Source organism: Quercus suber, unplaced genomic scaffold (genome assembly GCF_002906115.3).
Source record: "Quercus suber isolate HL8 unplaced genomic scaffold, Cork oak 2.0 scaffold_461, whole genome shotgun sequence".
Classification (NCBI taxonomy): Eukaryota; Viridiplantae; Streptophyta; class Magnoliopsida; order Fagales; family Fagaceae; genus Quercus; species Quercus suber.
The window spans coordinates 291,891-363,979 of NW_027069912.1; the positions used below are offsets into that span (position 1 = coordinate 291,891).

The 72,089-nt window shown below is 34.6% G+C and overlaps 3 protein-coding genes across 3 annotated transcripts; all 3 read left to right on the forward strand.

Moving 5' to 3' along the window:
* The first annotated feature begins 4,401 nt into the window (after positions 1–4,401).
* Positions 4,402–19,473, forward strand: LOC112030177 (uncharacterized). The gene is made up of 10 exons (XM_024062866.2): positions 4,402–4,554; positions 4,948–5,042; positions 5,153–5,186; positions 5,789–5,905; positions 5,996–6,079; positions 12,630–12,809; positions 13,201–13,362; positions 17,840–17,995; positions 18,446–18,598; positions 19,390–19,473. Exons 1-10 carry the CDS (start codon positions 4,402–4,404, stop codon positions 19,471–19,473), a joined length of 1,218 nt encoding a protein of 405 aa, XP_023918634.2.
* A 23,295-nt stretch (positions 19,474–42,768) lies between these two features.
* LOC112004485 (coatomer subunit beta-1) lies at positions 42,769–53,413 on the forward strand. The gene is made up of 4 exons (XM_024036741.2): positions 42,769–44,996; positions 48,961–49,473; positions 50,632–50,717; positions 52,896–53,413. Exons 1-4 carry the CDS (start codon positions 42,945–42,947, stop codon positions 53,098–53,100), a joined length of 2,856 nt encoding a protein of 951 aa, XP_023892509.1. The 5' UTR covers positions 42,769–42,944; the 3' UTR covers positions 53,101–53,413.
* Positions 53,414–54,997: 1,584 nt separating this feature from the next.
* On the forward strand, positions 54,998–57,386 carry LOC112004474 (exocyst complex component EXO70A1). The gene has a single exon (XM_024036730.2). The coding sequence runs from the start codon at positions 55,031–55,033 to the stop codon at positions 57,149–57,151; it is 2,121 nt and encodes a 706-aa protein (XP_023892498.1). The 5' UTR covers positions 54,998–55,030; the 3' UTR covers positions 57,152–57,386.
* The last annotated feature ends 14,703 nt before the right edge of the window (positions 57,387–72,089 follow it).

Below are 72,089 nucleotides of genomic sequence, written 5' to 3' on the forward strand. Positions count from 1 at the left end.
GGGACCCATACCCCTCACGGTTTTATTCTTCCCTAGGTTGCGCTGGGGAAAAGGCCTTTACACATTGAAAGGAGGTCATTCCTTATAAACACATTCTCATGTGCTTCCCTAGGTGATGTGAGATTCCATGAAATGCAAGACACCCCTTTTTGGGTCACTACAGAACATTTTTTTCAATACTAAAAACACACAAATGAGTGTTTGGTTTGAAAATGCGTTGTTGTTGTTGTTGCTGTTTTAAGTTATATTTTGTGACACAATGTGGGGTTCGCATTTTTTAAAATATTTATAAAAATATTTTGCTTAAATGTATAATTAACCTCATGTAATTTATTTGAAAATAACATCGTTAAAACAAATAAATAACGACTCTATAGATTATATGTGTATATTTATAACTTTTATAATTAAAAAGGCTAAAACTTATATTTCACCGTACCAAAGTGAATTGAAATGCTACATTACTGTAACTCAATAAAAGCGTCGCAAAAACAAATGTTATGCTTAAGAGTTCAGATATTTTGAGTTTGATATATATATATATATATATTAGTAAATTTGGATTTAGATTAGGTGCTTTCAATCTAAACATGTCTCTTTCCATTATGTAAGTGCACAAAATAGATCAAATTGGACCAAAATGAACTGAAGTAGTCTGAATGGACTAAATTGGACCAAAAGAAACAAAATGGATAGAATTGGACCAAATGGACTGGATAGGAAAAGGTAGACCAACTAGGACCAAACGAATGGACTGGAGTGAACAGAATGGACCATAAATGACCACATTGGACTAAATTGGACCGAAATTGACAGGCCTGACGGAAGAAGACCAAATAGGACTAATGTAGACTGAATAGAACCAAAGTTGACAAAATGGACCGAATAAAACCAAAATGGACCAAATAGGACCAAAGTGGTCCGAATAGAACTGAAGTGGATCAAAGTGTATAGAATGGACTGAATAGGATCAATGTGGACTGAATAGGACTAAATAGAACCAAAGTAGACAAAATGGATTGAATAGGACCAAAGTGGACAAAATGGATCAAATAGGACAAATATGGACTAAATAGAGCCAATGTGGACTGAATAGACCAAATTGGACTGAATAAGACCGAATGGACTGCATAGAACTTAAGTGGACATAATGGACTAAATAGGACCAGATTGGACAAAAGAGGACATAATGGACCGAATAGAACTAATGTAGATCTAATAAGACTTTTGAATATTTATCATTTTTATTTCATTTTTAGGCTCATATTTCTAATTTCTAATGTCTATTTTATTTTTATTTTTTAACTCAAAACTAAAGAATTTAGCCTAAATATAATAAAATTTCATACTTTTCATCCCTAAAGTTAAGAAAAGAAATGAATTTTAGAGCTAAACTTAAAAAGAAAACCTACAAAAAGAATGGATTTTAGGCTCAATTAGTTTAAAATAGACTAAAGGGGATTGAAACTGATTAAGTGAACTAAATTGGATTGAGTAGACCAAATTGGATTGAAGTAGACCTAATTGGACCAAATTGGATTGAATGAAACAGAAGTAGACCTAATTGGACTGAATAGAAATTGTTTAATTTTGAGGGAGAACAAATTGTCTTCAAAAAAATTTAGAGAATGAATTATACATTATATTACAATAAAAAATAATTATTTATTCCCACACATCAAGTGGGTCAGCGACTAGTTTCAATACATAAAAGTAAAACAATTATTATTATCAACAACAAAAAAAAATGAAACCCTTATATTCTCTAGGATGGGATAGAGTTTATTTCAACCCAGTGCCAGTAGAGTCCAAATACATGTCAATTGTTCTATTGTGATCCAAATAGCCGTGTTTTAGCACATAGTAAAATAAGTAAAATAAGAGAAGGTGTAAAAATAAAAATAAAAGAAAGTAAAGTTGATATCAATAATTACTCTTTGGTCTATGTGGACTCTATCCAAAAAATTGATAAAGCAGTAGAAATAAAAGTTGATAAGAACAAATAAGTTACTGTTTCTATCTAAAAAACTACTACCACAACCAAGGATGGAGCTAATCTTTGACTGGGGGCCATGGCCCTAGAAAGCACCTAAGCGGCTCCAAGGTCGCCATACCGGAGTCCGACGCTTCGACTCTCCCTTTTTCTTTTTCTTTTTTTCTTTTTTTTGTGATTTGTGCCAATTCGGGCCGATTCCGACAGAAACGGGAACCGATACAGCCGAAATGGCCACCAAAACATGCCGATACAACCGATTCCAGCCGAAACGGCAACTGAAACAGACCGATACGGCCAATTCTGCTCGAAACAGCTGTCGAAACTGGCCGAAATGGGCAGTGGTTGCCATTCTTCTGCTTCATGTGGCCTTGTGAGAGGAAAAAAAAAAAAAAAAGAGAAGGAAGAAGAAGATGAGAAGACACAAAAAAATGGATGGAAGAAGAGTAAAGGTATCTAACAAAAGAATATAAATTAAGTAGTGGGAAAGTCAATTATTTCATGTGGGTGGGCTTGGGAATTGGAAAATGAGTAAAGCAACCTTCTTAAAATCTGGTTTTTTGTTTACAATTACCAAAAATATTGATTTTATTAAAAACAAATCATAAATAATTATTTTTTAATAATAAATTCTACCCTTTATTTGAATTTTTTAATATAAAAAATATTAGATTCACTATATAATTTTTAATAATTTTTTAATCGCTGCACCCGCACCCTACTTTTTTAAAATTTGCCCAGTCCCGCACCTGCACCCGAATTCGAAAATGCACCCATGCTTCATAGCCATGGCCCCTGGCTTTTGGGGAAATTTTTTTAATGTTAATGTACAGGTATAGGTATATTTAATGTTAATGTTCAATTAGCCCCCAAAAAAAAAAAATTTAATTTCGGAGCTATGTTACAACCAGGTCCCTCACAACACCCCATATATATGTTGTTTGTTATCTCATATGAGAAGATAAACTTAGAGATGAAGATGAGAGAGAAATTTCTCATTAACTGAATAAGGAAAGTGCAGCTCTGCTTATATATACAAGGAACAGAGCACTTGAATGAAAAAAAGTAAAAGCAATTAAAAACAAGCTTTTTAATTTTAACACAAATCACGTTCTGGTACTGCACTTTTTGGATTCTCAATATCAAAATTAGCCTAAATTCTCTCTCTTAATGACCAAAATATTGAAATTTTTTATTATAATTTTTTTTAATGTCCAAACTTTGCCCCCCCCCCCCCCCCCCCCCCCCCAACCTTCGGCTCTGGCTCCCTTGAATTAGATTACTATTAGAACTCTGTCCTTGAATTATACGACTCCCTTGAATTAGATTACTATTAGAACTCTGTGTACAATAATCCTACTTGGTTTTGGACACTAACACTTTTATATATAAATATATCAAGTGCTGTGGTTTTCTGCCGCTACAAATAGAGCTATAGAGATCTTTTGTGTGATCAAGCTACAGAGATCTTGTGAGGGGTGTTTGGGGGAAACAATAATAGAGACTTTGTGTGTGTGGTAACAACCATAAAGATGTTATTGGTAAGTACAGCACTTTGTATTTAAGAGATTTCTTTAGCTACTGTTAGCTTTTGTATTTAAAGATGATATTGGAAGTACATCACTTTGTAAGATAATATTGGTTAAGTACAGCACTTTGTTGGTATAAGAGGTTCTCTTTTGTGATGTACCAATCATTGGTATTTAAGAGATTACTTTAGCTAATGTTAGCTTTTGAGTTCTTTGCAGATTTGTTTGGTAGTTCTTTCTTTGGTTTGTACTCCTCTGCGACAATTCATTCTTATTTGGAGAGTTATTTGGGTGTATTTGGAATTTAGTTTTGTAACAGTGTCTCTACCCAAATTTGAAAATAGTAAAATTTATTCATCGTCGTCCGTGAACATTGGCTTGCTGAACCACGTAATTCTTATTGTATTTGTGTTTTTGGTTGATTTTCTTTGTTCCTAATATTTGTTTGGAACATAAAATATTTTCACAATCTAAATCATGGGGTTCTTTTTGCTGATTCTTAAGTAGAAGTCATGCGCCAATTACAAACAAAAAGGCAATTCTTTTTGCGCTTTATCGACTGGTTTTTTCTTTTCAATTTTCTTGTAGCTTACTTGATCTTCACTTCATTAAAAACATCCAAGAAAAGCTGAGAACTTGTTATTTATTGGCTTAAAAATTTGTATTCATAAGAGTTTTTCTTGATAATTTGTACTTCTTCTTGTTGACAAATAGGTACTTGGTTTTGATTTGCTTTATTGTTTTAGATTTGAATTTTCCTTCAGTTCTTTATTTCTTATTGTTACCTGGCATTGGATAGATTACTCATTTATTGCTTAAAAGCAGCTTTTGATTTCAACTTCATATTTCTTACATAAGCAGAAGTTACGGGGCGTTCCTATGGAAGTTGTTGATCATTGGGTGGAGCTCTGTGTTGAAGAATTTAGGAATGCTTCGTATGAAGATGATGCCAGAAATCGTTGCACAAGTTTGTTGGAGAATGTGGTGATATCCATCACCTCCAACGAACGTGCAAGAGCTATGGTTAACAATGTATGTATTATAACTCTCCTTTATTGTTTTTCCTTTCCTTTCCATTTTCTTTACTTTGGTAGATGAGAGATATTACAATTCACCTCCCAGCCATTTCACAATTCACTATAAAGACTCATCCTATTAGAAATTTCTTTGTGAATAGGTATTTAGTGAGACTTGTTAATGAAAAAATGTTGATGGAAGGTATTATAAAAAGGAGACTACCCTTATATTTCAATGGGGCCCCTAATATATTTGAAGAAACTTCTCTGTCCAAAGAGTTTTCTAATGGCATAAATTATAATATAGCTTGAAGTTCTACCTTATTATGTGATTTTCTCTACAAAGCATTTGAACAACATTAGCAGTAGGTATAGTTTAATTTCTTCAACTGTTTTAAAATTATCACAGCTGCGGGAAATGGTTGAAGAAGATGAACGTAAATTATTTACTCTCAAGCAAGAAATAGAGGCCGGAAATGAGCGTCAACGTGAACGTGAGAAAAAGTATGAAGATCAGAAGAGAGAGTCTGAAGAACAGAACTCGCAACATTTGAGGCAACTAAAACTGTTGCCCCAATACTGACCCCTCTGTATATTATCCTATATTTGGACAGAATTTCAGCCTATTTTCTATCCTCTTCTCAAATTGTATAATGATTCAATATTAGGAGAATAAATATTCAATACTATCTTCCAAATTTTAGGAGTTCAAATGTAACAATTGAAAGTTTGTATATTAAATTGCAATGAAGTCGTAAATTCTTATTTTACCAAGAATGATTTGTTTCCTTTTGAGGTTTTGTTTATTTATTGTGAATTTCACAATTCTAAAACATTTAATCTTGATATAAGATTATCTCCATTAGATAAATATGTGACCCACATATATACAGTTTATTCTAGTTATTATTTTATTATTATTATATATATATTTAGATTTATTTTATTTATTAATAATTAGAATGAATTATAAAAACTCATCCTATTATGAAATTTTTTATGAATAGAGGAGTTATTAAAAATGAAACTACCCGGCCGCTAAACTATAGGAAGTTTTTTTTTTTTTTTGGGAAATCTTAAGGAAGAAACTTGTGTACATCAAAATGTTTTCTAAAGGGATAAGTTATAGTCTTGAAGAGATCTATCTTATTATCTTATTTTGTGCTTCGCATTAAGGATTATTTGAATAACATTAGCACTTAGCAGGAGGTATGGTTTAATTTTTTTCAGCTGTTGTTAAATTTTCACAGGAAACAGAAGCACTTTTTCCGGAAGCACAACAACGTGAGCAACAACTTGAGTCCCGTTACCAACGACGTGAACAACAACTGGAGCCTTGTTACCAGGATCGGCTGAGAAGATTAGAGGTATAGCCTTGGGGTCGCTAATCTATTGCAAGGAAAAACTGGATAAGTTATATATGGTTTAATTTATTTAGCTGTTTAAAATTTTCACAGCAAAGGGAAGCACTTTTTCGGGAAGCATATGGACATGAGCAACAACGGGTGTCCCAGTACAAGAATCAGCTGAGAACATTAGAGGTATAGCTCACAAACCCCATAATTTCTTGACTCAAGAGTATATGATCTTATGTTTGGACATAATTTCAGCCATGTTTACCATGTCAGCAGCAGAGTGTTTCGTGACTATATATGTTTGTTGCATTTAATTAATTTTGCTAATCATAAAAACTGTGCATTTAGTCATTTGAATTGGATCATTGTTTTCTTTACAAACATTCCATGATTTAATTAACTATATGTATACTGTTGTTTCTAAATTTTCTCTAGTCTGATGACCATTGTTTGGTTTTATGATTCACTACTAGGCAAGGAATAATGAATTGGCAAGGAAACTACAACAGGCTCAGCCAAGGCAGAGATCCTATGCCCCTGATGTCTTCTGTTGAATCTTGGATACGTTAATTTGGCCTAATAGGTATATAATTAGTATGTTACTATGTGAGCAATTTATCTGTAGGCACTACAACTGGTATGTACTGTCCCCATTGGTCTGGGTGGGTTTTTTCCCTTTTATATTCAAACGGTAGGTAGTGATGAAAGACACATTTTAGATTCATTTGAATGCACCTTTATGGCTTGTTTGGAAGTTTAGAGAGGGAGGAGAGTAGAGGGGAGTAGAGGGAAGGGGAGTAGTGGGGAGGAGAGTAAAGGAGAATGATTCACCTCCACCTTATTTGGATGTTTTTAAAATTAGTAAGGGGGAAAGGAGTAATTAGTCCTTCCCCTTGTGTAATTTTGTTAATATAATAAGGGTAAATTAGGTAATTTATTTGGTCAATAGTTTATGTACTCTACTCCCCCTCCAAATCTCTCCAATTTGGGGGAATTAAAATTGGGGGGCTAGAGGGAGTCCAAACCCCTCCAAACTCCTCCAAACCCCTCCCCCTCATTCTTTAAAAAACTTCCAAACAAGGTAATTGCATTACTCTCCCTCCCTCTACTCTACTCCTCCTCCTTTTTTAAACATCCAAACATGCCATTAAGGATTACTTTTTTTTTTTTGCTGTTTGTGTCCTCAATTTCAATATTGAATCTCTTTTTTTTTTTTTGGTAAGTAATTTCAATATTCAAATTGATACACATCATAGCTGTTTGTAGGTTTATATGTTCAGAGATCAAATAAAGTACCTGTAGCAATATACCTTGATAAAGGGATTAGTGATGCTTAAATATCTCTCTGTTCTGGATTTTCTTTGGCTAAATACTTGGCAGTATTGCTTCAACAATGTGAGGCTATTGATATCACTTTTGTTATGCATCAATATCATTAATGGATGGTAGGATATTCATATTTAAGAGCTATCATTTCTCAACGCATTTATCATATTAATTTACTAATGATAATCCGTGTGTGTGTGTGTAGAGAGAGAGAGAGAGAGAGAGAGAGAGAGAGAGAGAGAATGATTAATCTATTTATATCAAAGAAAAAATTACAATGTTTGATGGACCAAGGAAATATTTTTAAAATTAACCATTTATATGAATGGTACAATACTTATAAAAATTAAAAGGAGAGATCTATAATTTATTTTGGGAACCAAAGCACACACTAAGTAATTGGGATGAAACTAACTAGCAAAAAGGGGCTAGGGGCCAGGGGCCTTGTTATTGAATTGACACCTTCTCATACATAAAGTGTTTGAGGGACTAGGGAAAATGAACTAGCTAAAAAGGACAATAAAAAACAAAGGCATTTTTAACTAGTCTTGAGATGACCCAATAAAAAGATTATTGATTTTTTTTTTTCTTTTCTTACTTGACCAATTTGAGCAACCAAGTACTAAATCTCAAATTGTATAATGATACAATATTAGGAGAATAATATTATTTTCTTTCACCTGACTTGTGAATCTCCGCTTTTAGATGTCAATGTTTGTAGGTCTTAAGAATATGATTTTTTTTTTTATTTACCAAAAAAATGGTTTTTTTTTTTTAATGATAACAATTAGGCTTTTAAAATACTAAAATGGTGAGAAATATTTCCTATAAAAAAATGGTTCAAAATTTTATTAGTTTTAGGGGTGACAATTATAATAAGTGCAATTTTAGAACCCAAGAAATGTGGGAATTGATATCTTGAAAATTTTAAATTTCCAATATATTAGTCAACCAAATATATATATTTTTAAAAAAGTGAAAACTTAATAAATGTCCTTAAAGGCATTGGTTTAGAAAATATTTTTAAATATTTTTTATAGGAAAAGAAAAACAACTGATTTTTTTTGACAATTTTTTATATTTTTCATGTAAGTGATATAAAAGCTTTACTAAAATTGTCTTTTAACAAAATGCCCTTAGGATACCTATTAACCTAACCATTTTATTGATTATTACATTTTTGTCAACTGAACATATAACAAGAAAAAAGAAGTGTTAGGGTCATATATATATATATATATATTGTGATGCCAAAACCGTTTCTAAAATCATATTTTCAATATAATTGAATTGTAATTTTAGCGTCTAAATTACGTTTAGATTTTGAAGATCTACGTTGGAGGCACAATAATTGGCTCAAGAATATGCTCAAAGAGAAGAGTTTCTAGTGCCTTGACTGCAACTCAATTGGTCATGCTTCATTAAATCTCGACTAGAAGCTTGCACCACTCGATTGATTGAAATGTGAGATTTTAGTTTTCTCATGTCATGACTGATGATGACCTAGAGACCTAAGAATGCTTGAACTAGAGTTCTAGGACATATTTAAAGTCTTATTAAGTCATCCTAAAGAAGTATAGAAGAGGTGAACTTGCTACGAATTAAGTTTTAGGTAAATTTTTGTGATATTCTTCCATTGTCATATTTCCATTTTACTATAGTGAATTTTTCAATTGTTGGAAAGCTATAAATCACCCATTGGGTTTTTCCTGTAAGGCTTTTCCCATTGTAACCATATCACCGTGTCAAAATTTATTTTTTGCTACACTTTATCTTCGCAATAAGGTTGCCACCATCATGAGTTAATTTGGACCATTGCATAATTGGTTAATTTAATGAAATTGGGAACTTTAGTAAAACCAACTAGGGTCTTAGAGCATTTGCATCAATATGTGTATGATAGAAAAATGTGTTAAATTTACATATTCAAGCATGAAAATCACCTACATCAATTAAGCTAAAAATGTGTAAATTTGCAAAATTGCTATAGTAACTGTGTAAATATACATTGCTACTATAGCTTTGTCTATCATTTAAAATGACAAAATTGCAAAATGCCCCTTTTGGGTAAACTAAGCAGCGTTTTGTCCTTTTTCTCAAACTAATTAGGGAAATGCCCCTCTTTTGAAAATCGAGTTTCTCAAAATCGATTTAGGCCCTATAGCGGCGTTTTTAAGGAGCCTATAGTGACATTTTCAGGACCTATTATAGCGTTTTGTTACTTAATTTATATAAAATCGAGTTATAGGTAAAAAAAAATTGCCTATAACTCGATTTATTGAAAGTCGAGTTACAAAACGTCACTATTGGTCTTTAAAAACGCCGCTATAGGGCTCGAGAATTTTTTTTTTTATAACTTGATTTTGAGAAAATCGAGTTTCAAAAAAGGGGCATTTCCCTAATTAGTTTGAGAAAGAGGGAAAAACGCTACTTAGTTTGCCCAAAAGTGGCATTTTGCAATTTTGTCCTCATTTAAAAAAAAAAAAATCACTCACCTCTTGTCTCATTGAATTCCTCTCTCTCTCTCTCTCTCTCTCTCTCTCTCTCTCTCTCTCTCTCTCTGAAGATAAGAATAAACAAAGAATGAAGCATGATTATTTAAGTGAAATAGAATATATAATAGATAATTTGATGTGGATGTTTTTGAAAAGTGATTGTGTAAAATAGAAAAATTTGGTTCTTATAGTAAATAGACATAAATTTTTGCACGAACTTATGCAAATGCTCTAAATTTCTCATCAAAAAGTAATAGTCCCTTAACCCATTTTTTATGATACTGCCAAATATGGAAAAATACAGAATGTCTTCATATAATATTTTTCATTGAAACAAACAGAAATAAATTTTTGCACAAACTAATGCAAATGCTCTAAATTTCTCTCCAAAAAGTAATCATCCCTTGACCCATTTTTCTATTACTACCAAATCTGGGAAAACACAGAATATCTTCATATAATGTTTTCCATCAAAACAAATGAAGCGCAAGGTTTCGTTCGTATCACTTGAATATATTTTCTAATCAAAAAATGTTTTCAAGTGAAAACATTTTCCTAAAAATAAAATATACTTTCATATGTTTGGTTGTGTTCATGAACATGCTCTAGAAATTTTATTTTTTACTACTTTCTCATATTTTCTCAACTCCTGAACAAATATATAATAAACAAATTCCATCCCAAAAGCCAAAAACAATAAAATAATATTGATAAAGAGAGACTAGTTTTTAGGGTGAGATCAACAATCGGTGGCAAGTTTGGTGACTAATGATTGGGGTTAGAATATCAGATGTTGACAGTGAGGGGTAGAGGTTAGGGCTGTCGAGTTTTGTATGAGATGTAAATTGGTTTGCCTAAAGATAGAGGATTAATTCATTTTACCTCTAAAATCAAGGGACTCAATTTCGTACCGGAAGCTATTTCAGTTTGGCTAGGAGAACGAAATATTTTGGTACCCGTTGATACTGATATACCGTTTTAGGATTACTGCTATTTATATATTTCTATACATACATACACACACACACACACACACACACACACACACACACACATATATATATATATATATATATATATATGTTTATATGTATTATTTATGTAAACATTAATTTATTAATTTTTATGTTTATCAACATAAAATTTAAAATCTACATATTTTATAAGCCTACATATTAGCTTAAGTACATTAACCAATATATTATATTAAAGAAAATGTTTTTTAATAATTTTCTTCAATTTTTTATATTTTTTATTGTACTGGCCGAAATGCCAATACCAATCGGTACGAGCTAGTATAGCCGAAATAGGCCAGTAAAATCCAGTATATTTTCTAGTACGTTTTGGAGGTGTACTAGTACTGGTTTAATGGCTAGTACAGTATATTTCTTCAGTAAGGCCAGTACTGTATGGGATTGAGTTCCTTGACTAAAATGCCCCAAAATTTTACAATCAATTAACAACAATTTTCAGGTTTGACCAACATTTTCAACAAAAGGGACATGCTATATCTAAAACATACAAAATTTGGTAAATATCATAAAGCAGATGTCATCACAGCAAACACTTGAAATTAAGAAGAAAATATTTTTGGGTGAAAGAAACACATCCTAACTATCAATCATACCTAAGTAATGCTACACAATAAAATTTTTTTAACATTTTTAGCCGCGGTTGGATTGGTAATTTCTTAGTCGTTTTCATTTGGATTTACTATTAATATTACCTTTTTACCTAAAAGAACAACTTGCCTTCTCAACGGTGAATTTTTTTTTTTTAACTCTAAACTTATTGATTGACCCACTATATGATAATAATTCATTGATGGACCCATTCTTTTAAAGGCATTGATTCTTAAACACACCTTATTGTACATCTTTCATACACATGCATTATCACTATTTTCATGTTTTAATTTTTAAATGTGGACCTATCAGAATAAATAAATGTGGACATCAATAAAAGATGTGGATTTTTTTTTTTCTATGAAAGAAAAAATGGGTAGGGGGGACTTGCGTTGGTGCCTTCCACGTGGGAGTGTCCATAATGAAATTGTGAACATTGTGCTAACTTATAAAAAGTGTGAGAACAATTATAAAAATAATTCTCCATTGGTTGATCAGTTTGACCGCAGCTGACAAAAAAGCCAAAACCCAAAGGAGCGGGAAGTAACTAACTTAACTAAAAATAACTACTTAAGTCAGTCCGTTTATAAGAGTCAGAGCCTCTCTCATAAAGACTCACTCTTCTTCACCTTTTTCCTCTCATTGCGAAGAGCACTCAGAATTCTCAATTCTCAAACCAGATTTGCTGTTAGCTCCCAGATCTCAATCTTTCAAAACCGAACTTCTCTCTCAAGGGTACTCTCATACGATTCCAACTCTTTAAATTTCACAGTCAAAATCATGTGTTTATTGATTTTCTTCATAGTATTACAATTCTTTAAAGTTCATAGTATTACAATTCTTTATGCACCATATCGACTGCTTCTTTCTTTTTTTTCTCTTTCTTTTTAATTTTAATATTTCTTGTAGTTTACTTGAACTTGACTTGATTAGAAACGTCCAAGAAATGCAGAGAGCTTGTTATTTATTGGCTTAAAATTTGTACAGAAAAGAGTTTTTCTTGATAGTTTTTGTGTGTTCCAAATGAGAAATTAGAGATTGTTTAGAAATTAAACGTCTTTTCTTTTTCTTCGTAAACAAACGTAGAATAAAGATAGCTTATTTTCCAATTTTTTTTCAATTATGCTACACTTGTTTTGTTTTCTTTTAGATAATCTCTTACAGGGTTTCTACATGTTTGATTTGCTTTATTTTTTGTAGCTGAATCTTGCTTCAGTTCTTTCTTTCTTAATGTTATTGGCATTGGATTACTCATTTATTGTTTAAACTTGATATTTCTTACATTAACAGAAGTTCCAGAACGCTCCCATGGACGATTTGGATTATTTCGATGTTGATCCTTGGGTGGAGAACTGTGTTAGAGAAATGCAGAATTCCTTGAATGAACATCAGGCCAGAGCTCGTAGTAGAAGATTGTTGGAGGCTTTCATCACAACCTATAGTAAACTAGCATGGAGTAATGCTGAATCTGTGGGTTCTCATTGCGAAAATGTATTGTTCTTTCCCTTCCTTTTTCTTTACTTTGGTAGATAGGAGAAATGTATTTTATTTATTCCTGAAAGAAAAATATATATTTAATAGTTAGAGTGAGTAATAGATAAAGACTCACCCCATTAGGAATTTCTTTACAGATAGGTATTTAGTGAGATTTGATATTGAAAATTCCTTGATGGAAGGAGTTTATAAAATGGAGACTATCCTTAATATATAGGAAGAAATTTCTGTCCATCAAAGGACTTTCTAATGGGATAATTTATAGGCTTGAGATCTATCTTATTCTGTGTTTTTCTCTACAAATTATTTGAACAATATTAGCAGAAGGTATAGTTTAATTTCTTCTGATGTTTTAAAATTCTCACAGTTGCAGGGACTGATTGAAGGAGCTCGTATGCAAATTAATAATCTCAAGCAAGCACAGGAAGCCCAACTTGAACGTGAGAAAGAGCTTGAAAATCGGAACTTGGAGGTGCAATATCTGAAGCAACTGGTGCCCGAATACCAGAGTCGGCTGAGAGCATTAGAGGTTTAGCTCACGCACCCCATATATGCTTGTTTTACCATGATGCTTGAAGGTTGTTTTAATTGATAGTTTTGTTTCCATTTTATTGATCACTGGGAAAAGAAAGACCCCATGTTGTTTGTTTGTCTGTTTTGGTGTGAGTAGGTACAAAAAGATTAGGGTAAAAAGATAAAGAGGACTTTACAGTATACACTTTGTTTAAAGAAGGGGAAAATTGGGTCTTTAAAAGAAATGGAATGGAAAGCCTGTTTGGGTGATATTGCTTCAAATAGATTCACTTAATATTGGGTTTCTTTCTTTTAAGACTTGTGTGAGCTTTATTTTGAGAGGTAACAAATTACCGAATATATCCAGCCACTTGGGGTTGATGTCTCAAGTGTTAAGGGGTGGGCTGGAATTGCTGTAGATCTTTAAGTTCAAACCATACTCTGGTGGGCATGGTGGAACTAGTGCTACCAGCTCTACTTGTAAGCTTTTCTGATTGTTTATATGGTATAGATTCAAGAATTTGCGTAGGACAGCTGTGGTCAACACGTGTGGTGAGATTAGCCAAATAGGTAGCTTGCTTGGTACTGGCTCTTCGATTGGCTAAAAGAAATTGCCCATTAACCCAATTTTTTTGGGCGCAATTTGGATGCATAAGCATTACACAAACAAAACTAAATTCAGCCTCTGTATATTGTCTGATGTTTTCCATGTCAGCAGCAGAGTGTTCAGTGGCTATATATGCTGTTCATTCGAAAGAAATTAATTGTGCATTAATAATTTTGATTGAATCCTTGCTTTCCTTATAGTCATTGCATCATTTGCATGATTTCAATTAACTATATGTCTACTGTTTGTTTTCTAATTTTTCTCTAGTCTGATGACAATTTTTTGTTTTTATGATGCACTACCAGGAGGAAAAAAATGAATTGACAATGCAACTACAACAGGCTCAGCAAAGCAACTCCAACCCAAGGGGCTTCCGTGCACCCTGATGTCTTCTATCGATTCTTGGATACGTTAATTTGGCCTAATGGATGTTTAGATAGTATGTTAGTATGTGAGTGCTTTCAACTGCTGTGAAAATGGTTGTGCTATTTATCTGTGGGCACTAGAAATAGTCTGCTGTCCCAATTTCTCTGCGGGGGTTTCCTGATCCTCTCTTATGTTCAAATGGTAGACAGTGATAAAAGACACATTTAGTTTCATTTGAATACACCACCATTAAGGATTACTTCTCTTTACAGTTCGTGTTCTTGATTTCAATATTGAACCTTTTTTGGTAAATAATTTCAATATTGAAATTGATGCACATCATCGGTGTTTGTAGGTATAAGTGACTTCAAGATCAAATAAAGTAATTGTAAAAATACACCTTTATAAAGAGATTAGTGGTGCTTAAATATCTCTTTCTGGTTTTCTTTGGCTGAATACTTGGCAATTAATATTGCTTAAATATATGAGGCACCCTCTTTTGGGTATGCAGGTACTAAGAGTCCTCTCACTACCAACCAGCAGACATCATCTAGCTGGGTTCATTACCATAACTTTTATTATACACCAATATTATAACCTATTATCTCAACCATTGTGAAATTTGTTGTAGATTTATATTTTTTTTATTATTGCTTTGCACCTCTCTAATGGTTTCTCCCCTGCCTTCAAAAGGTTTGAGAAAAATATACCCAATTTTGTAAGTGATCTTGGCAAAATGACATCTACTTCCATCTTACAAAGATAGCATAGATTTTAAACCATTTATAAATAGTAGGATATTCATATTAGAAAAGCTCTCATGTCTGGTCTATATAGTACGAATTTACAAATGAATACTTTGTTTATGTCAAACAAAAAAAAAAATTACACTGTATGACCAACTTCTAATTGAAAGAAGAGATTTAACTGGTGAAACCAGCCAGCAAAAAAGAAAGGAAAAAAAAAAAACGAAGGTGTTTTCAATAAATCTTGAGATACAAATACAAATATGATTTAATTTGGCGGGAGTTATTTCTTAATTCGTGAAAATTTTAAATTCTCACCTGAAATTTCTATCAACCAAATTAGTGAAAGAAGTAATATTTATACAATTTCCATCAACCAAATATATATAGAACTGGGGTGGAAAATTGGTGAGAATTATTTTCTTCCCAGGCTACAAAATATTTTTCCCTCCAAATAGGCAGAAAATTGAGAGGAATGTAGGGTAAGAATGCAAGAACTATTGTATCCCTCCTATGCTTTTTATATGATAGGGTTTTTTTTTTTTTTTTAGAAGAGGGATGATATAATAATTAATTACAAATCACAAGCATTTTTTTTCCTGTCAAAACATTGGACAAATACATTATTTTTTCTTCCTCATATTTTTGTCCTTCCTATCAAATACATTTTTTTATAGACAAAGTTTAGCTACAAAATTGGTTGTAGCCTTAGGCTACAAACTCGTTTAATAAAATAAATATTACTGCATATTTTGAAAATCTAACCATTGAATTATATGTACTTTACACTCTTAATGCACATGTCAATTTTTGTGTCAATCGGATATCATATACTATAAAATCTATAATCTTATATTTTATGCATAATTTTAAATTACAAAAACTTGCAATTTAAAAATTTATTGATGACATAACTATCGATCTTTAATTTTCTTGAAATTTTGCAAACATGGAGGATGTAAGAAGAAGATGCAATCCAATGTTGGATTTGTCAAAATTCACCTCCAATAAAAAGATATTGAGTGAGTTTGTAGCCTAAGACTACAATCGATTTTGTAGTTAAACTTTGTCCTTTTTTTATTACTTTCCCACATTTTTTCAACTCACAAACAAATATATAATAAACAATTTCCATCCCAAAAAAATCCAAATTAATAAAAAAAAAAAATATGTCAATAGAAAAAGAAGTTGAGAGAGAGAGCCTAGTTTTTGGGGTGAATCAATGATTGGTGTCAATGGCAAGATTGACGATGGGTGATGAGGGCGAGAATATTAGTTGCCAATTGTAGGGTGTGGGGGTGGAGGTTGGAGTTGATGAGTTTTAAGTGATGTGTAAAATGTTTTTCCTAAAATTAGAGGTGTAAATTATTTTACTCCACATTGCCCAAAATTTGCAGTCAACAAGTTGGCCAACATTTCCTGTGATACCAAACACTTGAAATTGAAAAAATAATTAATTGAAAAATATTTTTAGGTAAAACAAACGTAGCCTAATTATCAGCCATACCCTAATAATGATATAATGATACTGGTTAACATCACTATTTTACCAACAACAAAAAAATAACTTGTCATCTCAATTTCAACTGCTATGAATTTTTTTTTTTTTATAAATTCTAGACTTATTGATTGATCCATTATATGATAATAATTCTTTGATTGACCCATTTTTTTAAGGGTACATATCATCTTCCTATTAGAAGTTGAAGCCTAAGGCTCCAAATATGTTTGGAGTCAATCTTTTTTCCTTCTTTTCATATGTTTCCTATCAAATACATGAAATGAAAAAATATCATCTTTCAATAACTATAAACCCAATTTTTCCTTTTTTTTTTTTTTTTTTTTTGGTTAAAAAATTGGTTAGAGAAGGGCGATCAAAGTGACTTCCCTACCTGGACATAACTATAGTGGCTTCCAACTATGGTAGCATTACCTTTTCACACACATATACACTAAGATTAGGTTAGAGTATAATTTTTATTTTGTATTAAAAAAAAAAAAAAAACAAAACAAAAAAGTTATTCTTAAATGCTAACGTGGCTAAAATTTCCGTTGTTGATTACTCTGACCACAGCTGACAAAAAAGCCAAAATCAGAAGGAGCGGGAAGTAACTAACTTAACTAATTTCCTCAGACCGTTTATAAAAGCCTATAGCTTCGTAGACTTCACTCTTCTTCACCTTTTTCCTCAATTGCGCTATTCAAACGAAAAGCTCTCAAATTTCTCAATCTCACAAACCAGAGTCGCTGTTAGCTCTCAGATCGTAATCTCTCAAACCAGACTTCTCTCTCTCAAGGGTACTCTTTTTTTCTTCATTCTTTTTCTTTTTTATTAGAAACGTCCAAGAAAAGCTGAGAGCTTGTTATTCATTGGCTTAAAATTTTGATTTCAAAGAACCATAAGAGTTTTTCTTGATAGTTTTTGACTTCTTGTTTGGTTTGCAAGAAGACTGAGGAAAGAAAAAAGAAACTAGTTTTGTGGGTTACTTGGTTTTTTTTTTTAACCACTGTCTTCCAAATGAGAAATTAGAGATAGACTAAAAATTATATGCTTTTCTTTTTCTTATCCAACTTTTTCTTAGTAAAAAAACATAGCATAAAGAAAGCTCCTTTTTCCATATTTTACATTGATGCTACACTTTCTTTTGGATAATATCTTATGGGGTTTCTACTATTTTGATTTGCTTTATAGTTTTTTGGACTTGGAATTTTGTTATTGGCATTGGATTACTCATTTATTGCTTAAAATCACCTGATATTTCTTATAAAAACAGAAGTTACAGAACGCTGCCATGGACAGTATTGATGATTGGGTGGAGCGCAGTATCAGTGAATGGAAGACCACCTTCAATGAACGTATCGCCAGAGCTCGTTGTAGAAAATTGATTGAGGAAATCGTGACATATATCCGTGACCGTGTACGCCCTGTGGTTAGCAATGTATTATAATTCCCCTTAATGTTCTTTCCTTTCCTTTTTCTTTTCTTTGGTAGATATGGGCAGCGTCCAAATGGGGCTAGCGTAAAGACGGTTTGAATATAGCAATTGGTAGTTTGTGTATTGATCTCAAAAAAAAAAAAAAAAAGTTTTGTGTATTAAATTGAAATAAATTCGAATTACAAGGGAGTAAAATGTATTATACCCTTAAATCTAATAATGGCTTGTTTTCTTTTTAGGCTTTGTTTACATATTGTCAATTTTTCAATTTTAGGAAAATGTGGTGTATATGTAACTTACATATGTGGAGTATATTATTGTAGTTTAATTTGTTAGTTGAAGACATGATTTCAAAACACTACCCTTTGCTTTTCTCTACAGATTATTTAAACAACATTAGCAGGAGGTATAGTTTAATTTCTTCTGCTGTTTAAATTCTCACAGCTGCAGGGACAAATTGATACACTTAATCGGGAAATTAGAAATCTCAGGCGAGAAGTTCATGGACTTAATCAGCGAAACGGATCTCTCAAAACGGAGTTGGAACAACTGAGGGAACAGGTGTCCGGGTACCAGAATCAGCAGAGAACATTAGAGGTTCATCTCGCAAACCCCATATATGCTTCTTTCTCTATGATGCTTGGAGGGTTTTTTTTTTTTTTTTTTTTTTTTTTGGGGGGGGGGGGGGGGGGTGTTGTTCTCTTAATACGTAATTTTGTTTCCCATTTAGTTCTTCATTGGAAAAAGAATGACCCCATGTTGTTTGTTTGACTGTTTTGGCGTTAGTAGGTACAAAAAAATTAGGGTAAAAAAGTAAAGGACTTACAGTTTACACTTTTTTTGAATAAGGGAAAAATTGGGTCTTTACTCTTTAATAGAAATTGAATGGAAAGCTCAGTTTCTATAGAGGATAGAATGAAGGAAATGAAGGGTGATTTTGCTTGAAATTGACTTACTTAATATTGGGTTTCTTCCATTTAAGACTTGTGTGAGCTTTATTTTAGACTTGCTTGAATTTGTGTAGGATAGCTGTGGCTGTCAATGCATGAGGTGAGATTAGCCAAATAGTCAGTTTGCTTGGCTACTGGCTATTTGATTGGAGCAAGGGCCATAGCAGATGATGGCTAAAAGAAATTGGCTATTAACACAAACAAAACTAAAGAACTTATGTTAAAAAGGTGATCACCATAAGTAAATGCTAGGCTGGTTGCACTGAATTTCAGCCTCTGTAAATGTTCATAAAAATTGTGCAATTAGTGTTCCTACATTAATAATATTGATTGAATTTTTGCTTTCCTTATAGTAATTGCATGATTTCAATTAACTATATCTCTACTGTTGTTTTCTAAATTTTCTCTAGTCTGATAACTATTTATGATGCATACCAGGTGGAAAATAATGTATTGGCAGAGCGACTACAACAGACTCAGCAAAGCAACTCCAACAGAAGGCTGCGCACCCATGCACCCTGATGTCTTCTAATTATTCTTGGATGTGTTAATTTGGCCTAATGGGTGCATAATTAGTATGTTAGTACGTGAGTGCTTTCAACTGCTGTGGAAAAGGTTGTGCTACTTATCTGTAGGCATTACAAATGGTCTGCTGTCCCAGCAATTGCTTTGCGGGGAGTCTCCTCTCTTTTATATTCAAATGGTAGGCAGTGACGAAAGATGAATTTCGTTTCATTTGAATACACCATTAAGGATTACTTCTCTTTTCGATCTGTTTGTTTCCCTGATTTCCATTTTGAACCTCTTTTTTGGTAAGTAATTTCAATATTGAAATTGATGCACATCATAGATGTTTGTAGGTTTATGTGTTCAGAGATCAGATAAAATAATTGTAGTAAAGCAAATACACCTTTATAAAGATATTAGTTGAGCTTAAATATCTCTCTGTTTCTGGTTTCCTTTGGCTGAATACTAAGCAATATTGCCTAAATTTATGCCATAGACTCAATAAATTTCACAACATTTGAGGTCATTGACATTGCTTTTATTGTACCAATATTATATTCTATCATCTCAACAGTTATGAATTGTGTTGTATATTTAGATTTTTTTTTTTTTTTTTTTTTTTTTTTTTTGGCATCTCTCCAATGCTTTTTTCCCTACCTCCAAAAGGTTTGGCCATCATGAGTGATCCTCCACTTATGTCTTGATTGTGTTCACTTTGCACATTAAGTGATCAGCGAAAATGTACCCAAGTATGTTGTTGTAATTGATCTTGGTAAAACTTTAGATTTACTAGTGTATTGTAGGTCTTAAGAATATAGTTTTAGAAATGCTAAATTTTAATCAATTTTACTAGCTTTAGGAGTGACAACTGTAGTATGGCCAATTTCAGAACCCAAAAAAAAGTGGGAACTAATACATTTTGAGATTTTTCAACATCCATATATTAGTGAATCAAATACCCATAAATTTATTAATTTGTGAAAATTTTAAATTCTCACCCTAAATTTCTTTCAATCAAACACAGAGCTAACGAAAGGAGTAATTTTTATAGATAGTTCTAACATATTACTTAACCAAAAGAGGATCTAATATCTTACAAAATTCAAATTGTCAAAGAATCTCACCTTGAATTGCCAATTTTCCTGGGTTAGAGTGATTTTAGGAGTGATGGAAAATAAATGAGAGAAAAACAAAGAAATAAGAAAATTGATTTTTTTTTTTTCTTGATTAGTTGGGATTGAAAGTAGAGAAAATAGAAAATTGGTGGGAATTATTTTCTTCCTTGACCCAAAAACTTGTCATATAATCACAATTGATAACCTCAAGTGGGCTGGGCGGGGTTGGTTTCGTCAAATTGGATCAGATTCAGTTGAGGAGGAGGCTTTCTTTCTTTCTTTGCGTCGTCTCACAAATCCAGCTACTATTCTCTCTCTCTCTGAATCTTCTTCTTGTTTTCTATGGCGGATTTTTAATTCGTATGGAGTATATGACAAGTATAACTTTAATTTTTATAATAAAAAATGTAGATCAAATTGGACCGAAGTGGACTAAACAGACCGAAGTAGATTGAATGGACCGAATTGAACCGAAGTTGAATGAAGTGGACGAAAGTAGATGTAAGTGGACCGAATTGACGAAAGTAGACTGAAGGGAACGAATTGGACCGAAATAGACCAAATTGAACCAAATGGATTGAAGTTGAACGAAGAAGATTGAATAGACCAAATAGACCAAAATAAACTGAAATGGACCAAATGTTTTTCCCTCCAAATAGATAGAAAATTGAGAGGAAAATATGGTAAGCCTGCAATAACTATTTCATCCCTCCTTTACTTTTTATATGATACGGATGATTTTTTTTTTTTTTTTTTTTTTTTTTTTTTTGAGGAGAGGGATGATACAATAATTTACTACAAATCACAAGCATTCTTTTTCTTGTCAAAACATTGGAGATACACATTATTTTTTCTTCCTCCTATTTCTTTTATCCTTCCTATCAAATACATATTTGACCCATTTTTTAAGGGCACATATCATCTTCTTATTAGTAGTTGAAGCCTAAAGCTCCAATTATGTTTAGAACCAAACTTTTTTCCTTTTTTAAAAAATGCTTCCTACCAAATACATGAGATGGAAAATTAGTATCTTTCAAAAACTATAAATCCAATTTCTTTTCTTTCTTTGTTTTTTTTTTTTTGGGTAAAAAAAATTGGTTAGAGAGGGGCGTAATTAGTGTGACTTTTCTATCTGGGCGTAACCATAATAGCACCCTAACTGCTCCCGACTAAAAGCCCAATTTCACAACTTTAGAGTTAGCAATTTGTACCAACTATAAGCCCAATTTCACAACTATGAAGTTAGCACTTTGTAATTGGTGTGCATGAAAAATGATTTCAATGATAGTCTCACGGAAAATTAGTATCTTTCAATAACTATAAGCCCAATTTCTTTTCTTTCTTTGTTTTTTTTGGGTAAAAAATATTGGTTAGAGAGGGGCGTAATCAGTGTGACTTATCTATCTGGGCGTAACAATAATAGCACCTTAACTGCTCCTGACTAAAAGCCCAATTTCACAACTTTAGAGTTAGCAATTTGTACCAACTATAAGCCCAATTTCACAACTATGGAGTTAGCACTTTGTAATTGGTGTACATGAAAAATGATTTCAATGATAGTCTCATGTAAAAGTGATATATTACAAATCACAATGTGTGGCCTCACCATTCGAATACAGCCCCCCATACCTAGACAACCACAATCCCGACCTCTCTTCTGTTTTGAAGCCATGTGGCTTCAAGACCTATGGTGTGCCGATATCGTCCAAGAAGCATGGCACGAAGGTCTCTACAAGCCAGATGGTGCTCCAATCACCAACTGTCATGCTAGCTACCGTGACCGACTGACTGCTGGAATAAACATGAATTTGGTCACGTAAGGAATATGATTGCAAAGCTGAACCGGAAGCTTCAAGTCCTTGAGCATCATCCTATCAGCAATGATACTGAAATCCAAGAGGTACGAGCATCTTTGAACCGATGGTTATATGCTGAAAATGCAATGTGGCACCAGCACTCGCGAAATTTATGGATCACTGATGGTGATAGGAACACTTCCTTCTTCCATTAGAAAGCATTAAATCGGAAAGATAGAAACTCCATTCGGGGCATTTGTGATGCAACGGGACAATGGCAGGAGGATGATCACACTACTAAGAACATCATTCTGGATTATTTTAAGACCATCTTTCACTTCAATGGGCCTGCTGATACCTCAGTCCTAGTTGATGCAGTCCAACCTGTGGTCACAGATGAGATGAATACCTTCCTCACCCAAACTTTCACAGCTGATGAAGTCCACAAAGCTCTCAAACAGATGCATCCAAAAAAATCTCCAGGTCCCAATGGTATGCCCCCTCTCTTTTATCAACATTTTTGGTCTCTTACTAGGGAATGTGTCACCAAAACTGTTCTGGATTTCTTGAACTTGGGTATTACTCCTCCAAATTTTAATGAAACACATATTGTTCTCATTCCAAAGACCAAAAATCCCACGAGAGTAATTCAATACAGACCGATAAGTCTCTGTAATGTTATTTCTAGACTAACCTCCAAAGTCATTGCTAATCGGCTGAAGCACTTCCTGCCCCATATTGTAAGTGAAAACCAAAGTGCTTTCATATCTGACCGCCTTATCACAGACAATATTATTGTTGCCTTTGAAAATATGCACCACCTTAATCAAAAAAGGAGTGGTAAGATTGGTGAGATGGCCTTAAAGCTAGATATGAGCAAGGCCTTTGATCGTGTTGAATGGGGCTGCCTGGAGAAAATTATGCAAAAAATGGGTTTCAATGATAAATGGGTGAAACTTATAATGCAATGTATTACCTCTGTTACATATTCTGTCAGGATTAACGAGAAACCCCGAAGTCACATAATCCCGTCTAGGGGTTTGAGACAAGGGGACCCTATTTCTCCCTTCTTGTTTCTTTTCTGTGCAGAGGGACTCTCAGCTCTTCTAAACCGGTCTACAACTATTGGATAACTTCGGGGTGCATCGGCTTGCCCACTTGGACCGAGAATCTCTCATCTATTCTTTGCTGATGACAGCATCATTTTTTGCCAAGCAACCCCAGAACAATGTAGCCATCTTAAGCATCTTTTAACTATATATGAGCAAGCCTCAGGCCAACAGCTAAATAAGGAGAAGACTGCCCTTTTCTTTAGCAGAAATACCCCACGGGACACACAAGAAGAGATAAAACTTCGCTTTAGAGCAAAGGTGATCGGACAGCATGAGACTTATTTGGGCCTGCCATCCTTAGTGGCCAAATCCAAAAAACACACCTTCAGAGCTTTGAAGGAAAAGCTGGACAACAAACTCTCGAGCTAGAAAGAAAAGTTGTTATCCCAAGTAGGTAAAGAAGTTCTTATCAAGGTAGTTGCACAGGCCATTCCCACATACACAATGAGTGTCTTCAAACTTCCAGACTCCTTATGCGATGAATTGGCTGGGATGATTTAAAGATTCTGGTGGGGCCAAAAAGAAGGTAAAAATAAAATGGCATGGTTGAGCTGGGACAGGATGTACACACCAAAGGAAGAAGGGGGATCGAGTTTCCGGGACCTCAAGGCTTTTAACCTTGCTCTCTTAGCTAAACAAGGCTGGCATTTACAGATGTATAGCAACTCTTTGGTCCATAAAGTACTTAAAGCCCACTATTTTCCAAATACAGATTTCCTACATGCGGAGTTAGGCATGAAACCATCGTTTGCATGGCGAAGCATTTTGGCTGCTCAGTCTGTTGTGCAATCAGGCTACTACTGGCAAGTAGGAGACAGCAAGTCCATTGGAGTGTGGACAGATCGTTGGCTGTCAAGACCCTCCACCTTCCGTGTCCTCACACCCCCAACCTTACTGCCTGTAAATACTACAGTGAATTTTCTCAAGGACCAAGAAAGTGGTGAATGGAATCTAAACCTGATCAACCAGGTTTTCTTCCATGAAGATGCCACATCTATCCTAAGCATTCCTCTGAGCCGCCACAAGCCAAAGGACTGCATGATTTGGGCCTTCACTCCTAGGGGGCGTTTCACTGTCAACAGTGCATACAAAGTTGCAAGGACCATCACCCAGCTTTCTACCTCAGCTGAGACATCTCAAAGCAATGAGCAAGCCCAGTTTTGGCACCACATTTGGAATTTGCACATACCCAACAAGATAAAAAATTTTACGTGGAAAGCATGCAACAACATACTTCCCACAAAAGCCAACCTTTACCATAAACGGGTTATCGACGACCCCACCTATGAGGCTTGCACACTAGCACCAGAAACGGTTGGACATTTATTTTGGGAATGCAATGTTGCTAAGGAACTTTGGACCCTCTCAGACATACCACTGGAGAGAATTGGGATCATTCATAGGTCTTTCATGGACCTCATCTGGTATCTACTCTTCAAATAGCACATGGACACCACACTTATTGAACTGGTAGTCACAATAGCATGGAGTGCATGGTTCAACCGAAACAAAATCCCGCTAGGGTGAAGCAAGACGAACTCCACAAGCAATTCTGAGATGAGCTCACTCCATATTACATGACTTTCAACTTGCACACCTACGGCTCACTCAGCTCAAAGAAGCCATGGATGGTCGTTGGGTCCCACCTGTGTTTCCCTGGTACAAGGTCAACGTAGATGCTGCAGTCTTCTCTCAGCTTGGCATGATTGGCGTCGGTGTGATTATTAGGGACCACCTTGGATCTGTTGTCGCAGCCTTAAGCAAACGCCTTCCTCTCCCATTGGATCCTCTGGAGTCAGAAGCAAAGGCAATGGATGAAGCCACTATTTTTGCATGGGACATAGGAGTCAAAGATGTCATCTTCGAGTCAAATTACATGCTGGTTTTCCATGCTATGGAGAACCCCACGGATGTCCCAGTCTCTATCTCTACCGTGGTCTCAGGTCTTCGTTCAAGACTTCCTACGTTCCATACTTTCCAATCATCCCACGTGAGGCGACAAGGAAATAGACCAGCTCATACTTTAGCTACTTTTGGGAAGAATATTGACTCTTTTGTAACTTGGATGGAAGAGTGCCCACCTTTCCTCGCATCTTCGGTGTCGCAAGATGCTATGTACTGTTTTGCTACTTAATAAAATGAGAGTATTTTCTATCCAAAAAAAAAAAAGTGACAAAAAATCGTTAAATTTGTTGGGTGCATGGTAGCATTCCCTTTTCACCTTTTCATTTTATCTACTAATCAAGACCCACTGTATCAGAACAATCAGTTATTTTAAATGCTAAACGTGGCTAAAATTTCCACCGTTGATTACTCTGACCGCAGCTGACAAAAAAGTCAACCAAAAGGAGCGGGAAGTAACTAACTTAACTAATTTACTCAGACCGTTTATAAAAGCCTATAGCTTCGTAGACTCACTCTTCTTCACTTTTTTCCTCTATTGCGCTATTCAAACGAAGAGCTCTCAAATTTCTCAGTTCTCAAAGCAATCTCTCAAGGGTACTCTCATTTTCTTCATTCTTTTCCTTCGAGTATTAATTCAATAAATTTCACATTTGCAATCATGTTGGTTCTTTTTGTTGATTCTCTTCTAGTTATTGCATTTTATATTCGCAAATAGAAATCACCAATAATAAAGAATGCAATTTTATATTGCATTTTATTTGATCTTGACCTTTGTTAGAAACGTTTTAGAAAAGGTGAGAGCTTGTTAGTCATTGGCTTAAGAATTTGTATTCAAAGAAACAAAAGAGTTTTTCTTGATAATTTTTGACTTCTTGTTTGGTTTACAAGAAGACTGAGGAAAGAAAAAGAAACTAGTCTTGTGGGGTACTTGGTTTAAACCACTGTGTTCCAAATGAGAAATTAGAGATCAACTAAAAATTAAATCTTTTTTCTTTTTCTTATCCAACTTTTTCTTACTAAACAAACATAGCATAAAGAAAGCTCATTTTTCCTTATTTTACATTTATGCTACACTTTCTATTGGATAATATCTTATGGGGTTTCTACTATTTGAATTTTGCTTCAATTCTTTCTTTCTTATTGTTATTGGCATTGGCTTACTGATTCATTGCTTAAAATCAGCTTTTGACCCCCAACTTGATATTTCTTACCTAAACAGAAGTTACAGAACGCTGCAATGGACAGTATTAATAATTGGGTGGAGCGCAGTGTTAGAGAATGGATGAGTACCTTCAATGAACGTATCGCCAGAGCTCATTGTAGAAGATTGACGGAGGAAATCGTGATATTTATCCGTGACCGCATAGGCCCTGTGATTAACAATGTAATATAATTTCCCTAAGTGTTCTTTCCTTTCCTTTTTCTTTTCTTTTGGTAGATGGGAGGAATGGGCATTGTCCGAATGGGGTTAGGGTAAAGACTAAAGAGGATTTGAATATAGGAAAAATTTCAATTCACCTCCATGTGATTTGGCCATTTCATAATTTACTCCACAACCTTTTAATTGTTACATTTGACCCTTAAAGTTTTAATTTGTTACAATTCCATCCAAGGTAACCCTACTGATTTCATGTTCATCCAAAATTTATGGGTTAAAATGTAGCAATTGATAGTTTGCGTATTGATCTCAAAAAAAGAAAAAAGTAAAAAGAAGAAGAAAGTTTGTTATTACATTGTAATCAAGTCAAATTACAGGGGAGGAAATTGTATTATACCCTTAAATCGAATAATAGCTTGTTTTCTTTTTAGGATTTGTTTACTTATTGTGAATTTTCCTATTTTAGGAAATTTTGATTTATATGTGACTTACAATGTAATTTAATTATTTTTATTATATATTTTTATTTAATAATTAGAGTGAGTAATAGGATCCTATTTGAAATGTCTTTGTGTATATGTATTTCAGTAAGACGTGTCAATGAAAATTCTTATTTTTCTTGAAGGTATAGTTTAATTGTAGCAGGAGGTAGAGTTTAATTGCTTCCGCTGTTTAAATTCTCACAGCTGCGGGGACAAGTTGATAGCCTTAATCGGGAAATTAGAACTCTCAAGCGAGAAGTTCAAGGACTTAATCAGCAAAACAGATCTCTAAACTCGGAGTTGCAACAACTGAGGGAACAGGTGTCTGAGCACGAGAATCGGCTGAGAACATTAGAGGTTTATCTCCCATGCATATATGCTTCCTTTACTATGATGCTTGGAGGTTTTTTTTTTTTTTTTTTTTAGCATGCTCGAAAATATTAGGGCACAATTAAAAAACAAGTTGAGCCTAAGCTCATTAATTTATAGGCTTTGTAATAAGCTTGATTTGATCCGCTTGAGAAATAAACTCATATATAACTATTACTAAGACTTTAATTAATTATTTTATGTGTGTATTTTTATCGTGTGACAGATTTTAGATGCCTTCTTTGTGTTATTATGATTCATCTAATCAGTTTNGTGGGGGGAGGATGTTTTCTTAATAGTTAATAGGCAATTTTGTTTCCCATTAAGTTTTTTTCATTGGAAAAAGAAAGACCCCATGTTGTTTGTTTGTCTATTTTGGTGTTAGTAGGTACAAAAAGAATAGGGTAAAAAGATAAAGAAAAGGACTTTACAGTTTACACTTTGTTTGAATAAGTGAAAAATTGGGTCTTCAATAGAAATGGAATGGAAAGCTCTGTTTGTACAGAGGATAGAATGAAGGAAATTATTTACTTAATATTGGGCTTCTTCCTTTTAAGACTTGTGTGAGCTTGAATTTGCGAAGGATAGCTGTGGTGAGATCAGCCAAATAGGCAGCTTGCTCTTTGATTGGGGCAAAGGCTTCAAGAGATGATGGCTAAAAGAAATTGCCCATTAACCCTGATTTTTTGGATGCAAATTAAAGAATGTGTGTTAAAAAGGTGATCATTTACAATGCTAGGCTGGTGCCACTGAATTTCAGCCTCATTCTCTTATGTTGGGACAGAAATTCAGTCTGTTTTTCATGTCAGCAGTACAGTGTTTGGTGGCTATATATGCTGTTTTGCATTTGATAGAAAAATGTTCATCAAAATTATGCAATCAGTCTTTCTGCATTAATAATTTTCATTGAAACCTCGCTTTCCTAATAGTCATTGCATGATTTCAATTAACTATATGCCTAGTGTTGTTTTCAAATTTTTCTCTAGTCTGATGACTATTGTTTGTTTTTATGATGCACTACCAGGAGGAAAAATGTGAATTGACAATGCAACTACTACAGATTCAGTAAAGTAACACCAACCCAAGGGGCTTCCCTGTACCCTGATGCCTTCTATTGATTCTTGGATGCGTTAATTTGGCCTAATGGGCGCATAATTAGTATGTTAGTATGCGAGTGCTTTCAACTGCTGTGAAAATGGTTGTGCTATTTATCAGTAGGCATTACTAATGGTCTTCTGTCCCAGCAATTGCTTTGTGGGGGAGTTTCCTCTCTTATATACAAATGGTAGCATAGACAGTGATGAAAATCAAATTTCGTTTCATTTGAATACAGCATTAAAGATTACTTCTCTTTTCTATTTGTGTCCTCGATTTCAATATTGAACCTCTTTTTGGGTAAGTAATTTCAATATTGAAATTGATGCACACCATAGTTGTTTGTAGGTTTATGTAGATCAGATAAAGTAACTGTAGCAACTAGCAATACACCTTGATAAAGATATTAATGGTGCTTAGATATCTCTCTCTTTCTGGTTTTCTTTGGCTGAATACTAGGCAATATTGCTTAAATATGTGTGACAAACACAATAAATTTCACAACTTATTTCACAACATGTGATATCATTGATATCAACTTTTGGTTACTGCTTTCTCCAATGCTTTCTTACCAACCTCCATAAGGTTTGACTGTCATGGGTGATCCTCCACTCATGTCTCGATTGTGTTCACCTTGCACATTAAGTGATTGACGAAAATGTCTTGATAGTATGTTGTAATTGATCTTGGTAAATGTTATTATGATTCATCTAATCAGTTTTCCTATTTTAGGTTTTAGATGTGTAGATTTGATATGCATAACATGATATCCTATGTCTTTAATTACAATCAGTCCACACATCTAGAAGAGTCAATTCAACATGCGACATTTGATAGTATATATCATGTTAAATTACCATCCTCCTTTTGATCAAGTAGAAACAGTAGACCACCAAGAAGGGTGGTCCGGTAGTCTTGGCACGAATGCAAGAGTATAGCACTGCTTGAGATCTCATATTCGAACCTCAATGACTGAAACATGGGAGTTCCCTCCTGCTACTAGCCTAAGGATACTAGCCTTCTCTCGTAGGGTTAGAGGGAGGTTTGTTGTCACTCTGGACAGTAGTAGTTATGATTTAATCCAACATTCCCTAGTGGGTGAATGCCCCAATGATCACGCCCATGGGAGTTCACCACAATGGTCACCTCTGCTCACCCATTTAAGTTCATCAAAAAAAAAAAAAAAAAGTATAAATAGTAGAATGCATTTCACCGAAACCCTAAAACATCCCACACAACACATTGCATTAATTTCCCACAAAATGATTAAACAAATGGTAGACATAGCTTTTCTCTAGTTGGGAGCCTTAATCTTATGCACTTATAATTTTAAATTTTGGAAAGCTGATTATAGAAATAAATAAATAATGGCACCGATCACCAAAATAAAAATATTGCTATTGTTAATGTGTGGCTCAAATATCAAAGGAAACAAGCCAAAATTCTCTTAGGTTGCGTTCGTTTTTGGTGTAAATGATTTTTGGAAAATATTTTACACTCAGCAGCATGTTTGGGTGCACATGTAAAATAAAATTTTCCAGAAAATGAATAACTTTGACTGTAAAATAAGGCCTTTGACTCGGAAAATAATTTATGTTTCTGTTTTACCTTCAAATCATTTCCGGACTCACAGACACCCAAAGAGAGAGAGAGAGAGAGAGAGAGAGAGAGAGAGAGAGAGAGTGAGTGAGCTAGATCGCGCCCCAACCCCAGAAGCAATGGAGAGATCGTGCCTTCGAGATAGCGCCGCTGAGATTGTCCCACCGAGATTGCGCAGCACGAAGCCTGCCGCCGCTTGACTGGTCTTGTCACCCATGTCCCTCTCTCAGTTTTGATTTTTGTTTTGATTTTTGAATCGGGTCTGATCGTCATCACCACCCTCTAGATCGCCTCATCCTCCTCTGGGTCAGATTATCGCTGTCGCCCTCTAGATCGCCTCGATCTCCTCTCTATCTCATCATCCGCCACTCGCCGATCTGCTTTCTCTCTTTGATCTCTGATTTTTTTGTTGTTGTGGTGGTGTAGGTGGTGGTGTTTTTGTGGTTTTTGTGTTGTGTGGTGGTGGGTTTTGTGTGGATAGTGGTGGATTTTCTATGGGTGCTGGTGTGTGGGTGGTGGTGAATTTTCTAATATAAAATTTGTTTGAAAGCTGAGAAAATAGCTAAGAAAATGTGAAAAATTTGTAGGAAAATAGCATTTTTAAAATGTTATCAAACACTGAAAATTGTTTTCTACTGGATTTTAATTTCCTTACGGGAATTTATTTTCCCCTGCATTTATTTTACAATTGGAATTTGATTTACATCGAACCAAACTCAGCCTTAATGTTGTGAATATTATTTGTTTGAAATAGTTGAACCTCGTGTTATTATCTTTGACATTTTATATTATACATTGATGACTAGGATGATATTATAGATAATTTTATATTTGATTTGTGGATGTGGAAGTACATAATTAATTAAAGCAATGGTAACATAGCATCCCATGCAGATAGCAACTTCAAGGTCTCATTAACCTTCCTTGTTCTTCTATATTTAACCAGCTAGTTTAATTACAAATCTTGATAGTCACAATGAGACAAAGAACTAGAAAAAGGTTAATTACAACTTTCCTTATGGTATTAGCATTACCAGTCTACCGCAGACATAGGGTACTAAGGATGTCTGCATGTCTGCATAGTTTATTAGAATCTTGATTATTGATCGGTTGATCCAACCAACTACAATAATAATTAATGTATTCGAGATTTAAGATTTCATAAATTTATTTTAATAACAAAAGATATAATAATAGCAAGATCTCAAAAAAAAAAAACAAAAAACAAAAAAAAAAACAAAAAAACAAAAACAAAAAATGAAGAAGATATAATAGTAAAAATATTAATTTGATAGAACTTTTGAATTTGCATATAAATAGTGTCTAAGTACTTCTTGTTATTCCATCCATAACATCTTAATAAACAATTTGCATAAGGAAACAATTGAAAAACAAAATCTAAAATTTGATAGAGCTTTTGAATTTTGCATATAAATAGTGTCTCAGTACTTCTTGTTATTCCATCCATAACATCTTAATAAACAATTTGCATAAGGAAACAATTGTTTTTCAATTAGTTCTTCATTTCCTTTTACAATAAATTGTTCATTGCATTGATCTATGCACTGCAAAGAGATAAGATACGCTGGGCCTTTTGGATGATGCTTCAGTTTGCTAGTGCAATATTCAAAACTCTTAGAGCTCGTTTGGTCATAGAGTTCAAAAATTGTTGTTTAAAAAATGTGAAAATTGTGGTTTAAAAAGTGTTGTTAAAAAACGTGTTTTAAGTGTTTATAAAAAAAAAAAAAAAATGTTTTTGGTATCATGGTTTAAATAACATGTTTCAGTGTTCAAAAAACATAAAAATGTGTTTGGTATGTGTGTTTAATTTTGTAAAAAATCTGAGCAAAGTACGAAATAACATTTTTTTAAATTAGGAGAGAGAATACATTATTCCTGTTGCTCCTTTCTTTCCTTCTTTATCCCTTCTCTTCCCTAAGAGTAGAAAACCAAACCCACACAATCCTCATCTCTATCGACGCCTCAGAAGATCCACGGCTGGGCTTCACGTTCCTCGGATCTCATCTCCACTGTCAGCACTCCAAGACCTAGCAACTAATCAAGCTTTTGTCACTGCCGACCTATCACTCCAAGATCTAGGTTCAAATCTCACTTTCACCTTGTTTGTCAATGGGTTTTTGTCTAAAGAGTGAACAGTTCCTTCTTCACTCACAAATTTCTCACTTTTTTTTTTTTTTTTTTTTTTTTNAAATATTTTACACTCAGCAGCATGTTTGGGTGCACATGTAAAATAAAATTTTCCAGAAAATGAATAACTTTGACTGTAAAATAAGGCCTTTGACTCGGAAAATAATTTATGTTTCTGTTTTACCTTCAAATCATTTCCGGACTCACAGACACCCAAAGAGAGAGAGAGAGAGAGAGAGAGAGAGAGAGAGAGAGAGAGAGAGAGAGAGAGAGAGTGAGTGAGCTAGATCGCGCCCCAACCCCAGAAGCAATGGAGAGATCGTGCCTTCGAGATAGCGCCGCTGAGATTGTCCCACCGAGATTGCGCAGCACGAAGCCTGCCGCCGCTTGACTGGTCTTGTCACCCATGTCCCTCTCTCAGTTTTGATTTTTGTTTTGATTTTTGAATCGGGTCTGATCGTCATCACCACCCTCTAGATCGCCTCATCCTCCTCTGGGTCAGATTATCGCTGTCGCCCTCTAGATCGCCTCGATCTCCTCTCTATCTCATCATCCGCCACTCGCCGATCTGCTTTCTCTCTTTGATCTCTGATTTTTTTGTTGTTGTGGTGGTGTAGGTGGTGGTGTTTTTGTGGTTTTTGTGTTGTGTGGTGGTGGGTTTTGTGTGGATAGTGGTGGATTTTCTATGGGTGCTGGTGTGTGGGTGGTGGTGAATTTTCTAATATAAAATTTGTTTGAAAGCTGAGAAAATAGCTAAGAAAATGTGAAAAATTTGTAGGAAAATAGCATTTTTAAAATGTTATCAAACACTGAAAATTGTTTTCTACTGGATTTTAATTTCCTTACGGGAATTTATTTTCCCCTGCATTTATTTTACAATTGGAATTTGATTTACATCGAACCAAACTCAGCCTTAATGTTGTGAATATTATTTGTTTGAAATAGTTGAACCTCGTGTTATTATCTTTGACATTTTATATTATACATTGATGACTAGGATGATATTATAGATAATTTTATATTTGATTTGTGGATGTGGAAGTACATAATTAATTAAAGCAATGGTAACATAGCATCCCATGCAGATAGCAACTTCAAGGTCTCATTAACCTTCCTTGTTCTTCTATATTTAACCAGCTAGTTTAATTACAAATCTTGATAGTCACAATGAGACAAAGAACTAGAAAAAGGTTAATTACAACTTTCCTTATGGTATTAGCATTACCAGTCTACCGCAGACATAGGGTACTAAGGATGTCTGCATGTCTGCATAGTTTATTAGAATCTTGATTATTGATCGGTTGATCCAACCAACTACAATAATAATTAATGTATTCGAGATTTAAGATTTCATAAATTTATTTTAATAACAAAAGATATAATAATAGCAAGATCTCAAAAAAAAAAAACAAAAAACAAAAAAAAAAACAAAAAAACAAAAACAAAAAATGAAGAAGATATAATAGTAAAAATATTATATAAAAAATAAAAGAGTAAATCACATCATCAAGATTTCACAAATGACACCCTCCCTCCAAATATAGTGAAATGATAATCTCCTTTGAAATTTGTATAAAAGCAACAAAAAAGTTCATACCTCCATGAGTTTATTTGTCACATTTATCTAAAACTCGAAAGAGGGTATTATTTTATCCATGATTAAGAGGGTGTCATCCCATGAAAACTCAAAGGAGAGGTTGGTTCAATTTATATATTATAAATCAAACAAAATTTGGTTACAAACTTGCTTGTAGCCATTGACTACAAATAATGACTACAATTCTTACTAAAAAAAAATTAAAACACATATCAAATTCCGTGCTATTGAGTGTTATTTAGTACTATTCGATTTATAAATTTATTTATTAATTATACATAATTTTAAATTAAAAAAAACTTGAAATTTAAACATTCAATAAATGACATAATTATCGATCTTTGATTTTTTTTTTTTTTTTTTTGGGAAAATTTTGCAAGTATAAAGGATATGAGAAAAAAAAAATTTATCCAATAGTGGGTTTGTCAAAATTTACATTCAATAAAAAGATATTGAGTAGAGTTGTAACCACTAATTATAACTAAGTTTGTAATCAAACTTTGTCCATATAAATTTACTATGTGATTTCTAACTATATTTATAGACCCTATTTGGTTATTAATTTAAGTATTTTGTATGTTGTCAAGAGCATTGTAATTGAAGTTTATTCCACTCTTTGTAACACGGAGAGGATGACTTTTATTTATTTATTATTATTTAACTTTTCGAGCATATGGTGTCTTCTTTTTTTTTTTTTGGAATTATTAAACTAGTAAACCATTAAAATTTCAAATCCATCCTCCCTAATATTATAACACAAAAAAGTAGTTTGTATGATATTGTTGACTACGGCCTTTGTTAGAATTGGACCAAAATCAATTAAACAAGAGTACAAGACCCGTCTTTAGCTCCACATTCATGTCTTCGTCACGCCGGTAACTGCGCTCTACTGGTATATAATACAAATCAATTGATTAAGATGGTGGTGCATGTGACACTTCTGCTTTGTTCTGAAATAGTATATTAGATAAGTAACATGTGTGGCGTGTAACGAAGAAATTGCAACTTTTACTTAATCAATTGCTTCTGTGATGGTTTTCATTGTTAGAGATTTAAACAAAAAAAAACAAAAAAAACAAAAGGTTTGTTGAGTCAACGATTGTTTTAAGAGCTTTGTCTGGTAAACGAATATTAATTAAGATCTTGGACATATTTGTGAATTTTCATTTTACAATTTTTTTTTAATAATATAAAATAAAATAAGTTTAAGAAATTATATCAAAGCAGCTAGGCTGAGATTGATTCCAACAACCTCTTCATTTGTTAGGAACTCATAGGTAAAACTCATTTTTGAAAACTAGCTTATAAGAGGAAGGTGTCCAAGAGCTTATAAACATATGATTAAACTTACACTTAATCCATGTGAGACATTAAGATCATAACATCATTGTGACAATAAACATGAGTCTTTTAGCAATATGTGGAGATTTATTTTTAGTTTCTTTGATAAACCATGGTATTGAAATCTTTTTTTAAGTAATGCTACGGACATAATATTTTTCACAACTGTTTATATGACCTATTGTGATTGGAGTAATATCACTTTTTCTAAATCCACCACTTTTATTATGCATCAATCACAACAGGCTATATCGGCCATGTAAAAGATATTGTGTCCTTATACTTATTGTTTCTTTTTCATGTCAGGCATCCCTGTAAATAAAACTCAATATTCAGTCAGTTATGCGCTGATTATTTCTAAATCGTAGAGCCAATTCTTGCTCTTTGAAGGGTTACTAGCTATTTGTTTAAACTTTAAAACAATTGTTCCCTTCGAATTTTATTTCATAGAGAGAGAATTCTCATGGTATCAGCTGCGAAGTACATGTCAGAAGATGTACATCTTTCTCCACAATGAACATTCATTTTGGCCCAACTCTTTTGAATGGTTCTCAATTTACCATGTTCTCTGTTCCAACCTCCAAGTGAGATATTGATACCACGACAAAAAAATATCTAAGTTCGAGATCTTCACATCTCGCATATGTACCCAATCAAGGTCATAAACTTTCATCGTAAGTACAATCCTAGTAATCACGAAGAAGAATAAAGTCTAAAGAGTGAACAGTTCCTTCTTCACTCACAAATTTCTCATTTTTTTTTTTTTTTTTTTTTTTTGTGTTTTCCTCACCAATCGGGAAAACCCATTTTTTCTGTTCTTTGTTTGCTGTTGAGACAATATTTGATTTACAATCCAAACATACACGCCCTACATTCTCGAAATCTAGAAGGGTTTTCTCGAAATCTTTTGCTGTTGAAACAATTTTTTATTTACAACCCATTCAATTTTTCATTTTTCTTAACACTCTGTTTGGTTGCCGAGAAAGCATCGGAAGATTAAACTAAAAAATAAATAAATAAAAAAAGGCTAACAAATGGTCTTGTCCATGCGGAATATGTTGTAACACACTTGGGAATTTCCTTCTAGTACTTCAATCACATATGACCTCCAACTCAGGATACTAGTGCACATAGGTTGCTTCATGTAGTACTTTTGCACGTACTCTATACACAGCTAAACGTAGGCTGTGACAATCTCAAGCTCCACCTCACTATCGTACACATCTGAATCAGAGTCAGCCATGACTAAATCACGATCTGAATCGGTGTCGGCCATAACTGAATCACACTTATGGGCAGCCAATAAGTTCACATTAGCCACTATAAAGAAGTACACACACACACACACACACATATATATATATATATATATCGCTATATGTATATATATCTATATTGTTGTATGTGTATATATATATATAAGTTAGTATATATATATATATATAAGTTAGTATATATATAAATACTTGAGTATATATATTTTTACATAATAGTATTTATAATTCTGAGTATGTATATATATATATATATATATATAAGTTGTATGCATATATAAGTCAGTATATATTTCTGCATATGTAATCAGTATATATAAGTCGGTATATATTATTGCATATATAAGTCAGTATTTATAATTTTGCATAAGTGAGTATATATATTTCTACATAAGTGAGAAAATATATCTGCATAAGTGAGTATATATAATTCTGCATGTATATATAAGTGAGTCTATATATTGTTGGAAGCACTATATATATATATATAGATGTTACTGTGTGTACCACAGATATTCCATAAAGAAAACATAATATTTTCTAAAATATATATATATATATATATGTCACCAAACAAAGAAATTCATAGAAGAGACGACAACCACAAAACATATTTCTTACATAAGTAGCATAGATGTCCAAAGCATTCAACATAATAAAGGAATGTAGCATGCAAACATTGTCCAAAATATTAACATAATACAAACTTTGCCTATTCACATTAAAGCAAACTAAGAGTACTAATTAACTTCCTAGGCTATCTACACGGTGCACATCATCAATTAACTTTCTAGGTTGTCAACCACAACCACCACTTCTACAATCCACCCCTAATAAACTCAATCCAGGCCCTTCTTCTAGCAACCGTCATAGCAAAAAATGCGGCTCTACTCTTGGGGTTATGAAGCTCCTGCACAACCTTGCAATATGTGACCTGATCCACATTGGTGTGCTGGTTGAGTGGAGTTACAGCTTGTGTAATTGACTCAGAGTCAGCCCCCACACCAGATGATCCAGTGTCGGTGGACTTTTTCCCCCGACGGTTCCTCATGTCAGTAAACCCTCATATTACCTCAATCATGGATTCAAGGGAGTGCCCTTTCTTCCTTTTTCTGCTTGAATGAGATGGTTCAGTTGGCCACTTTTCAGCTTGCCTCCGACTTTGGGCTTCACTCAGTGTGGGCAACTCCTCCACGTCATCCACACCATCGATGTTGACATTGACATGTACCCCCTCAGATAGGAAGGCTGCATCAAGTTCTCTCTCTTCGTCACTGTTGGGAGCTGGTTGGGTAGATGAAATTTGGAGGAAACTCGTGGCTGTGTTTGAATTGAAAAGCTTGCCCAATAGATCGTAGTGTTTCAGGCCCCTTTTTTTTAACTCCTTGAATTTATGATTGACCTATTAACAACCATATATATTGGGTTAGATGACTTATTCATATAAAACCCAATACAAATCAGATAGGTAATTATAATAACCCTATAATAACCATCTACTCTTAGATACCAAAAACAGAAAGAGTAACAACATTTCATCAAAATTTAACTTTATACCAAAATCTCACATATATTCAACAGTAATAAACCCCTTTGATAAGATTTTATTCCATTTCTAAAAGCATCATCATGAGAAAATGCTACAAAAAAACTATTTTAGCACACTATTTATTAATACACCATTTAATAAACCCTATATTCTTGATATGCAGGGAAGGGTAAACAAAGATCTAGCAAACTGCTTTTTAGATATGTAAAACTTTTGAAATATTAGCATAAAACAAGCGAAACCCATTTACAAGGTACAATCGACGATTGACTATATATATATATATATATACACCTAGTTCTAGAGGTATCCATTGACATATAATGCCATATTGTTATCATAGGTATAGCATAGTATTTTGTACTTCTAATTTCATAATATTTCTTATTAATATAAAAAAAAAAATTTGTGGATTCCATGTTACAACCCTTATCACTTGTCAGTTGTCACCTTATCAACCATCACATGAAGCTGAAGTGATAGGATGAGGTGTGGAGACAATAATTTTGGATGCTGTAAGCCTAAAAAGTGTAATTTTTATGTAACGGAAGTGTTTGTTACACTTATTGTTACACATATGAGCAATGGAATAATGATGCAGGGCATTTCAAATAGTTATAAAGTAGTGCTTTTTAGCTAATTAATTAGTTAATAAGATAGTTGCTCAAGCATTGGTCAATAAGATTTAGACATTTGTCAACCATCTAAAGGCTCTTAATGCCAAACAACTAGCATAAGTAGCAAAATATAAAGGCTAAATAAGCACTTTGTAGATCAGTTGTATATATGACTGAAAATAAGCCTTAAGAGCCTTTATTTGAACACTTTGTGTTCTTTGTGAGGTGCCTAATCACTTATTAATATGTTCTAAGCAACTCACTTTCCATTTAATTTTAAATCATACCACAGCCCATCACTTTCCTAGCCCATCACTTTCATGATGGAGACAACAATTTTGGATGCTTCAAAAAACGTTATTACACATCAATTTTTTGATCTAAAATTATGAGTTGCAAATAGAGTGTAACAAGTTTTATTCTTAATTCAGTTCCAGTCTAATTTGCAGCATAAACCAACAGTAACAGTACCTTGAACCCTTGAACAGACCTACCATCACCACCTCAAAGGGACAAACATTATGAACAACAACACACAAATACAAACATATTTCTTTGTAACAATAAATAGTACCAATAGATCCATGAGAACACACACACACACACGCACACACACACACAAAGTACAAGCACAAATATATGAGATTTTGCAGCTAGATAAACGAAGCCCATTTCACATTACCACCAATAGATCCAATTAACCACAATACAACTAAGAATAATTCACAAAACTACAATAGTTATACACTTACAACATAGTGCTGATAAACATCTTTGTTTTTGAAGTACATATTTTTTATAGTTGTGAATACATTCAGTGTTTAAAAGATGGGCCATGCTATAATGAACACAAGGTAGATTTCAGCGTCATTTTATTTACAACCATAAACCATGCATATAGCTAATTGTAATAAATTTTGTTTGGAGTATGTTAAAGGACTTACCGTAAATGTAGCAGCCCATGCTTTCTCACTGGCCTTCATAGTATTTGAAATGGGGTCCCATCCCATTCTTGTACGTGCGATGAGCTGGGAGAATGTGCAGTGTTGACCTTTCATTCGTTGATATTTTTGTGTAAGTTGTGTCTCGTTGTAATCTCTATTCGTGTGTTTGTTAAACTCATTCATAACGGTTGTGCAAGTTCCAGTCTTGAATTGGCCTTGGGGCATATTCCTTTTAGCGTCCTCTTCTAACAATACTTCAATGAAATGTCTCTCAATTGCAATAGGCCACAACTTCCTATCCTTGGTATCAGCTGTTCTATCATCCATCTAAACAAATTTTAGTATACTTACACAAACTTGTCATTTGAAATTGTATGATACAGATTAAAAAAACATTTGCGTACTCACTGAAAGTACCAAACAGCAAGCATATAATATAAACTAAGGTCTAAATCTGGAAATTTTAAGATAGATTTTCTGAATTTTAATATAAGCAAGGCCAAGGACCATAAATGATCATATATGATAGCAAAACCCAATAATTTAAGTGGCTGCAAGGTTGCTAACAAAGTGGATTAACGAGAATTGCACATTTGAAGAACATATAAAAAGTCTAGTAATTATAATGGAGTAGTACATACATAAATTACATATCAACAACAATAATTTCTCAGTAACTCATATCAACAACAATCGTTATTATAATTCCTTGGCAGGACTCATGTTATTTAATCTTATAGTAAACAAAAGCTAAGATTATTCACACCACAATTTCAACTTATAGATAGTTTAGTGTATTATTAGTGTAATAAAGGGAGAACCTCTTTTGACTACATAAAAGGAAGTCTTTAGTTTTGAAAATAAACGGCCCAATGAAGACAAAATGCATGACCTAGGTACAAAATTATTACAATAATACAAGCAAACAAATGATTCACTACCTACGAAATTATAACAAACCACATTTAGGCAGACCTACTAGGAAGGGAACACGATGAGATCTATTGGAGGAAGTAGAGGCTCTGTATAGCACGAGAGAGGTGGAGGAGGATGAGGATGAGGCTTTCATCTGAATGAAGATGTGGGACTAAATAAGCCCTAAGTTGGATTAATGTGAACTGATCTGAGTTAGATTGTGATGTGAAAGAAAGTTGCAACAAGTAATTAAGAAAATTACAAATATTTACCTGACCAAGCCCTTCGCACTGTGTGAGTTTGGCTTTTGGTTAGCACCAAAGCTTTGTAGGTGAGGGTGGGATCTCTAGGAGAATTTACCTGACTAAGCCCTTCGCACTGTTTGGCTTTTGGTTAGCACCTAAGCTTTGTAAGTGATGGTGGGATCTCTTCCTCGGATTAGGGGCAGTTGGGCATGGAATTATGATGGTCTGAGCAAGGGGTTAATGTGATTGACTAAAATGGTTGGTGATGCGGTGTAAGCTGAGTGTGTAGAGAAGACGCTTTTATAATGGGTCGGTGAGGATTAATGGCGATGGGTTTAATGGCGCTGGGTCGGTGAGAGGAGTTATGGAGGTGGGTGAGATATTTTGCTGGGTTTGCTCTGATTGTGTGGGTGAGATGGAGATCTTGGTACCAGGTGCGGATTCGACGTGAAGAGATGAGAGGAAGAGAAGAGACAGTAATTGAAAAAAGGCTAACCAGGTAGGCCTATAATAGTTTTCAAGTTTATTACTGAAGTGCCACTGAACATAGTGTTTGTTGTTTAAAAACAGGTTGGAGTATGTTTCAAAATCATTGTTTTAAACATGGGCTTTTGAACAATGTTTTTCAAACATCAATTGAATAAGAATGGTCCACCAAATGCAATTTTTTGTTTTTGGACACTAGTGTTTTAAAATGGGTTACCAAACGCCCTCTTCATAACACATCTTGCATAAATTAAATGCTTATCTTCTTTTAGAAAATCTTCACAACTCTCAAGCTCTCTTGCAATGAACCACTTATGAAATGGTGTTTGAAAATGTTTAAACAGAGGAGCATGCAAGATTGGAGGTGAATCCAAATGACAATAAATAGTGGTAAGGTCATTAGTTTTTTTTTTTTTTTTTTTTTTTTTTTTTTTTTTAATTTTTAGAATATTAAGTATTTTAATGCACACACATAAAGGGATAGGGGAAAGGGTTTTAAAGAAACTAACAGTGATAAGGTCATTAGCTAGCACTTTAAAGAGGATAAGGAAAACCAACTCTATCTTTACAACTAGCAGTTTTTTCATAAATTTTTTAGCCATTGATTTTCTAGACTTCAGAAATTTTGCTATTTTAACTTTAATCTCAAACCAACAATCAAGGCTTAAACTAGCATTCTTTATATAAATATGAATGATTAAATACGTTTAATTAAAGAATTTTTTAATAAAAAGAAGTGTTGATTATTTTTTAAGTTAAATCTTCTAAATCAAATAATATCATTTTGCCAGGGTCATGAAATACCCACTTGGCACACAATATATTATGTCAAAACACCCATTTTAAAGTCATTAAATTAAAATATTGGTTATTTACCACAAAAGGTAAATAAGATGAACATAAGGGGAAAGAAGGCTAAATTTTAGGAGTTTTCTTAGTTTTTTATTTTTTAAATCAGGAGTATTTTACTTTTATTTTGAATGAAAAAGGAATAAAGTTCGTCTTTTGAATTTAAAATGAAAATTTTTATTTGACATTTATGAATTTTTTTTTAAGAGAAGTTACCGTTCATTAATAAGGATATTTTTAAACTATAAATTTGGAATCATGATAAAAGGAAAAAGAGAGTCCAACTCCAATTATGGGCTCTTTGCTCATTGTCTGTTCAATCCGGTCCAGTCCAGTCTAGTTTTGGGACCGGGACCAAACCCAAAATTTTAAACTCTAGTCTGAGGTTCTATTGATAGCTAGCATGCCCGTTAACCCGTCACATCACCCACCCAACTTCTCGGTCCAACCCGGCCCATTTCCCAATTCCCACCCGCTTTCTTTTCTTCCCAATTCGATTCACCAGAAATCCAGATCTATTTTCCCCTTCTCGTCTCTCACACTATGTGATACCACTCTCTAGTCTCTCTCTCTCTCTGCACAAAAACCAATTTCCCACACAGATCCAATTCCCAACAGATCGGAATTCCAATTCCCACCTAACACAAAAAAAAAAAAAAAAAAAAAAAAAATGGAAAAATCATGCACTCTCCTCGTCCACTTCGACAAAGCCACCCCAGCACTGGCCAACGAGATCAAAGAATCCCTGGAAGGAAACGACGTCGAATCCAAAATCGAAGCCCTCAAGAAGGCGATCATGCTCTTGCTCAACGGCGAGACCATCCCTCAGCTCTTCATCACCATCATCCGCTACGTCCTCCCTTCCGAGGACCACACCATCCAGAAACTCCTTCTGCTCTACCTCGAGCTCATCGAGAAAACCGATTCCAAGGGAAAAGTTCTTCCCGAAATGATCCTCATTTGCCAGAACCTCCGCAACAACCTCCAGCACCCCAACGAGTTCATCCGCGGCGTCACGCTCCGGTTCCTCTGCCGCCTGAACGAGTCCGAGATCGTCGAGCCGCTTCTGCCGTCGATCCTGTCCAATCTCGAGCACCGCCACCCGTTCGTGCGGCGGAATGCGGTGCTGGCGGTGATGTCCGTCTACAGGCTGCCGCAGGGGGAGCAGTTGCTGGATTCGGCGCCGGAGATCGTCGAGAAGTTCCTGACTTCCGAGCAGGATAGTTCGAGCAAGCGCAACGCGTTTCTGATGCTGTTCAATTGCGCGCAGGATCGGGCGGTGGACTATCTGTTCCGGAATGTGGATCGGATTGCCGATTGGGGCGAGCAGCTCCAGATGGTGGTGCTGGAGTTGATTCGGAAGGTCTGCCGCGCGAACAAGGCGGAGAAAGGGAAGTACATAAAGATTATCATCTCGTTGCTGAACGCGCAGTCGACGGCGGTGGTTTACGAGTGCGCGACGACTCTCGTGTCGCTTTCGTCGGCGCCGACGGCGATTCGTGCGGCGGCGAATACTTACTGTCAGTTGCTGCTGTCGCAGAGCGATAACAACGTGAAGCTGATCGTTTTGGATCGGTTGAATGAGCTGAGGATTTCGCATCGGGAGATTATGGTGGACATGGTGATGGATGTGCTGCGAGCGCTCTCGACGCCGAATTTGGATATTAGGAAGAAGACGATTGATATTGCTTTGGATTTGATCACGCCGAGGAATGTGGATGAGGTGGTGATGATGTTGAAGAAGGAGGTTGTGAAGACGCAGAATTTGGAGCATGAGAAGAATGGAGAGTATAGGCAAATGCTGGTCCAAGCGATTCATTCTTGCGCGATCAAGTTCCCCGAGGTCGCGAGCACTGTGGTGCATTTGTTGATGGATTTCTTAGGCGATTCCAATGTGGCTTCGGCTATTGATGTGGTGGTTTTCGTTAGGGAGATCATTGAGACCAATCCGAAGCTTCGTGTTTCGATTATAACTAGGCTCTTGGATACGTTTTATCAGATCCGTGCCGCGAGGGTTTGCTCGTGTGCACTTTGGATCATTGGTGAGTATTGCTTGTCTCTCTCAGAAGTGGAGAATGGGATCGTGACGATCAAGCAGTGTCTCGGGGAGTTGCCATTTTTTACAGTGACTGAAGAAGGAGAAGTGCAAGATCAAGGTGCGAAGAAAGTTCAGCAAGTGAATTCCACCACTGTCTCTTCTCGAAGGCCCGCGATTCTCGCGGACGGGACTTATGCTACTCAAAGTGCTGCACTAGAAACTGCTATGTCGCCGCCTACATTCGTTCAAGGATCGTTGTCTTCGACAGGAAACTTGAGATCATTGATTCTATCGGGCGACTTTTTCCTTGGGGCAGTTGTGGCTTGTACATTGACAAAGCTCGTGTTGAGATTGGAAGAGGTTCAGCCATCGAAAGTTGAAGTGAATAAGGCATCTACACAGGCTTTATTGTACATGGTGTCGATGCTCCAATTGGGCGAATCATCGGTTCTTCCACAGCCGATTGATAATGATTCTCGTGATAGGATTGTTCTTTGCATGCGATTGCTGTGCAATACTGGTGATGAAGTCAGGAAGATATGGCTGCAGTCTTGCAGAGAGAGCTTTGTGAAAATGCTTGCGGATAAGCAGCACAGGGAGACAGAGGAGCTCAAAGCTAAGGCCCAGATATCTAATGCACAACCAGATGATCTTATTGATTTCTACCATTTGAAGAGCAGGAAGGTAAGGCATCATTGCCTATCTTATCTCTTGCGCATGTTAAACTTACATGGCATCATGAAATGTTTTATCATTACTTTCAGATTTGATGCTTGATAGATTATGCTGATAGTAGTACAAGAAATTTATTTGGATAGTATGCCTAGGCGGAGCTCATTCATAGGATTTAGAATCTGAAGCTGTATATGATACTTACATAATCATGAATATAAAAAACTAGAGTCAAGAAATAAAAGAGGAGAGAGAAGGGCTGGAAACAAGAGCAAATAACATCATAGTTGAACTTCATATTGAAGATATCTATTTAACAAATCTTGTGTGCTATGAGACATTAAGTGTTATAAAATTTTGGATGTATTTTTTTTTTGATAAGTAAAAAGTATATTGATATAAAAAAGGAACATCCTAGTACAACAAGGGAAAGGAAATCAAATACAAAAATTGCAAGAGTCTAGGAAATCAATAAAAGAAGGGAATTATTGTTGTTGCAAAGCAAACAACCAATCCCTTAAAGTTCTAAAAAAGAGAAGCTTGAGGTCCGGAATAGATCTCTCGAAATCTTCAAAACATCTACTATTTCTCTCCCTCCAAAGACACCACATTATGCAATGAGGAATGATGGACCAAATGTAACCATTTCGATGACGACCAAGGCTGCCTTCCCAACACCCTAACAGCCCCAAAACAGTGTGTGGCATAACCCAAGTTACTCCAAATAGACCCAAAACCATAGACCATAGATCCATAGCAAAAGGACAATGAAGGAATAGATGGTCAACCAATTCACCATTTCTCTTACACATGTAGCACCAATCTTCTGCTTCCAAATATTTTGGATGTATTAAGAAGCACATGTTAAGTAACAATGTCAATTACAAATGACAGTATTTACAATATGGTCTTATTGATCAGTGGATGAAATTGTGAAAAACTGCTATTATAGCCAATAATGGATTTAACATAGATGAACTCCATGTTAAGGAGAAAGAAATAATTATTACCAATACTTATTGATACTTCCTGAATGTATGGATGATTCATGATTTAAATAGTGAAAAAACTAAAATTCTATCATAGAGTCTAAAAAAAAAAAAAAAAAAAAAAAAGAGAAACATAGTCTTTCTTGAACTGAACTTAATAGCTTATTATTGGACTCTCTTTTATAGATACTGATATGGGATATGCATATGAATCATAATGGACACAGTGATACATCAATTTGAAAATCTAGTATACAACATGGAAGGGTATACTTTAATACATCGGTATTTAAATAAACATTTTGAATGACGTAGTATGCTAATCTCTAGTTTAAAACGTAAATAACAAATTATATGTAAAGAGTAGAATTAATTAAAAAGTTATTAGCTTCAGAGAGGGAAGAATTTCATGACTCTTTAACAATGCCTGTAAATATAGCCAACTGATTGGAAAAACTTCAATAGGAGTTTCATTGGGGAGGCATCGGTGAGTAGAATAAATTCTATCTAGTAGATTGGAAAATTTAAGTATGCCATTTTGTATAGGCAGGTTGGGTATAAGGAAGTTGACTACTTTCAATTAGGCATTATTGGGAAAGGGCTTTGGAGCTCTGCTTAAGAGAGTGATCTTTTATGGAGGATATTGGTGGGAATTGCATACGGGGTTTGTTCTTGGATCTTGGCCATCAATCTCATGGGTTTGGGGTCTTGAAGACAATCAGGGAGGGTTAGGAGTCTTTTTGTAGATTTACTAAATATTCTGTTGGCAATGGTAAATTTGTAAGGTTCTGGCATGGAGCTAAACAATGGGGAGTGCACTGGAATCCAATTTTTATTGAGGTCAGCTCAATATTTTGGAGCTGGAAGTGCTCACAAAGTTTTTTGATCTTCTATATTCACCTTCTATTCAAGAGCTTATGGAGAACAGGATGAATTGGAGGCTGAGTAAAGATGGGCAATTTACTGTTAGGTCATTTTTCGGGGCACTAAGAGGTGGTGTTCACTCTGATTTCCCTTGGAAGGCAGTTTGGAAGACCAAAGTTCCTAAGAAGGAAGCATTTTTTGCTTGGATGACATTTTTTTTGTTTGTGGGGCGCTGGGGGTACTTAACTAATTTTGTTGGAGAATCTTATCTGGAGAGGCGTATTTCTGGCCAATGGGTGCATCATGAGCTAAGAGTAATGACAAAAAATTGGATAATTTGGTATTGCACTTCCCAGTTGCTATGGATTATGAAATTTTATCTCTGTTATCTTTGGAGTGAAGTGAGTGATGTTTAAGACAGTGAAAGGTAATCAGTGTTGTTAAAAGCGCTGAGCGCACTTAAGTGCAAAGGCCTCCTAGAGCCTAGGTGCAAAGCGCAAAGCGCAAGCGCATGCCTAATTGATGTGAAGCCCACATTTAAAAAAAAAAAAAAAAAATTATTAATGACCAATACAACAATCAAGTGATCAATTAATCATATAAATTACAATAAAACATTTCATATAATTTCTATAACATTTATATAATTCAATTGTGCTTTACAATATATATGCAACCATGATATTTGATGGCCATGATTACAAAACATGGTTGAATCAAAATAGAAGTATAGAACCAAGAAGGCAAAGGCTAAAAAGTACTAGAATGTTAAGTAATGTTATCTTTATGAGTGTCTGATTTAGTGTTTGTTTGTGTGGTTGTGGTTAAAAGTTCAAAAATATCTAAAGAGATAGGCTTAGGTGTATGGTAGCACACCACACTATTAGTTTTTATATATTAAATCAATGGCTTATATCAAACATATTTAGATCTAATCGCTAAAAATCAAATCAGGATTTTTTTTTAAAAAATTTACAAAAAGCTCAAAAAAGCGCGCTTTACGCATAATAAAAAAGCTCAAAAAAGTGCGCTTTTGTGAGGGCGCTTTTCTTTAGAGGGAAAAAGCCCCCAAGGGCGCTTAAGCGCGCTTTTAACAACATTGAAGGTAATGAAGCTCAAAGTCCTTTGGAATTGGATTTCAGAATATTGCCCCATCTTTCTTAATGTGTCATTTATGGAGAGAGAGGAATAGGAGGATAGTTGATGACCAAGAGTTGTCCATGGAGAGTTTAAATCTCAATTGTAGGTTTGTATTATTGCATGTCATTGGATGCCCATAGACCTTTGAAGTCATCTGTTTTCATAGACTCTTTGTATTTGTGATTTGTACTAGGAACTTTTGGGTATATATCCTGTATACTTATATGGATCTTTTTGTATTTAGTTTTTGTTTAATGTGTGTTAGGAACCTATGGGTAGAACTCACCCTTGAAAACTAGCTTGCAAAGAGAGGGTGATGTAGGACAAATTAGGGATATCCTTATTCTTGGGCTTTGCCTTAGCCTTAGCCATCCAAAGAGAATATCCTTTCTTTAGCCAACGTCCATGACGGCTCACTTTAGTAACACTGACCCGATGGTAGTCTTTTCTCTTTTGGTGGCTCCACTCATCTATCAGATATTTTAATCTCCCTCCGGGATCCGACCACAAAGCCGCAACTCCTTTGATCTCATACTCAATGAGCTACACCCGATTACTCGAGGTGGTGGTTGGCTTTGATACTAAATGTTAGGAATCTATGGGTAGAACTCACCCTTGAAAAATGGCTTGCAAGAGGAGGGTGCTCAAGAGCTTATAAACATATGGTTAAATTTATACTTAATCCGTGTGGGACACTAGGATCATAACAATGTGTATGAGAGAGAGAGAGAGAGAGGAGATATTAAAAATTAAATAAGTAATCCTGTTATATCCGGGAGTATCTATGCTTCCTTGGTCACATGGGACCTTTAAACATTTAAAGAAGAAAATCTTGTTGTGATGATGTATACAGAGCTTGTGAACATTTTTTTATTATCTGTTGATCAGTTTTTAGGGTCAGCTTCTTCTCTCTGCCCGTATTCCTCAATTCTTGTTTCAAATATTTGAGTTTGATATGCTTTCTTATATGCACATATTTTCAGGGTATGAGTCAACTTGAGTTGGAAGATGAGGTCCAAGATGATCTCAAGCGTGCTACTGGAGAGTTCACAAAGGATGGAGATGATGCAAATAAGCTCAATCGGATTCTTCAGCTTACAGGTTTCAGTGATCCTGTCTATGCTGAAGCATATGTGACAGTTCATCATTATGACATAGTCCTTGATGTTACTGTCATCAACCGAACCAAGGAGACCCTCCAGAATTTATGCTTGGAGTTGGCAACTATGGGTGATCTCAAACTTGTTGAGCGACCACAAAACTACACCCTAGCTCCAGAGTCAAGCAAACAAATTAAGGCAAATATTAAGGTCTCTTCAACGGAAACAGGAGTCATTTTTGGTAATATTGTATATGAGACTTCCTCAAATGTTCTTGAGAGAAATGTTATTGTCCTGAATGACATCCATATTGATATAATGGACTACATCTCCCCTGCATCATGTGCTGATGTGGCATTTAGAACAATGTGGGCTGAATTTGAGTGGGAAAACAAGGTACATGTTTTTAATCATTACTGTTATTTTAAAATGTGTATTTATTTTGTTTTGAGAAACAAACTGTGTATTTATTGGTTACGCATTTGTTTCAATAATCTGAACCTTATCTATTTATTTATTTTTATAATAATAATAATCTGAACCTTATTGGGTAGGCTTTTTGTCCCCTTCATTGAAGTGATCATACACGCTGCCTTTAGAACATATTTAAAATGCCCCTGAAGGATTTTGTTTTCTTCAATGCCTGGTAATTGTTTGAAACCATTTCATTCAAACATGAAATGTTGAAGAACCAATTGTTTTTGGCCCAAATGACATCTTCTCCCCCCATAACAAGGGGGTGAGTGTGAGTTTCATTAAGTTCAATCCTGTATGGTTGCATGAGTTGTATTTATGTATCAAAAACCTTAAATAAAACTTTTTAATTATGTTTAAAAGTGATGATGGTAGATGGTGAACAAAATGATTCTGCCGAAGGTGCATTTTAGCAACACTGAATATATGTTGGTTTTATTATTAATTGTTTGCATCCATGCATGCTGCTGCTGCTGCATGCTATATCATTCTAGTTTTCATGAATCTAAGGTTGTACATGGTATCACATCATTTAAAATCAGTTATAATTCCTTCTTAGATACAAAACTTGTACTCCATTTTATTTGCAGAAATTGAGGCTCATTTTGATGGTGCTGCACTTGAGCCCTCTTTTCACTAGCAAATTTACTGACTGGAAGTTGGTGCTTTTGTATGTTAGGCCAGGGACTTAACTTCTTTTTTGATAAATAGGCCAGGGTGCATCTTCATTCATTGATTTTCATTCATTGATTTTCATATGTGATGCTTTTAGGATGTTTGTTATCTAATCAGTTACCTTTGCTAGTGATCTGTGACTTGGGTAGGATGTTTGTGACATTATTCTTGCATTTGCTTTTGGGTAATTCCCCATCTATATAGATCGGGTTTCAGTGTTTTAGGCCAAATTTCTCAATGTCTAAGTTCCTGTGGCATATGTTGTTTCATATCCAATAGACAATGTCTATATCTCTTTTGTCTTTAGTTTTAGTATCTCTTCCTCATCTTGTGCTTGCAGTATCTTAGCATTTTGGGATTATTGGTCAGCATTCTAATTTATATAAATATAATGTTTTTTCTCAGGTTGCTGTAAATACTGTCCTTCAAGATGAGAAGGAATTTCTTGACCATATTATCAAGTCTACCAACATGAAGTGCCTCACACCACCGTAAGTTCTATGACTCTGCATTAAGCTTTCTTTACCTTATGCTAATTGACTGAGGATTTGTGTCTGTGTGAATCATTTGAATGTATTAGTAAACATTTTTGTCTCTTTTTTTTTTTTTTTTTGTGGGTGGGTGGGGGGGGGGGGGGTGGGGGTTGTTTCTATAAGAAAATATGTCTTACTCTTGTTTGAAGTCTTGGACGTATGTCATGTTATACAGTGTTTGTTTCTCTTTTGGTTTAGGTAAGACTTGAGAGGGATACAGATTTCATTGTTAATTTTGGTTTATGGCATGCACAAAGATGATATATAAATAATGCAGTATAGTTTGGGAAAGAAATCTATGATGATTCCTATAAAAATCGCCGTATTTTACCAATTTTTTCATATAAAATGCTCATCACATGATTTTTCTTTCATAATACCATGTGAGCCACCTGCTCCCATTCCTTTTGGGTTCCTCTTTTTCTACCATGCCATAAGTAATTGTAAATAGAAAGTAAATAATTGCCCAGTCAACATGATATAATTTTTAGGGTGTTAGAACTTAGTGTAGGCAACCTTGATGTCTTATATCAAACAAAGGAAAAAAAAAAAAAACAAAAAAATACATTGGTTTTGACTTGATTTATATTTTCTGATCCTAAACTAATTTAAATTTAGCTTGTCAGTCTTCATGTGTTAGTAGTAATATGATGAAGCAGTGATGGGGATTTTTTCGGTTTACCAATCCCTACAAAAGTGTAGCGTAAATATGTATGAACTCACTTTTCAGCTAATTTTTTTTTGTTCAACACAAACTCTATTGGTCAGTGCACGTGATTTATCTTTTGTTTCCCATTCTGTGTTTTTTATAAGCATATAAATTCTATACATAACTAATAAAAGGCTAAAAGGGGTGCAACCTAGTATAGGGGAAGAGTAAACAAAGGATGAGCCAACAAGAAAGAAAAGAGATAAAAAGAAAAATGGTTTTTATGTTAGTGTTGATTGGGATTATGATGATTGTTTGACAGTGACCTTTTTCGTATGATACTTTTTAAATGCTGTCATATTGCAATCTTATATAAGAATTATTTTTTTATTATTACTATTAACCTTTTGTATTATATTTCTAAAATGGAAAGTGAGATAGAATAACAGCATAATAAAAAAATAAAAAAATAAAAAATTCAGATTTTACTCTACACCTCCAAACTTCTACATTGGAAAACCTCAATCAGTGGCTATTTTATATCCTGGAATAGAAGTTCATAAGCTTTTGTAGATTTTGGAGGCTCAATTTTGGTTTACTGTCCAATGTTTGCAAATTAGGTTTAGGCTGATGAATTAATGAAAAAAAGATAGGGGATTTGGGACTAAGGCTTTCTTGTTGTTTTGGGGGGAGATGTGATTAAATTATTTAAACCCTGCAGCCAAATGAAACTTTCATCCCACTTAAACACAGGCTGTGGACAAGAGGTTTCTGGTTCTAATCCTGTGAGGTACATGAGTCAAATTACCAAGCCCAAAGGAAGAAAAAATATTTTATTTATCAAAATAGAAAAAGAAAAAAAAGGGATGAAACCCTACAGAATCATCTCTGTTTTTATAATTCCCAAGTTCAAGATCAGAATTCTTAGACATTGCCAATATGTGCACATAATTCAGCAGCTATACAGTAGTTGAATCCATTGCTATAGATCTTTATTTTGCTAATATAAGGGATATCTTCTAACACAACCCCCCAACTTATTATGCGTGATGGAAATATAAAGCATGGATCCTCTGAATTTGTTACCTTCTCTGTCTGATGTATGAGGTGCTCAAAGCTTAAATCTTCTTTTTAAATTTATGATCGTAACTCATTTAATAAATGGAATTATAGTGTTTCATTTGAAAGAACCCCAAAACTGCCTAACCACCTGACATTGTAGGCAGGATGGTACTTCCAAGTATTTGGGGGTCCAGTTGGGGTGGGGGAGGGGGGGGGGGGTGGTGGTTGCAACGTGTAATTATTTCTAACTAATATAAAAAAAAGTTGCCTAATATACTTGCTTTTACTGTTATAGAAGTTAGTTTAACTAGTTACATTTATCCTCCCATTACATCCTTTTGTATGAAACTTTTTGGGAAGAAATGATTGGTGACTGACTGATTTTCATTTGTGCTTGTTCTGATCATTCCTTGATTGGAAATCAGATCGGCTCTAGAAGGGGAGTGTGGGTTCCTTGCTGCTAACCTCTATGCAAAGAGTGTTTTTGGGGAGGATGCCCTGGTGAATGTTAGCATCGAGAAACAAACAGATGGTAAGCTGGGTGGATACATCAGAATAAGAAGTAAAACTCAAGGTATTGCCCTGAGTCTTGGGGACAAGATCACTTTAAAACAAAAGGGAGGCACTTAGACTGGACCGGATGCTTAATTTCTGCCCTTTTTTTGAAGCTCTTAGCCTTATTCAGTTCCAACCTTATTCGTGTACCGATGATGGCAGCATTACTTTTATCTGTGTCTTTGTGTCCCTTATTATTTACATCTATATTAACTTGGAGATCAAATTTGTTATTGTTTTGAATTTTGCATCAGTCGTTGCACTTTTACAAATAGTGATAGGCATGTGATAATATTGGCGTACATTGATGTGAGACAGTTTTGTGCTGTGGCCTTATATTGTTGTCAAACTTTTAGTTGATTTTTTATATGAATATCAGTACTCTCTCTCTCTCTCTCTCTCTCTCTCTCTGCGTGTGTGCGAGCGGGTGCATGAGTATATGTTGACTTGTTCTCATTGCTACCTAGAAAACAATTTTCATGACGAAATCTGCCAGAGTTATTGTCATGAGACAGGGACTTCTCTATTTTAGAGCACTTTTGCGTGCAGAAGACAGAAGGATGCATTCACCAACGGTGTCTTGGTCTAGTGGTGCCAGGGGCTAGACTTGGTAGGGAGAACTACGGTTCGATCCCCTGCAAGCCCGTTGGGAGGAGTTTAAAACCTTAACCCCGGGACCCGCTCCGAAACCGGATTAGTCGGCCCAGTGGGTTCGGATACCGGTTGGGAAACCAAAAAAAAAAAAAGACAGAAGGATGCATTCTAACAAAATTGCACACCAAAAAATTATTATTTTTAAATAAATTCAGAATGAATTTTTTGATGAATCGTTTTCATTTGAAAATTGTTTATTTTCGGTAGCTTATTTGCATAGTCTTTATCAAATGATATAGTTTTTGACAATTTTATGTTAAATGTGTTACAAAAAGTTAAGAGCTAGTTTATTTATTAAAAAAAAAAAAAAAAAACTGAGACAAAAAGCAATAACCAAACTTTTTTCATCAATTCCCAAATGCACAAGAAAACTGTCCCACGGAAATCATTATTGATGGGTGCTTTGTAGAGTAGTTCTCACTTCTCAACTTCTGGTGATGATCCTACTCTCACAAGTCATAGAGTTTTAAAAACTTTTGATTGCATGGTTGTTGCAACGGACTGTAGTGTTCAATAGCCATTGATGATAGGGCGGCTCTTATTGGATAGTAGGAGATTGTTTCTTCTATTTTGTGACGTGTTGTCCACCCAACTGTACCTAAATTCAGTGGGCCTTTTCTTTACTTTAGAGGACAAGTTTGAACTGAATGTGGAGTTGCACCAACGCAATCTAACAGTAGATCGCCTTATCGAGAGAGATAATACTTTCTCAGTGTAAATGGTAGATGAGAGTTTCCCCACGACTCTAGGAAAATCACAAAGTGTATTAGTGGATAATGTTATTAAATGCAAAGCTAGTTCTTATTTTGTCATTTTTTGTTTTCACAATCAAATTAAATTACTTTTGTGGTTTGTTAAACGATCCCAAGAATAATCACCTTTTAAAAGTTTAAACCTTTTTCTTTTTTGTTTGGAATGTTGAAGAAATTTTAAACCTTGATCTTTTGTATAAATGGAGGGGATATGACCTGTTTAGAAGTACCAATGAATTTAGCCAATTCCAATTGATGAAAAATACTAAGAGTGTCATTAAAAAAATGGTTTGAGTGTGCAGTTCATGAAGTAAAACTCAAGCCATAAAATATAATGTTGTCTAGCACATGATCACGGTTTTCTTCCCTGTTCAAGGAATTCACTCATTTGGTCATGTTGGTTGTGGTATCTGAGATATTTGTTTTGCAAGTGAGGATTGGTTTGAATATGGTAGTCTTCTTCTTTTACTTTGTTTGGTGATGGTTGGTGAGGAAAAGTAAAATAAGTGTTGCAAAAGAAACCACAAAGGATTTCTTTACTATACTCTCAGCTTGAATTAAAAGCCTAACTACTAGTAGTTGGTTGGTGCATTCTAAGAATGGCCATGGCTGTGGTGGAGAGCATTGAGAATCTAGTTTCTGCTAGGCAGTTGTTGCAGACTAGCTTGGAGAGATCAAGAACTCTTGCTTCTGCACTAGACAAAATGGGGCCTAGATTGGAAGAGATTAACCAAAGATTGCCATCTTTGGAAGCAGCAGCAAGATCCATCTCAATACAACAATGTGCATCTTCCAGAATTAGAGACCATGTTGAACGTGCTATAGGACCTGCTGTTGCAGTTCTGAAGGTCTTTGATACTGCTCGTGAGCTTGAGAAGTCACTCTTGTCTGACCCTTGTTCTGATCTCTTTGATTACCTCTCAGTCATGAATCTTCTTGAAGAAGCATTGAAATTTCTTTCTGACAATTGTGAGCTAGCAATGAAGTGGTTGGAGGGCATCTTTGAATGCATGGAGGACAATGCAGTCACCAATGATTGGTGCCTCTTGAATGTGAAGAAATCTTTGAGAATTCTACAGGAGCTGCAAGTCTATGAGGAGCGTGCCCATCTTGAAGGAGGGTCTCTCAGTGCTGCATTTAGAAAGCTAGAAATTGAATTCAAGCAACTTCTGCTAGAAAACAGTGTTCCTCTTGCTTTGGATTCCCTAGCAACATCCGCTGCAGAGCAAGCCTCCGTTTTTGCTTCATCATCTTGGTCTGTGCCTGTCGTACAGAAGTTGCAGGCTATTGCTCAAAGATTAAATTCTGATAACCAGCTTGAGTCCTGTATGTCTGTATATGTTGATGTGCGAAGTACAAATGCTAAACAAAGTTTACAAGCTCTTAGTTTGGATTACCTTGAGATGTCAATCACAAAATTTGATGATGTGCAGAGTATAGAGGGGTACATAGACCAATGGAGTAAGCATTTGGTGTTGGCAGTGAAGCACGTATTTGAGCTTGAGCATAGACTCTGCAATGATGTCTTCAAGAAGATAGGATCAGAAGTTGCAACGGGATGCTTCTCAAAAATTGCTTCTCAATCTGGAATCCTTGCTTTTCTCCAATTTGGGAAACATGTGGCTGAAAGTAAAAAGGATCCCATCAAGCTCTTGAAGCTGTTAGACATGTTTGCTTCTTTGAACAATCTGAGATTTGATTTCAATCGGCTTTTTGGTGGAGAAGGCTGCATCAAAATAAAGAATCAGACAAGAGATCTCATAAAAAAGATTGTTGATGGCGCCTGTGAGATTTTCTGGGAACTTCCTCTTCAAGTGGAATTGCAGAGGCGAAGTTCTCCTCCTTCAGATGGCAGTGTTCCAAAGCTGATAAGCTTTGTAACTTTCTACTGTAACCAGCTGCTTGGCGATGATTATAGGCCAATCTTGACACAGGTTCTTGTAATCCATCAGAGTTGGAAACAAGAGAAGTACCAAGAAGGTCTTATTCCTAACCAAGTTCATGATATAATGAAAGAAATTGGGCTAAATTTGGATGGATGGTCAAAGGCCTATGAGGATATCTCCTTGTCCTACCTCTTCATGATGAATAATCACTGCCATTTTTGCAATCTGAAAGGCACAAAGCTTGGGGATATGATGGGAGATTATTGGTTAACAGCACATGAGCAGTACAGAGACTTTTATGCAGTACTCTACTTGAAGAAGAGCTGGCATAGGCTTCTGGCACCTTTAAGCCAAAAGGGTCTAACTTCATTGTCTGGTGAAGATTTGGTTGAGAGGCTAACTACATTCAACGAGGCTTTTGATGATTGTTATAAGAAGCAATCCCACTGGGTTATCTGCAATGAAATCTTGAGGGAGAACGTATGTAAGCATCTAGTGCAAGCTATTATTCCTCTTTATATGTGTTACCTGCAAAACTTCAGTCTTTTGGTCGAACAAGATGCCAATGCGGGCAAGTATGTGAAATACAGCGTGCAAAATTTAGAGAAAATGCTAAACTCTCTGTTTCAGCCAAACCTAACAAGTCTTGGGGTTACTAAACAAGGACTCTTGCTTGGTAATGTGAAATCCACCGGACGGGGTATGGAGAATATGGTCAGCTCTCTCTTCCAGCAAAAGTTAAGGGGGTACGGCAGTATCAAACAAGCACATTGGATTGGTAAAATAAAAAATTTTGTGACCAACCAATTCCGCTTGACACTTACCGCAATTTGATAGTATGCCATTGTCAAGAGGCAAAAGAACAGCTTTCCCTAAGCATACTGCTTGGGAACACTAATTAATTTCTTTTTATCTTGATGTTTATAAGATGTCTTCTGCAGTACCTAGTTTGCTTGTAGGTGTAGCCTTCTACAAATTGTCAAAGTAATACATTGCCTAATTTTTCAAAGTAGTTTGTTGTAGCCTTCTAAAAATTGTGTATATTTTTCAAAGTAACACATTGCCTGAACATGTTGCCCATATCTTTGCGACTAGATTATTTATGTTCATAAGCCGAAGGCACATGCCTTTTTATTTATTTATTTATTTATATTTTTTAAGGATGACAATGCCGTAAATTATCTTGAGTGTAAAGTTTTAGAAAGTCTATTAAGCATAAAGATTTACGGGCGCTTGACACCCCCCCCCCCCCACCTCATTATACATTGTTCCAAGAGTATAATAAGTGTGTATTCATTCCTCTTACATAATGGCGAGTCCCGCTAATTTAAATTCACGTTGAAATCCACTATTCATGTGAGATGAATAAGTCTACATTTAATGAACCTTGAGTATTCTACAATTTTCCCAAAACGATTGTAATTTCCTTTTTTAGAATATTTTTTAACATTAAATTACCAAAAATAATTTTCTATTATTATTTGAGAAAGAAAAAGTAAAGAAGAAGGCTTTCAAAAAGAGTTTGAATTTGGTAAAGATGAGGTATAAGGCTCATGTTTTAAACAATTCAATAAGAGTTTGTGACATCAATTTTTACTTAAAATTCAATATATCTTACCACACCTAATAAGATTTTAATAAACTCCCAGTTAAGTTAGATTTTTTTATGGGTATTAAAATTGATTAGATATGATTGTGCCTATTCTTTAATATGTGATATGATAATGGGGCATATTGGGATTAGAGGATGTAAAACCTAGGTTTTACACCACACCATTATAGAATTTAATTTCTTCAAAAAAAAAATAAATAAAAAAATTATAGGACAACTTATTCAACGCACTTTATTACAACTCTTTTATGTGGCTGATTGTGAGCAATAAAAAAAAAAAAATTAGTGAGTCTATATAAAAGTAATAAGTAATTAGTCATAGTATGCCATGTAGGATGATTGTGAGAAAGGGTGCAGCAAATTTCTTGTCATTTAAATCCCAATCTAACCTCTAAAACATTAATGTCAAATCAAATTTTAAATTTGACTACCAGTTACTGTGTTCTCACTTCAAAATTAGCAACTAAAACTTTTGTCATAAAATCTCGAGCAATTACTAAATTTCATGGTCATTTTGGACCAAATATGAAATATCCAATTCAAAGAAGGTTTTATTTATTTATTTTATTTTTATTTTTTATTTTATATTTTTTTTAATAATTTTTTTAATAGCTACCTAAAAGGAAGACAATCCACTGATCTATATAGCGCATAAGAAAGTTATCATTTTTGGCGAACGAAAAGCAACCCAGTTTTATAAAAAGTAAATAGAATATAGAGAAGAAAAGGGATTTACTAGAAATAACCCAGTTTGTAATGTTATTGACAATGACAATCAAAATTTAAACTTATTTCCTTTACCACACTTTCTAAGGAATCAAGCAGAGGAAGAACAATTCCTCAAAAATCTTAACTTTCCATTTCCAAATTTTAGATTTTCTCAATAATCAAAGAAAAAATGACCCTAGAATCCCTTTTCTAGTGAAACAACAGTCTCCAGTAATTCAATGGACGGAGTATATATATATATATATATATAGACATACACACACACACAAAAAAAAAAAAAAAGACTTAACGAGGGAGAGCATAAGATTTAAGTAATTCAATGGACGGAGTATATATATATATATATATAGACATACACACACACACACAAAAAAAAAAAAAAAGACTTAACGAGGGAGAGCATAAGATTTTGTGACACATTATTTGTAATAAGAATTGAAATACTTTCAAGTGTTACATCGGAGATAATAACAAATTAAATATTGATCTTTTGTTTCATATGATTCAATATTTCAAGACTTTTCAAATTAGAAAAATAAAGATTCTTTATTTCTTTTGATTCAATGTTTTAAGATTTTTTCATCCCTCACACATACACATAAAATTCTATGCATTTCAATTCACAATTTTCACTTCTCTACTCCTACTCCTTTATATACACCTACCAATAATCTTTCATGTCATCCCATGTTAAATACACACAAAGAAAAAACGATGTTATTTACCTTCAATCTTTAAACAACATTTATCTAACTCCAACATTGTTGTTCCATGACTTCCATCTTATCCTACCCTATATGAGTTGGCTAAAAGTAAGAAATTGGGCTAGCATTTTATATTGAGTGAAAATAGCAATTACGATGTAGATGTTGAGATTTAATGTTGTGGACTTGTGGGTTTAGTTGAGTCTGTGATTGATTGTGGGTGTTTGAGATGTTGACGTGGGAAAGCCATAAGTGTATTTAAAAAAAAAAAAAAAATTAAGGAAAAAGAGAAAGACACATTTTATATCAACTTTTATTCTACAATATTTGTCCAAAGTTGTTTGGTTAATGCTTATAATTTGAACTGAATAATTAGAATAGATATGTGTATGTAATTTATAATTGTTATTTCTTATGATGAACTCATTATTAATAGAGTTCTATCATAATTTTGCTATAATATATGTGCAATATTCTCCAAAATAATCTTACATAAAACATTACAATATTATCTGTGCATTGCACAGATAATTTAATAGTCTTAAATTAAAAGAGCAAACAAAATTTTCCTTACCTCAACTTTCCTTGCAACCAAACAAGTTCATTGTTAAATTATTTTTATTTGTTTTTAATATTTTTAAGGAACCAAATAATGGAAATTTCATTTTTTGAGAGAACGAATCTTCATTCAGATGAAGACCTGGTCTTGTATTTGGAACATAGTGAGAACGACAAGAGGTCAGAGGTAGTTTGTGTGTTTGGTTTTTTATGTTTCCCCCTCAAATAATAATGGACTTTTTTGGGGTTTAGTGTAATAAAATCACTAAAAAAAAAAAAAAAAAAAAAAATTAAACTACGTCATTTTAGAGGTCACTAAAGTTGAATTTCTGACAAAGACTAATGGGTTAAAACTTAAAAGACTGAATCAGACACATGTGAAGTTAGTGTCTGTTCGTTTCAGCTTTTAGGGGTTGAAACGCACATTTTGAAGAAAGCTAGACATACTAGCCATTTGGTTCAGCATAAACGCAACTTTTGGGTAAAAGTTGTGTTTTGGGCTAAGGTATAAAACGCACAAGCCAATTATGGAGCTCTGGAGGTCCATAAACAAAAAGTCCATGCGCGTTCTGAAGCTATCTGTTAGGCTCTTCCGACAATTACCAAATTACCCTTGATTAAATCACCAGTTCTCACGTTGTCCCTCATTCCTCTTATCTCATCTCTCTGCTCTGCCCTAAAGCTCTCAAACATTCTAAACTCAAGCATAATCAAAATACAAACTCAAAATCATAATCTTAAAATTAATTAAACCACAACAATAAAAACAAAAAAATTCTTGCTCTCATAAAACTAATATAATTTAGACAACAAATCTAAAATCAAAACAACAACAACAGCAAATCAAGAACAGAAAAAAAAAAAAAATTAGAACAACAATAAATGATCAAGAAAAAAAAAATAGAAGCCGATCTGACAAATCTAAAATTAGAAACAACAAGTAATCAAGAACAAGGAAAAAAAATAGAAGCCGATATGACCCTTGGTTGTATGCACTCAGCAGTGAGGAGGAGGAGTAGCGGTGGCGGTGTGGTGGGGCAAAGATGATTTCTCCTTTCTCTCCATGCGTGTCTGTGTGTGTTTGAAGATAATAACACCAAAAGGCAAGAAAGATTATGAAATCAAGTATCACAGAGAGAGTTAGAGAATTTATGGAATCAAGTAGAAAAAAAAAAAAAAAAGAGAGCAGAGAATGAGAGAGCTGGAGAAATAAAGAGAAAGGAAGGCTCTGGAATCAAGTGGAAAGTAAAGGAAAAAAGAGATGATGGAATCCTATGGGTATACATGTGTGTTGGACAAAATGCAAGAGAAAAGAAAAAAAGAAGAAGAAAAACAAAACAACGTATGGATGAAAGAAAGGCAAAGAATTAGAAATCACAATTTAAAAATACTACCATAATATTTTCACAATATTTTCATAATAAATTTTAAGTAATTAGCTAATATTAGTGAGTAAAAATATAATTTCAATAGTGGGTTCAACTTAGAACTAGTAATAACTTTCTATATAAGATTTTGTTATGATTTTTGTGAAAGTATTGCAAAAAATATTGTGGATGTAACACTTTTTGTTGGAAAATATAATTATTAAGAATGAATAGAAAAAGAAAAATAAATATTAAAAAAGAATAAATTTGATTAAAAAATAAAGATTAAAAAAGTAGGTAGACAAAAGGTAAATGTCATTATTGATTGTCCAAACAGTACAAAAAATTTGTCTAACCTGCTAGAAATGCTCTTATATATACATTGTCATTTTCGGTAATTTACAAATCAAACTGCTACTTTTACAAATTCTAGTCAAACACTCAGCTTTTTCAAAAAACAGTTTTTAACAGCTTTTACCAGACACTCAGCTTTTTGAAAAAGCACTTTTTTATACTGCACTTTTTAAAAACTCCACTTTTTCAAAAAGCCCAACTTCAAAAAGCTGAATCAAACTCATCCTTAGGAGTTGAAATGAACTTTAGGCAGAGTTAGAGGGTTTGATTTGTAATTTAACTAATTTAATATTTTTATGTACAAGTTTATTACTAATCATTCATGTTTATGGTTATGGCTATGACTCACTGAACCTCTCTTCTTGGAAGTCAAAAGCCATGATAAAAATCAAACCCTTCTCATCATTTATTTTACTCTTTAGAATGAGAAATGATATAAAAGTTAGTCACAAAAGCGATGGTATTTTTATTAAGAAAAAGTTTTGCTCAAAACTTGTTTGAAACTATCTTCTTCCAATCTATTATATGACAATTTGAAGAGATTATTCATGTGTGGTTTTAGTCATATGACTTTTATTCATATGGACCTTTCTTCCTCAAAGTCAAAATCCACAATAAAAATTGAACTCTTGATCGGTTAAAACTCAAGTTCACAGGAAAAGAAAATTTTCAAAAGAAAAAAAAAAAGAAAATTATGGAGGATTTAATTTTTCCCCTTCTTAGGACAGCGTATAGGATGCCTATCTTGCATATAAGTTGCAAATAATAGAACCATAAATTTGAAAGTTTCCTGCCATATTTATCTCTTAAGGTACCACAATTTGTGAAAATTTGGCAATAAACTATTTTATACCCTTGCCCCCATTATTTTTTTCAGATTAACTTTTGAATTATGCTTAAATGTCTAGCACAACAGCTCCTATAACTTCAATTTCAATTTGTTAAAACCACAAACTACAATCTCATTCAAATCGAAAAAAAAAAAAAAAAATTCATGACAATATGTACAAACAACTACCATGGGACTAGTTATAGCGCTTCTAGAAATTCCATTTCTAGGATTTTGATGGAAAAACTTTTCATTGATCCAAAACCAAACAATTGGTTGGTGTTCGGAGTAGGGTTTGTGAATTGTAGTTATTTGTAATACAATGAGTTTATTGGGATCCTCCATTTTAATTAAGTGCCATGTTTTGGCTTTGTTCCTACAACCTCATATAAAGCCCCATTAACAAAGGTCTGCGGAGTATACATTTGAAACGCATGTGGAATACAAACCAGAACTAATTATTTTCCATTCACTAGTGGAGAGTTGGTAAGTGTAAAACCCTTGGGTTGACAATATTTTTCCAGGCCAAGTGCATACTTCTAAGGAATCAAACAGAGGAAGAAAAATTCTTCAAAAATCTAAACTTTCCATTTCCAAATTTCACATTTTCTCAATAATCAAACAAAACATGACGCTAGAAATCCCTTTTCTAGTGAAACAAACAATCTCCAGTAGTTCAATGGATGGAATACAAATCTGAAATTAAAATAGCAAACAATTTTCCTTTCCTCATATTTCTTTGCAACCTAACGGGTTCATTGTAAAATTTTTCATTTGTTTTTAATATTTTTAGGGAACCAAATTATGGAAAATAAGAAAGAATGAATCTTCATGTTGATGACGACCTAGTCTTGTATTTGGAAATTGAAAATAGTGAGAATGGCAAGAGGCAAGAAATCAGGGCTTGTTAGTGTTTTTGGTTTCTTTATCTAATTCTTCTTTTTCCCCTCAAATAATAATGGATTTTTTTTGGTGATGTAGTGTAAATAAAGTCTCTAAAAGAATGAAACAACATCATTTTGAAGGTCACTAAACCGTGAATTTCTGATAGAGACTAAGGAGATGACTAAAAGACTAAATTGGATGTAAGTGAACTTAGAGAGCTAAATTGAACTTCAGAAAAAGTTGTAAGGTTTAATTTATAATTTAACCTATTTAATATTTTCATATACAAATTTATGGATACCCATCCATGTTTATGGTTATTGTTAGAGATATATATTAGACATATATTAGCCAATGTAATAGGCCAAGCCCAATCCTACTTGTACTAGTAGTCTAGGGTTTAGTCGCCTATATATACTCATGTTAGGGTTCATTGTAACACAGGTTATTGTACTGCACTCTTATACAATAAAAATGTAGCCCTTAAGGGATTCCTCCGTGGATGTAGGCCGTCAAGGCTGAACCACGTAACCCTCGTGTTCTTGATGTTCCTATTCTATGCTTCCTCTTCTACATCCACTCTAGCATACACAACATGGTATAACATATTGCGTTTGATAATATTGTCCATTTAACATGGTATCAGAGCTAATATTCAACATGGTATCAGAGCCAAACTTCGTTCTTGGCATCAAACAAACATCTCTACATAGCAAAGAAGATTCATACATGCATAGCACAGATTCACAATGCCCCCGTTAGCTTCAAATCCAGACCCCACGGCATCATGCAGCTGCCATGGCTCACTGCTGTGTCTAGATCCTCAAGCCCAAGCAATCTGTGCCTCTCCTTATCAGATCTGTGCAAATCAAGACTTTGCCTGAAGAAATCAACCCCACATACGTGCTCCTCGGCTCCCGTGAGGAAAATCCAGAACTCCGGTCACCAGAAACCAAGCCACGCGCCACCACGCGCTGCAGCTGGTTCGAAAAATCACCCACGCGCTGCCACAATCTCGAATCTCGGATAGGATTGAGATCACACGCGCGGGCCTGTCGGACTCGTGGCCTGCTGATCTACAAAACCCGAGAAGTACGGCCGTTATCTCTCTCACATGCGCCTACACGCGCGCCATAATTCTGGATCTACGCCACGCGCCGATGAACTTCGCACGCACAGACACGCGCCGATTACTGTGATGATGTCATCATGACGTCAGCAAATGCCACGTCAGCTTGATCCACGTCAGCCCCAACTACGTCATCAGCCACGTAGCTCGCCACGTCAATCGTGTTGCCTCGTCAGCCCACGTCACCTTGCTGACTGTTGACCCGGACTGACCCGACCCGGACCACCCGGATCTGACCATGAGCTCTGACCGTTGACTTTGACTTTGACTTTTTGCGTTGACCTTTGACCAAAAGTCAAAATTTTCGAAAGGGCCTATCTTGCTCAGTTTTTCGCGTAGATTCCAATTTTGGACTCCGTTTCTTCATTTGAAACTCTGAAATTGGTCAATTGGTACATTCTTCATTTTGGTTTCTTCAAAGGCATTCTTCAAGGCATCTCCAAGTGATCTTCTCATGCTTATCCAACCTCAAGCCTTCATCGAGTTTCCGCCTTGAGTTTGAGGGAGGGTGTTAGAGATATATATTAGACATATATTAGCCAATGTAATAGGCCCAAACCCAATCCTACTTGTACTAGTAGTCTAGGGTTTAGTCGCCTATATATACTCATGTTAGGGTTCATTGTAACACAGGTTATTGTACTGCACTCTTATACAATAAAAATGTAGCCCTTAAGGGATTCCTCCGTGGATGTAGGCCGTCAAGGCTGAACCACGTAACCCTCGTGTTCTTGATGTTCTATTCTATGCTTCCCTTTCGCATCTACTCTAGCATACACAACATGTATAACACATTACGTTTGATAATATTGTCCATTTAACATGGTATCAGAGCTAATATTTAACAGTTATGGTTAACCATCATCTTTAGAATGAGGAATGATATCTAGAAGTTAGTCACATAAGTGATGGTATTTTATGAGGAAAAGTTTTAACTTCCAACTTATTTGAAGTTATTTCTCTAATCTACCATGTGAAAATTGAAGAGACTATTCATATATGGTTTAGTTATATAACTTTTTAATGAGTCATGTGATTTGTTTAAATAATACACATATAATGTGTATGGTCATGTAGTGGATTTTGGGAGTTAGGTTCAAATTGATTGAGCCATACTTTATCATTTTTGTTAGTTATTGTTATTGTAGTGTAGCAGTTACTTGAGGTCAAAACTTTCTTTTTTTTTTTTTTTTTTGAGAAAGAAACTGATGGATTTTATTAATAAAATTCAACTAAATCCATTTGTAAAATCAAAACAATATGTGATGGGACATCTACCATCTATATATGAAAATCTGGTATGTATAATGCATTTATTGCCAGACTATGAGCAACTTCAGTGTCGTTTCTCTTAATGTGAGAATACAACAATCTTACAAAATTGTTAGCAAACATTTTCACATCTTCAAACAGCAAACCCGTTGGTGATAAGCTATGCTCTTTTGACATCAAGCTTGAGTCAGTTCAAGAAAATCACCTTTAAGGATAGTACAACGAAATCCCAACTCAAACGCAAATGACAATGCATTTAGGGCTGCTAGCGCCTCAATCACTTCAGCTTTGTATGCTTGAGGGATTTTTGTGAGAAAGAAGCCAAAACAGCTCCATTACTCTCCGTATTCCCACTCCAATACCAGACATCTTTGCTTCATCCATGAGGTGTCCAATGGCTGCTAGGGATACGTCTCGCACAACAGAGAATCAATAGTTCGCTTTGAGTCACCTTTAAGAACAATGGCTGATAACCCACGCTCTTGAGCGAACTTAAGTGCTTCCTTGGCTGCAAAAGCCTCTACTGCATCAACAGAAAAGGGCAGAGGAATACTGTCTGCCATGGATGCAATAACCCTACCATGCTCATCCCTTATAATTACCCCAACACCTGCCTTCTGCTCCTCTCTAAAAATAGCTCTGTCGAAGTTAACCTTGAACATGTGATTGACTGGAGGAGTCCACCCCGTGTGTTGATGAGCAAGGTTGCCACGGTCTGGAGGTTTTGGAGGAATTGAACGTACATAAGATGCTTGTGCAGACCGAGCATCTTGCAGAACCCGTAGGATTGGGAATGGCTTGTCACTAGTCTCAAGAGCATTCTGCGAAGCCAGATCGTCCACGTTCTGACATTGGTTGGCTGCTCTTCAATCTCTGCCATTGATTGAATTAAAACCCTAGGGTTTTGTGATACTGTGACTTGAGTTGATGCTTGTAGGGTTTTTTCATTTGAAATTACTCTGCATTGAAAGGTGGCTGGCTTAACGGATGACTCCTTAATTCCAGGAAACCCGGTATTTGATTCCGCATTAACTTCCTCCAAACTCCCCTTATCACTACCAGACCATATCACCTCGGGCTCTATAATGTCACTTGTTGCTATAACCGGCCCAATTGTTAGGGAATTTGGTCCATTTATCACTCCTTTATTCGGGCCAATTGATTGGGCATTAATCCCATTAATCACCTTAATATCCAGACCAACTGAATGGGAGTTAATCTCATTAATCACGTCGCCATCTGTGGGAGCAGCTTCATGTAACGGGTCATTAATTGGAGTAACGCCAGGGCATGCGTTACTGAGTATCTCTGACGTGTCAATGGTCATACCGTTGCCCAGCTTGCTGCGCCACTAATGGTTGGATGTCGCCGGCGTTTGGCCTGAGGAATTGTAATCCATAGAACTGATGCTGGTTCCCGTATTCTTGGACAAGTAAAACCCCAGTACATTGATCTCATTCTTCCTCACAAAAAGAAAAGTATTTCCCCAGCCCAACAACAAATAAACCCCACAAGCTCCATGGATACGCTTGATATCCATAAAGATACAAAAAGACAAACAAAACAAACCCAAAACAAAACTCTCCTTTGGGAGGAAGGGACAAACAACTTCTATTGTTGAAGACAAGGAGGAAAATCCCACTTCTCTTAGCAACAGAGAGATAGTCATGAAGATTCACTTGAAACTTCAGGAACTAATTAGATTTGAGAAACTTAAGATTATGGAGCGTACCAGAGCTTGTCAATTTTGGTGGAGGAAATAGTTCTTCAGTGTGGCCATCATTGGAGAGCCCCCTTCCTCTCTTAGGTCAAAACTATTTTGTTGTTCTGGTCCAGGACATCTTGTTAAGCAGCCCAAGATGTAAACACGAAGTTTATTTTGTAACAGGAAGCATCTTCATGAATATATGAAAAGACAATAACGAAGCATCATTTTTACTTCAAATTCCTTGTAACTTCTATATATCTAACTGACATATGGGGGAGAAAGTTTTATTTATTTATTTTATGCTATAATTTATTTTTCCTTGGTCTCAATACTATCATCTATAACTACAAATACATGGTTGTTTTTAGTATGTCGATCACAATTCAAGTTGGGGGTATGGATGTCATATATGACATCCTCTTTTGAGTAGGATTTTAGTTTGCATAAATGGATCACTCCTCAAGCCCCAAAGTGGTGCTCGATGCAAAACAAAGTATACATTAAAACAACGGAAAGTAATGAGAATCTTCAGTTTTTCTTCAAAATAAAAAATGCATTGAAAGTTAGTCACTTAAGAGATAATATATTTGTCGAGATTCTAACTAAAATAGTAGTTACTACTGTTTTTAGTTTGAAATCTTTAATAATCTTTTATATAGTAAGATAAACATAAACTTAAACATGTACGTACCTAAACATAAGTTTTTAATTTTAAATAATATAGTGAATTAAATAATTATTTGCATTGGTAGCATATGGGCATTTTTTTTGTAGTGCGCTATACACATTAATAAAAGAGAAATTATTGGAAAGTTTCATGTTAAAACCAAATTTGTGTTGGAAAATATTTTTTAAATCAACTAAGTAAAGAAAAAATTTCTATAAAGAGAAAAAAAGAAAAAAAGAAAAGGATAGAGTATATATTTTTGAGTAAACACCCCTAAAGTTTGAGAGTATTTGGATTTTATACTCTCAATTTTTTGAATTTGAATTTTACACCATGAAGTTTGGAAGTGTTTGAATTTTACATCATAATGTTTTAGAATTTGAATTTTATCCCTTAAAGTTTAAGGGTGTTAGGATTTTACATCAAAAAATTCTGGAACTTTAGGGTATAAAATCCAAATATCACTAAACTTTGGGGAGTTAAATCTAAATTCTAAAATGGGGCCAGGCTTAGGTTGAGTGTCTAGTAGCATTGGACTTGTTGAGATAATGGCATGAGTCCACTTTTAAACATGTGTCACCATTTGATCAAGTCCAGTGCACTAAATGCATTGGACCTAAACTAATTCCTCTAAAATGTTAAGGTATAAAATCCAAACACCCTTAAATTATAGGAAGTAAAATCCAAATTCTGAAACTTCAAAGTGTAAAATCCAAACACTCCCAAATTTCAAAGGTGTAATTTGCAATTTACCCTATAATTTTCTATATCGAAGTAAATGAAAAATAATTCAATGAAGCAAGGTTGTGGCTTGTGGTGTTACCATGTTAGTATTTCAAAATTTCATAGACTATTGAAGGAAATTAAAAATCAAATGCTGTTGTATGTGGAATTAGGCAAAATGATTTTTTTTTTCCTGTTTATATGTGTTTTTGATTATCATATATATGAAATATATTATTAATGTATTTTTATAGTTATATATTTTTGCTCAATTTTATTAATTATTTATATGTAATTTGGATAAGTTTAATCAATTAAGCATGATTTTTCTTCTTAAAAAAAGGCATGATTCTCTCCTTATTTTAATCGAAATATCCTTTCAATCCAAACAAGTTTGAGTCATGAAATTGGTAATAAAAGGATTTCATTATTAAGGTTTGGTATAAAGCAATCTTATTATATTTTTTCTTTTTTCTTTAAAATAGACCAATTTAAAGATTACAATATTAAAGTTTGATATAGGCCAAAATAATTGTATTAGAAAAAAAATAATCTAATTACGTTACAGTTAAAAACATGGATTTAAAATTGTAGACATGTGTGAGAAGCATTTACAAGTGTGAAAATAGTGAAGTCAAAGTATCAAATTAACATAAATTAGGAAGGGTCATGCGTTAATAATTAATTTTAGGAAAGTTTTGATACTACTTTTATGGAAAATGAAAAAAATTGTTTAAATATAAATTACTTTTTTTTTTTTTTTCATTTCTCATAAAAACTTTTTTTAAATGGATTATTAGCTAGTGACCTAAGAGCACTCGTTAGCATTTCTCAATTACGAATGCTTAGACCTATTTTTTAACAATTTATGTCTGTAGGGACTGGGTTTGAGCAACTCTACTGTTGGATGAGTGAACTCAAGCCCAACTAGCTCAATACAATGAATTTGTAGAGGATGGGTTTAAGGACTAGGCCTTAGTGAGGATTACAGCGGCTAATATGATGGTCAACACTATCATATATAGAGGAACTGAGATTTTCTAAGAAGGTTTATCCTCGGCACAGTCTGAGGAGCTTTTTGGTCGTTCTTCCATAAGCCCCCCTCTCTTGATCTGTTTTTCCCTATTATATAGTCCTTCTCTCATAATCTCTTTTTTTCACTTGTTGATCATCCATGCCCTCCCTTTGACTGCCTTCTCATCAGCCACTTTACCAACACTCCTGTGAGTTGCAGCAACCAAGGCAGTATTGTTCAAAGGTCATATCTCCATTAATGCGGCCAGGGAGTTAGATGTGTGCACTTAATGTGGAGGTGACAGATTCTCCTTGAACCGTTCCCCCACCATGCTTCTCTGGCCAACACTTTGTATTTGCTCTTTCCCTTGGGATGCTCTAGGAGGCTACTTTTGATGGCCCGCTGTTTCCTCCTCTCATGGTCTTGATTGGCTGAGGACAGAATTGTCCTCGGCAACGTCCCTAGGCATTTTGTACTTTTCTCACTTCATCCTCAGGCATTTCCTCCTTCTCCGCGTGGGCCTTGGGCTTGGTACGAAATGGACTGGGGTCACCAGGTTCTTAGGCCCCACAATGTCCAAAATAAACGACTTTTCAAAATAAATTATGATATTTCTTAGAGTCTGTGTTGCTTAACAATGATATTATATTCATAAAAGAAATCAAGTATAAATAAGTAAATAATCAAACTTTAATATATATCCCAAATTGAAATAGAGTGTCAACCACAATTGACAATAGATTATAAATTAATTTTCATGATTGTAAATTTCTTATATATTTTTTTATTCTTTGTCAAATGAATTATCCAATTAGTCATTTGTAATTTTTGTTTTATATTTTGGAATGTTGATATTTTGTAAAAATAAAACTTATGTATTTGTTTTATTTATCTTTGTGTTATTTTGTTTTAGATAGTAATGTTAGGATTTGTATGATTTTAAAATTATTGAATAAGTATTAATAAGTGTAATTCATTTTTGATATAAGTGGTGAATTCAAAGTAATGCATTTTACATCAAGTAATTTGTTGCATGATTTTATAAATAGAAAATATATGTTGTTTTCTTAAAAAAAAAAAAAAAATTGATGTGAAAATATGGGTTAACCCAACCCAACCTGCAATCCAATTGATCTGAACCTGTTTTTAAGCTGCTTAAAATGACCCATTTCAACCCACAACTTGTTTGACCCGTAACCTAATTAATCCGATCAGACCCGCTCGTTTTGCAATGTCCACCCACACTTGTATCTTTCTTAATTTCTTTTTCTTTTTTTCTTTTCTTTTCTTTTCTTTTCTTTTATTTATTTATTTATTTTTAATATTGCCATATCGCTGCACTGCTACCACAATCGTGCAAACATTCCATATAATTTTCCCCCCATCCGAAGTATGTATTTAAGCTGAAATTTCTTGGCATTTGAATCCCAATCTAACCTCTACAACATTGTACTCTCTCTCTGCGCACGTTTGGTTTTCCTTGCTATCATGCGCTGAAGCCATCTCTGGCCGCCTCGCGAGCTCTGCTCCGTCGTTGACCCTCCTTGCCCCTCTGTGGGTCCTGCTAGCTCCGTAGTGAGTCCTTTATCTGCCGGTTTGGTGGGTTTTCTTTGTCCTTTGTGGACTTAGTCGTTGCCCTTTGTGGGTCTCGCACCAACGAAACTCCGTCAATCTACTAGTGGCCGCTTCTTCTGGTCAGTAGTTCCATTGTTGTGCTTTAATTTCTGTTGAGGTACTTTAGCTGCTGGTTTGGGTTGCTGAAACTTTGCATGAGATTGTTTGATGTTTTATCTTGTTAGATTTGATTGTGATATGATGGGGGATTTGCTATTGAGGTTATGATTTCAAGACCAGCGAACACCATGAGGATTCTTGCCTGGAACTGTTGAGGGAATAGGTAAAGCCCCGACGGTAAGGGCGTTAGAGGGCCTTGTTAGGGAAGAGAGTCCATATATTGTGTTTTTGGCTGAAGCTAAAGTGAAAATTGCTCGTTTTGAAAGAATAAAGCGAAGTATGATTTTGTGGGATTTCATTGTGTGGAGGCTGTTTGTTAAGCAGGTGTGCTATAGCTGTGTTGTGGAAACAAGGGGTGAAATTGGAGGTAGTGTTTGCAAATAAAAATGTAGTGGCTTCCCTGGTTTACTCAGATCCACCTGACCAAGTGTGGATGTTGTTGAATATATATGGACCTCATTCTTAAGTGGGGAAATAGCACTTTTG

Bases quoted from the DNA above. Each gene is read 5' to 3' on its own strand.
- LOC112004485 (XM_024036741.2), top strand. From the start codon at position 42,945: ATGGAAAAATCATGCACTCTCCTCGTCCACTTCGACAAAGCCACCCCA. The intron at 44,997-48,960 runs GTAAGGCATCAT...ACATATTTTCAG, and splicing joins ACCATTTGAAGAGCAGGAAG to GGTATGAGTCAACTTGAGTT. The intron at 49,474-50,631 runs GTACATGTTTTT...GTTTTTTCTCAG, and splicing joins AATTTGAGTGGGAAAACAAG to GTTGCTGTAAATACTGTCCT.
- LOC112004474 (XM_024036730.2), top strand. From the start codon at position 55,031: ATGGCCATGGCTGTGGTGGAGAGCATTGAGAATCTAGTTTCTGCTAGG.
- LOC112030177 (XM_024062866.2), top strand. From the start codon at position 4,402: ATGGAAGTTGTTGATCATTGGGTGGAGCTCTGTGTTGAAGAATTTAGG. The intron at 4,555-4,947 runs GTATGTATTATA...AAATTATCACAG, and splicing joins CAAGAGCTATGGTTAACAAT to CTGCGGGAAATGGTTGAAGA. The intron at 18,599-19,389 runs GTTCATCTCGCA...GATGCATACCAG, and splicing joins ATCAGCAGAGAACATTAGAG to GTGGAAAATAATGTATTGGC.